We start from the raw sequence: 72089 nt of genomic DNA, 5'->3' as shown, positions 1-72089 counted from the left end.
AAAAAAAAGCTGTTTGAAAGGAACACATCCCCTGTGTGTTTGCCTGGTGAACTCCCCAACACGCAAGACCAGCTTATTCAAATAGGCCATTTCTTCCCATTTCAGTGAGAACGGTCTCTTCTTAAACAATTTCAGGGAACCTGCTGGGTGAGCAGTCAGGCAGCATGACACAGCTCTAAATCATTCTGCCTCGTGAGCTCTCAGGGGTGCATTTAATCTCCTCCTCTTAGATGGAGGGAGTGAGAGTTTTGGAAAAGCAAGCTGATTGACTGTGTTTTGGAGATGTAGCAGAGAAATTCATTTACGGATATTTGCAGAACATAGCAAGAGAAGTGCAATGCTAATGGACAATGCTAATTAACATGGTGGTTTTGGCCTTCAGAATGGAGAATGGAGCCTAAGCTGCACTGTTCAGGGAATATAGCAAATGCAATCAGAGGTTTGAAGTCACTGCCTTCTGTTTGTAATTTCAGACAAACAAAAACTGAACTACTATCCCACACTATCCCACACTCAGACAGACTCATGCATTGGCTCATAAATTATTTCATTATTGTGTCATCTTGTTAGTGACATCCAAAACAAGAAACAGCTATAAGCCAACTGATAAATTAGGTCAAAATAAGTTCAATAAAATGGGGAGAGGGGAGCATTCACACATTTGTGGGCCCAAATGAGCAGTGCTACTGCCCCAGTGAGTGCCCAGCTACGGACATCCCGAGCTCCTGTCTCCACCACCACCACGGCTGATGTTTAGTGAAGTGGAAATGCAAATAATAACGATGGCAATCATGGACAGAAACTTGGTCATGCCATGTCTACAAGTCTGCTTTTCACACTTTGGTATACGTAACATGTACAGTATATGTCACAATGGGTTTATTTCAATATTAAACTGAAAACCGGATAAATTGACAGCTTCTCTCTCTCCCTGTCTCACCCCCCCTTCTCTCTCCCTTTCCCTCTCTCACCCCCCCCCCCCTTAGCTCTCTCACCCCCCCTTCTCTCTCCCTTTCCCTCTCTCACCCCCCCTCTCTCTCTCTCTGTCTCGCGTGCTCCTCTGTTGAATGTTTACAAATGATAACAAATGTCTGAATAACTACACATTATGTTGGTTCGTGTTATCCATCCATCATTGCATTTAAGCATAGTAAAATTGTATAGCCTATACTGTTACAGAACACCTATAGGTTAGCAGGTTTATTTCTGCTTCTAGTCCCATTTATATGACCTTCTCTCTTTCACTTTGTCTGTGGTTCAAAAGGTTAGTTTAGTTTGTTTGGTCTGTGTGAATCAGGTTATGTGAATTAAGACACCAATACATCAAGGACAAAATAGCAAACAATTTGAACAAATAGTTGTAATGTGCTCTGATTTTGATGCAAAGCTTCATATTGTAGGCCTATCTAGGAATGCATCCATTCTGCAGGTTGCATGTATGCCTATCTGAAACTACTGTACATGATTTAAAACCCACCATGTAAATGTGTGGATAGTTATCGACCGTCTGTTTGAAATAACCTGCTGAAAAGTAGGTAGAATCAATGACCAATGAATGTGTTACATACGAAACCTTTGTCGTACAAAGAAGCAAAAGAAGGAGAAAAGCAAAAGTAACAAGGAAACAAACACTTATTTGTCATGGAAAACATGCTTTGTGTTTGTTGTGGGGTATGACGCTAACTTCAGTTTGCCTGACAAAACCTCTCTAATTATTTTCATCCACAGGCTTTTGGGTATAGAAAATGAGTCACTAATTACAGAACAGTCGATGACTTCCTTCCTTCTGACCCCTTCCCCATCCCTCTTACCAAGCTGACCATATCAAATTGAATTGTTTTACTTGTTCTAAATACATTTTAAAGTCTAGTTGACTGATTTGATGCTGTTAGTTCTTCACACATATTTAGAGGCTCGGCGTATTTACTTTAGTGCTCATTAATAGCCAGTGGGGGGTTCACTGCAGGAGTGCTGAGCCTTGATTACCATTAATGAACTCATTGGATGGTTTGTTAACAAGGTCATTAGTATTCCGCCTGTGATGTGTATGCTATGTGTGAAAGATATTAATGTGTTCCAAGGTTTTCTTTACACAGTATTATAAGAATCATTATGTGTCAAGGGTCAGGAGGGCATGTAGAGGGACGCTAAGTCGCTAACTGGACAGTCTTAGCTTTTAATGGGAAATCATTTTGACCGAGGTGAAAGCCACAGAAAGCAATAAGCTTCTTTTAAATTCCTACTGAATTGAAGGCTGTGTGTGTGTGTGTGTGTGTGTGTGTGTGTGTGTGTGTGTGTGTGTGTGTGTGTGTGTGTGTGTGTTGCATCAGCACTGCCTGTGTCTCAGTTGCCCTGCCCTGATAGCAAAAGCAACTGTTACAGATCCAGGGAGAAAGCTGTCAGCACAAAGAATTGGATAGCTGAAGCAAACACTAACCCTGTGGACCTGAAGAAATATGGCAGGCAGTATCCTGCTTGGAAAGGAAAGCGAGCAAGAAATTGCCCCAGAAATGACATGGGGCAGGTAGACCCATTTAAATGGCTTAAGGAGCAAAGCCTCACCTTCAGATGACACCAGCGGTCAACAATCAGAGGAAGAGAAATCATATAGGAGAGAGGGGAGATAAGACACTTCTTTGGCAGAAAGATGCTAATCTCCAAGAGCAGGTAGCTGGATTCGTAGGACACTGTCTTCTTGATATAATGTGCTGGACAGGAGATACTCACCTCACCTGGAAAAAAGCCTAGTGACTCGTTTCTGTCTTTGTCCAGTCCAACTCAACATCACCACGCAGAACACAGTACACTTAAAAGAAACAGTATTTCATTTCACTTGTAAATAGACAATGCAATTCTTAGACTGACACTGTCTGCATATTGTCTAGAGGTCAGACACAAAGATAACGAGTTTCTCTGTCCTTGGATTGACAAAATTATCATTCTGACCGTACAGCCTGAATTAACAAGCCTTGCTCTAAAGCCTTTGTGTTTTTCATGGTCTAAACTTAAATGAACTATGAATGTATGAATTGTTATTCTTTACAGATTTCAACTTTCAACTATTGTGACTACAAATGAAATATGGCCATCAGCTGGCATCACAAGGCAGATAAGTGAAAGGAAATGGTGGAATTCAGGTTGGCTAATTCTGCACCGGCTGCTTTGGAGATATGCTGTTCTGAGCAATGATTGACAGCCTATCAGTTACAGCTACGGCTCAGTGGTGACAGCTGACTGTAGGTAAGGAATCATTTGATCACCAGACAAAATCAAGAATACAGACAAAAAGCCTCACTTTTAGAAAGCTACTGTACGTGATGCCAAAAGCATACCAACGCCTCCTCCACTCTACATGGCTGGAAAAGGTTGGCATGAGGACCAAAATCCGACGACCTTTCTGCAGAAGCACAACAGAGATCCTCCTGACTGGTGGCATGGTGTGGAATCTGTACTGCCAACAACCGAACAGAGAGAGTCATACAGACAGCCCAGGGCAGCAGTGATGTGAGCTTCCCCCCTCCCTCACCCTAACCCCACACTGTCTCAGCTACTGCTGTCTGGCAAGCAGTATCAGCAGGTCACCAGACTGATGGACAATGAGGTAAACACATATCATGAGGTGTAACAATTAATTACTTTTGAATCTTATACTACTCGAGATGCATTATCGGCAGTATAGGGAATGGGTGACACTTAAAATCATCTTTACACTTTCAAGATTTCTTTTATTTTTATTTACTCATGCACTTGCGTACAATTACGAAGGAAGTAAGGTTTCTCCTGAACCAACAGTGTGCATAAATAATTGAACACATAGGCTACACAAAACCCAAATCTCCTGCTGGTGGGTCATACGAGATGCCACTAGTGAGAGAAGTGTCTTGCACAATTGGTGGTAAATTGTTTAGTGTGTGGGTGACTGTGTGTGCACACAGCCTGAATTATGAAGCTGTTAAGAAACTGTACCATCCTAGTGCAGGAACCCCTGGACCTCATCCCTGGAACTCATCCCTGGACTTCCTCCCTGATGCAAGGAGAACAGGCTGTGGAAAGGACACAGTGCATGTGCATTTGTTTTGGAGCCCAAGGACTAGCAACAGGCAAAGACAATCTCCAAAGAGCTATACTGACTAGGTAATGTTTCAGGATTCTTGCGAAATATCTCTGACTCGCCGTTAGCCAGACTGCAGGGCTGGTTTTCCACCTGTAAGGCGCTGCCAGCTATGCTAGGCCCATGATTCTCCCTATTACACGTTTGTTTACCATCAAAATGACTTTGAAATTACTTTTTTTCTGTTATATTAAGGTAAAAAACTTTGGAACTTAGAAACGCTAGAGGCTGGTTGAAGACCTCTGGCAGGGATGGGAGCGGGACACTAGTGACCTTCCCTGCAAGGGATGCAGTAGGTTAGAACACTGTCTGGTCCCCTGTAGGAGGTGATGAGGGCCGGATTGGGTAGGTTAGCCCACTTAAGCCTGGATGCAGCCACTGTTGGGCCTTCTTGACGAGAGATTCCTGAAATCAGTAATAATTTCCCTGGTCCTCTCAACATTCAGGAGACTGTATCTGTTGCTCCACACTGCTGTGGTCTGATGGTGTTGAAGGCCGAGCTGAAGTCAATAAAGAGGAGTCTGGCGTGTGCATCAAGGTTCTCCAGAAGGGACAGGGTGAGGTGGAGGGTAGTGAAGACTACTTCAGATGTGGACCAGTCGGTTCTGTATGCAAACTGTAAGGGGTCTAGGTTTGTGGGAAGGCAGGCTTTAATAAGTTGCACGACCAGACACTTGAAACACTTCACTGGCAGCAGCCTAGGGGGGATTAACATTGGAGCAGGCACTCTTCACCCTGGCTGGAGGAAGCTGAATTAGTTCCCTGGGTGCTGTTATCATTTCCTGTGCTGCGCTGGTAATGGAGGCCTGGAAGTGTGTGTAAATTGATTGAGTCTGTCTGGTAAGGAGGGGTCATTACAGCATGTTGGGAAGGCAGGCCTGTGGTCTGTGATGACCTGAAAATGTTGCTACAGGCTGTGTGGATCCATGTGGTCACTGAAATGATTGTTGAGATTCTGCCCATACTTCCTCTTTGATCCCACAGGACAGATTCAATTTGGCCAGTCTGTATGTGACAGTACTTGCAATCTTGTACATTTTAAATCACATTATCATTTGAAAGGTGAACTGAATCAATGCAGGAAAGTTAATGATTTGCCACTTCAGACATTGTTTTTATTTAGTTAATAAAACCTTTACTGGCTCAACAACCACATTCCATGAGATACTTAACTTTTAAAAATAAAGGAGCCATTTCAAATTGTTAGACTTCCTTTTATTGACAATCTGTGTATATGTTTTACTGCAGAATATTGTGTGATGTTACTCATTCTACATCTCAAGCAATTACTACACACAAAATAAAGTTTAACCAACGACAATAAAAAACTGTGAAGTGCTGTGCCTATTCATGGAGAAATGAATAATCATCCGGAGTGGGAAAGACAAAGACAGCAAAGGAACTGAACAGCATAAACACAAATAGATCATCTTGCATCCCTTCAATATAAATGAGTTTTTAGAGAGCTGGTTAGAGAGCCGGTACATGTGTAAGGCCTACTGGCCTGCTACAATAACAGTTTTCTAAAGCATATTCTAAAGCCCCATAAAATGTACTAGAATTCTAATGAACTGAAACCAATGAAATAATTCATCAGTCTAATTGAATTGAGACTGCGGTGAGGGATTGTCTGATTTCCAAGATCCCTTAGAGACTATTAAGAAAGCAATCAGTATGCATTAATTCAAATTAAGCAGATTTCCTGTTGCCATCAATGAACACATAATACATCTTTTTTTTTTTAATTCATTGAAAATAAAAAGGACAAAAGAGCTGTTTTCAATAATATACACAGTATATTAATCCAAATGTAAATAGATTATACTGTTTTAATTTTTAATTTGGGAGAGGATTTTCTTTAAAAAACACAAACTAGAGAGGCAAAATAAAATCTTCCCTAACAGAAAGTTTAGCATAACTTCACTCTTTATGCAACAAAGCCACATTAACAGTATGCATCAGTGAAGTCATGTGGACACTGAACAGTCTGTTTTTAAAGGTGCAATTTGTGGTTTTTGTTTTCCAAAATATTTTTTGGACTTGCCAGATTGGTACATGTTTGAAGGTGCATACAAATGATAGTATTTTACATGGCTCCTCAGTGTTTTTTTTTTTCCACCATCAATCTGTATTTTACAGGGAATGTTAACATTCCATAAAAATATGCACACAACACTTTATTTTCCTCATTGCTTTAAAACAACACAACATATTCCACATTTCAAGGTGAGTAATTAAGGTTACGTGTATTTTAGTCACCAATCACTGGCCCAGTAGGAGGGTAATGTGGTCAGACTTTCCTTCAGGTACTTGTTGAAGTGGGTAAAACGACTGGGTGATGTAACAGATATTTTATTAAGGACAGAAGCTTTTTTTATGAATCTCTATCACAATTTCCCTTGAAGGTCTTAACTTGGACTTTGACCTGAAATTGTTTTCATGATTTAATGTGATGCTTTGATCAGTGATGCATTTTCATCTTGGAATGATAAAATCACTATGGCTCAGTCCTTGCAAATAAATCAGTGGATAAATCCAAAGTTGAATGATCTAACTTACCTTACCTTGCAGTAGCATAGAATCAATCTGTATGAAATGATGACTGTCCTTTCTCACTACAAGTAAATCACCAAGGACACATGACTTATCTTAGATTGTGTTTACTGTGTGTGTTTGATGAAGATTCATCATTGACTGAAATGAGAGATTTTCATAAAACGATGTATTATGTGTATGTGTTCTACCGTAGAATATGACAGTGTTCCATCATACAATATTAAGACCTGTGTATGCCATACAAATAAATACTGCCCTTGGGCATGATTTTGCAAGAACCAGTTTTACTGATAACAATGACTAGTCTTCAAATTCCCAGTGAATTGGCAGCAGCAGACAAACGCAGGCCCTGGGTGTCCCTGAGATTTGTCCCAAATAATTCTAGCATGCGCAGCCTGCAGCATGATTCCTCATCTAAGGTTGTGTGTAACCTGTTTTTACCTTAAAGACTAGAGGTGGTAGACAGAGGCCTCTCTTGAGTGGCAATGAACAGCCTTTACTTTTAACCGTGGAATAGCCTAGGCTACTTAAAGAACTATCGTACTTCTGAGTCAGTCCAGACAGCGTTACTGTGTCTTCATTATTGGGGAGCAGATACTGCAACCCCCCCCCCCATCCACCCACCTACCCCCTAATAACGCCTCTGCTTTAGAGTTTAGTTTGTGTCTGTGAATGTACGTACAGTATATGCATCAATTAAAACATATTTTATACATCATAGGAAATCAATCATTGATATATTTTCATTGTTTAAGCTTCCACAGATGGATTATGATGATTCTTTGGCTGATAATAACGCCCAGTGCCCAGTGATGGCAACTGCATAAGTTTTTGTCGTTAGACAAAGTTCCACCATCTTGATGAAAAGCAGGCTTAGCAAGGGAACTTCCCAGGGCTCTGAAATGCTTATCATTGAGATCTAGCCAGCAATGGTCTAGCCAGCAGGTGAGTAGTTCTATTTGAGGACTAAATGCCAGACTATGAGGGGACGAGGAAGGGTCTGCTGGTGCCACAGCTGCACTGGCCCAACTGATGCAATGGGATGTGGCAGGGGAGTAGTGTCTGACATTAGGCTACAATCAGAGGCGGACAGAGTACACAGCTTCATTACTTGAGTAAAAGTACAGATACGCTTTGCTAAATTTTACTCAAGTACAAGCAGTCAGATGTCTACTTAAGTAAAAGTACTTAAGTACTTGTTTTTAAAAGTACTTGAGTATCAAGAGTACAAGAGTAGCCTACATTTTCTAAATATTGCATTGCTACTGCCACCAGTCCCGGCGGCATGGGGGGGCTTTGGGGGGCCAGGCCCGTCCTGGAAGTCATCTGTGCCCACCCTGGACGAGCTTGGATGCTCCAACCAACCCCAATCCCCTAGATTGATTTTGAACACTTATTAAATGTAGGCCTATATTATACGTTTGTCAATCTAGCAAGTAGCAAATAAAACTTGTAAAATCGGTATTATTCCGTAGCTAATCAATCAGGAACATTAGATAAGCCCATCACCTAAATGGAGAGGAGGTTACGTGGCGCAGTCTACTTCACTCAGGGACGGATCATGGCTTGTGCCAAGTGTGCACGTGCACAGGGGCCCTCAGCCAATGGGGGCCCTCAGATAAAAAAAAAAAATTGCCATGAATTTAGGCTAGATTATGCCCGGTGCTTCTGTCTGTTAATTTGCGGCATAACTGAATTGTATTATGGTATTATGGAACCGCGGACCGAAAGAAAAATAAATTAAATGTTTTCCTGATCAATAAATACTTCTTAATTCATAAAATATAGAGGTATAACATTAGGTGGAAGTGGTAGGCTATGAGTGCTCATACAATGTGTATGCGTGTTTGCGAAAGTGAAACTGACACTGAACCACTCGTGGGTAGGTGAATGAAGTGGATTCCTGCAATGTTCATGAAAACTGGATAGCCTAATAAATCGCGACTTGTTGCTGGCTGGTTGTAGGCCTGCAGGTAGTAGGTAGCAAATAGCCTATGGCGATGCCGATGACAGATAGGCCTACACTTATTTCACTCGTCTCGCTGTGCTGGAGTGAGCGCATAATTAGGGAGATGATCTGCATCTCCATTTGCCAAACGCTATAGTTTTGCTAACATCTCCACTGTTAACGTGAAATATGTCTCCATGCATGTAGTGTCAAGCAGCAGTGAAGTGAAAACCTTATCATGCAGGTAGCCAATGTTCACGTCACCTGAGTCAGACAGAAAACGGGCCCTGCTTGCTCTGTTTGTTTGCCCCTTCCAAACTGCGTTAAAAGGGTATATTTAACAGCCAGAATTTCGAAATTTTCCCGGGGAGACACCCCCGAATCCCCCGTAATACGATCAGCACCACCTCTCACAAAATACTATCAACGTCCCTGCTACCGGTCCGTCAGAAATATGACAACTGTTGTCCGGTCCGTTTAGTGAAAAATAAACGTCGCGGTCAGGGGGGGCCTTTTTTGATATTGTGCACAGGGGCCCATATTTGTTTAATCCGTCCCTGACTTCACTTCTGCACTAACCCCTGTCATCCGATGACAAATATAGTTTATCGGCTCGCAGGTAGGCTATATCTCGTATCGTAGTTAGTAGAAGTATGCCTAGTAGTTTCTGGGTTTGTTTGATAGCGTTAACCTTTACAGTTTTTTTCTTCTGACCTAGTCGGAGAACAGGAGCTTACCACTCCAGGGCCGAAGTTATCCGTAACTTCGGGGCTAACTCCCTAACACTCTATCTGAAAGTGGTTAGCAAATGAACGAGGATTTGGGTTTTATCTGCGGATTTATTTTTGCATTATTTTGAATATGACTAGCTCCAGTCTTAACAGCACGTCTACTTTTTCCACACGCATCTCAGTTCTAACACACATATCCCCTCTCGCTTTCTCTCTCTCCATCCCTGCGCACAGGGCTTTCTTAAAGGAGCTGCACCATTTTACAACAATTGCATCTACATTTTCATATTGGAATGTTTTGTGTGTAAGCTGAAACTACCTTGATCAATTTAAGTTCCAGTGCCCCCCCTGGAAAGGTTTAATGCCCGTCCGTGAATTTGTGTCTGCCGCCGGGTCTGACTGCCACAGTGCTTACATTTATGTACAGAAACGTCCTACATGGAGTTATGAAAAATGTTAATGTTAATACCTTGGAGAATGTAAAATGAATTGGAAGTAAAATCAATTGAAGCGAAAACTATCTTTAACTTGTTCAGAAAATTGAAATAGTCTGACGAGGTGGGGCCACAGGTTGGCACATTCCCGGGATGGACCTGCTGCGTCTTCATCCATTGTTTCATCCATGGTTTCGTCTCTTATCTAAATCTGACCATGGAGTTGACTTTGGCGGAAAGCTGAAGGTGATTGCTGATAGGCTGTCCCAATCAGTGGCGCTTGCACAATCCAATCACGTTTGAGAGGGAAACAACAAATTGAGGGTTTCCGAGATTTTTCTTTTTTCCTTTTTTTTAGAAGTAGTAACGGGTACTCACGGTTATGCATAGAAATGTAGTCGAGTAAAGAGTACAATATTTACCTCTCAAATGTACTTAGTAAGTAAAGTCATGAGTACTCCCCAAAAATGATACTCGAGTAAAGTACAGATCCCTCAAAATTGTACTCAAGTAAATGTAGGCCTACTCCGTTACTGTCCGGCTCTGGCTACAATACAGCATAAGCGATGCTTGATCATAACATGCTACCCTATAATGTTGTAAAAGGCTATTCTTATATTTGTTGAGGAACTTTCTTCAGTGTGTCTGAACAGCAGGAATGTTTGGCAGTCCTTCATGTGACTCTCCACAGCATCACATTAGCCGGCTTTAGACCGTCGAGCCAAAGCGAGCTAGGCCAGGCCGTGCCGGGGCTAATTGCTTTCACACCTTCAGGTGCTGGTGCTAGTGTAACTGGTGGCACTTGGGGGCTATATTGGTGCTACTGGCCCCTGATTTCTGGCCCACCCTAAACGTTGGGCCACTTGGTGCTAGAGCGGGGCTAGGGGTGGGGTCAAGGTGAAGGCGGGGCAACCCGTTGTTGTGTGTGAAGTCGAGAAACATGAAAGAATGGAATGGCTATGAAAGCACAGCATTGCTAGTACAACGAGTTAAGAGATAGTGGTTACGTCCGTATTAAAGATGTTTGCCTGTCAGTAGGCTAACTCTGTCCAGAGGTCGCCATGTAGCACAGTAGGCTAAAATTAAGTGAACTTATGAGTTAATTAACATAGACAAGCGTCCCACTAAATTATTCCTGCCAGTGTGTTTTATGCTATCCATAGTGTGGAATAGCCTATAGGCTACTTAAAGAACTATCGTAAAAGCTCCAATTTCAGTTTCAGCCCCTTTCGTTCAGAAATTCTAAAATAAAGATGTTTTTTAATACATAACATTTGATAAATTAACCTTACATTTTCCAGTAGCCATAGATGTGTATATTTGAACAGTCTGGTTTAGTTCTTAGCAGGAGCATACTGCCTTCAAAATCCTATTTTCTTTACTGTGCTCTCGGAGTTTGGTGCTGGGCTGGTGGGTGGCCACTCACGGGGCACATCTTCATGAAATCAAAATTTCTCCGGAGCTCCAAGTGGATTTGTATGCATAGCCTTACAACCCACATAACAATTTTTGGTTCACTAAAGGTTCCGGGAAGGTTCACTGCAGGTTCGCAGAAGGTTCTTTCCGAAGTTTTCTGAACGTTCAGCGAACCGTCAGTGCAGGTTTGCAGTTCCTTCAGCGAACCTTCCCGGAACCTTTAGCGAACCAAATATTGGGCACTACTAGGCTACTACTACTAGTAATAATAATAGGCGATGATAATAATAATAACTAGAAAAATGTAATTCCAGGGAATTACCATTGCATGTAAATGCAAAAAAAAACTGCTGTGTATACTGTAACATTACTTGCAGTATGGTTATTCAGATTACATAGACTTACAGTATTCTTGAAAACCACTTACTTGGTTAGATGTTATCTTAAGAGTATATGATAGTCAGTACAAATAAAATTGTTAATTCAACATTGATCAACATTCTTTGTTTTAATACAGTACTGCAGAAACAACAGCAGTTGGAACTGCTGTCACACACTAGTGGAACACACTAAAGAACACTTAACAACCAATGCAAGCTTGAAGTCAAAAAATCTGTTGTTGAAACTAATTTTAACCAATAATGATCAGGGAGAAACCAGATGTCTTCTTAATTTGCATTCTTACAGAACTTCTCTTATCTATCTATTTATCAGTTTTAATTCTGAACTGGCAGCAACAGCTAGAGGCCTCAGTTAATAATAGGTCAAATTTGATGGTGATATACACTGAAGAATAAAAGAGTCAGCCCTTCAGATGATCAGTTTTAGACAGCACTTAGGTTAGAATCTTATTTTTCACACAGCACAGATAGATGATAGATAGATAGATAGATAGATAGATACTTTATTGATCCCCAAGGGGAAATTCAAGGATCTCAGTAGCATACAGACATCACACACAACATGCACTTACAGCAGAAATGGTAAACATAAGTATAAGTATAAACATATAACTAAACTCCACTGTACAATAAAGACAGTAGAAGATAAGAAAGATAAGAAAACTAACAAAACGAAATACTAAATACACTATATAAATGAAATTAAGAAAGTCCAATGTGCTTGGGGGTGATCAAGCATAAGACGCTTGTAGTGACAGGGCCGGGACTGGTAAGGTGCTAAAGGGAGTGAGTGTCATGGTGAAGGTGCAAACAGTAGTCCAACCATAGTCCTTAGTTATGTGTGCATGGCAAGGTGCTCAAGAGAGTGTGTGTCATGGTGAAGGTGCAAAAAGTAGTCCAACATTAGTCCAACAGTGCAAGAGTAAGGTCTAGAGACCAGCATAAATAATATGGACAAATAGGAGAGTAAAGTATAATGTAGACAAGGTAAAATAAAAAAACTATTTCAGTGCAAGAACAGGTTGAGGTAATAGGGTTATAGCCATTCATTCATTCAGTATTGTAGCAGAAGCCTGACCGCAGCCATTGATCATGTGTGCTAATATAGCATGAAAAACAGTGTAGCAGTAAAACAGTAGTGAAAACATTAGGCTGTGTGCATTAGTAAAACAGTAGTAAGCAGTAGTGGGCAGTCAGTACTCAAACATGGACATGGAGAGGGTGGAGAGGCAGACAGACTAAGTAGAGAAGTCTATCTCTCCTCTTCCCTTTAGTGAGGCATTGAACAGTTCAATGGCCCTAGGAACAAATGACTTCCTCAGCCTTTCAGTTGTGCATGGCAGTGAGTGAAGTCTCCAGCTGATCAAGTTCTTTTGGTTTTTGATAGTGCTGTAGAGCGGATGACATTCATTGTCCAAGATGTTGATCAGTTTGTTTAGGGTCCTTTTGTCAGATATTGAAGTGATGCACTCCAGTTCAGCTCCCACTACAGAGCCAGCCTTCCTTACCAGCCTGTCAAGTCGCCCAGCATCCTTCTTCTTTGTGCTTCCTCCCCAGCATACCACTGCATAGAAGAGGGCGCTGGCCACAACAGACTGATAGAACATCCTGAGGAGCTTGCTGCACACATTGAAGGACCGCAGCCTCCTCAGGAAGTACAGCCTGCTCTGTCCTTTCTTGTAGAGTGCATCAGTGTTGGCTGACCAGTCCAGTTTATTGTCCAGGTGGAGACCCAAATACTTGTAGGTGCTTACCACCTCCACATTGACCCCATCAATTTTTTACAAAAAAACGCCATCTTTTTTCTATTGAGAAGGGTCTTGACATTACTGGTTATCCAAGGCTTGTTATTTGGATAGCAGCGTACAGTCCTTGTGGGAACAACAATGTCCATACAGAAGTTCAGATAGTCAGTAGTGCAATGTGTGACCTCCTCTAAGTCCTATCCATTCAGTAGCACACTCCAGTCAGTGGACTCAAAGCAGTCTCTCAAAGCCTCATCCGCTTCCGGTGTCCACTTCCTGAAGGTGCGCGTGGCAACTGGTAGCCTCTGAACTTTTGGCTTGTACAGATTGGCTTGTAAAGATTTAAGAATGGGTGTAATATGATCTCTCTTTTTAGTCTTGGTTAACAGTCTAGCAGCAGCGTTTTGAATTCATTGAATCTGTCTAATGGACTTCTTAGGGAGGCCAGTTAGGAGACTGTTACAATAATCCCTACAGGATACGTGCAGAGAAGGGGGGCTACAGGGGCTCCAGCACCTGCCCTTTTGCCCCTTTGATGTCCAAGTGCCCTTTTGACAAGACCCGTTTTTTACTTTTTAAAATGTGTAACGTTTAATGAAGTAGGCTATCAAACCCGTTTTAACCATGTCATGGTCCATCCATTTCAATAACCTGGCAGCTTCGAAAAAAATCAAAGGCTGAACATTCATAATTCTGTTTAGGTTACTATGTTATAGTAGCTTAGGTTAGTAGACCTAGTTCATAAAACAGAGTAGGCAAACCTTTTCTAAATCGTCATAAGCCGACGACATATGCTAGGCTACTGTAGTTGTTTAACTAACCCAACTCCACACGTCGTTCTCTGTTTACAGTAGGCTACATTACACGTCATTTCACTCAGTGGCCACACGCACAGCATGTGAATCTGCAAGACACCAGCTTGCTAATGGTGGTAGTTCACTGTGATAAACATTAAAATTATAGCCTGACAAGCCAGACTAGGCAATAACATATTTGCTGCCGCTAGGGTGCGTCTAGATTTCTAGGCTATTAAAAATTGGCTTTGAATTTAATCAATAAGATGTAGCCTTATAGCCTATGATCTCTGTGTAGACAATAGCCTAATGAAAACTGAAAAGAACTATCTGTCTGTGCCCTGCCTACAATAGGCCTACAGTACATGCACTCCTATTAAATTTTCAGAACCAAGGAGAGAAATGAGAAAAATGTGTTAAATAAAGTTAACACGTTTTCTGAAAATTTTGTTCCATGTGCCTTTTTTTTATTTGAGCCCCTGCCTCTTCAAAGGTCTATGCACGCCCCTGAAAGCATGAATAAGCTTTTCTAAATCCTGTCTACAAACAAAATGATAGCTATGTTTTTGAGATGCCAAAATGCTGATTTAGTCATGCTTTTGATGTGATCAGTCATAGTCAGGTCCCCATCTAAGATGACTCCCAAGTTTTTTACTTGAGTCCTAGTTGTAAGTGCTTTAGATTCTAAGTAAGCACCTATTTGTGTTCTATCATCTTTGTTACCAAATAAAATAATCTCAGTTTTGCTCTGATTAAGATGTAAAAAATTCTGCTGCATCCAGGCAGGGACATAAATTTGCCTGATGGCATAAATTATGCTACCTGTGCTTGCATATGTGTAGATGCCATGTGTCATGTCATGTTTTTGGTATGAGTTTGATATGGTTTGTCATGTGGTGGGTGAAGAGTTTGTTGTCTGTGTTAAACAGAGAGGAGTGGGTGTGGAGGTGGACACAGGCTGTATGCAGAATGTTAATATTAACATTTGATGTCCATTCAAAGTCGGTTTTCTTGCAAACCACTTATCACAGCAGCACAATTGTATAGCTCCTGTTGTGCAGTTTCACATGACAGGCATGTGATATCTGTGTGATGAGAACTCTGTGAGCAATTCAACTGAGAGAAATCGGTGTGAATTTGCAACCAAACACACAGATTAACAGATGTGTGTGCAAACCAATGCTCATCTACAGCTATCAAAACAGCTTTCAATGAGAAGATTTCAAATTCCAAATGAATGGATTTGCGTTGTGAGCCAGCAGACAAACATCAATGGCCATCTGTCTCAGTGTGTTTGGAAGCCAAGATCATCCTTTCCAAGCATGCTTGGGGACTACACAGAGATGGATATCATCCCCTAATCCGATCACATGACCATAATAAGGTTACATGAACATTGACTTCATAGCGGATCACGTCAGTTCAAGATCCAGGAGCAAAAATCCCTGTAAACACAGAGAAATATTTGGAATAATGGCACGAATCTGAAAAGATTCTCAAAATAATCTCAATCTCATTTATTTGTGTAAAAATAACAAACAAGAAATGGCACGCTCAGCCACTGGACAACAAGTCTGCTGTACTGCGCGCATAAAGATTTAACACTGCCATGACACGGTCTGAAGAGGTCTCACTGTTGCATCTCTTGTCTTGGCAAAGCAACCAAAGTTCTTTGATACATTATTGAGAATGCTATGCACACTCTCTCACATCCTTTGTATCCCCCCATCCCTGTGTCTCCAGCTCTATTAGGAAGGGATTCAATGCTCAAGGGGATTATTTCAGACATTACAGATGCGTATTCTAGCATGCCTGTCAGGCATGTACCACACCTCTCTGTGCTATGGAATTTAGAGTGTAAATAAACAATACAGAGGATGCAGTAACAAGGGGCTCTATCACACCATTCCTATGAAGGTCAATAAGATTGCATACTCACATCAGACTTTCTAAAAAATGTTGTTTTGTATCCATTCGTCGCAATCCTTCCACCACGGCTTCAACTTTGATTAATGGCAGTGTTAGATGACCCCAACAGCATTGGGTATGTGTATGAGGCCAGAGTTGGCACTGACCCCAACACAATTGACCTGTCGCTAAGTGCCACCCTTAGAACGCTGATGAGCCAATGACAGTCCAGCCTCAATGGGACTCGGACATAAGCTCGGACAACTCCATAGGATACAACAGGGAGGAGGCATAAAATGACAAATTAATGGTTATTTATGTAGTTTATTGACATTAAAAAAAAAACGACGGATAACCATGGTCAAACGTTTTGCAGGGGGACGTGTAATACTGATAGCCCGTACCCCGAGAGGCTAGAAAACGGGGTATATTTTCATCAACAGTAGCCTACAGGATGTCTCTCGCGTTTGCAACAGCTCAACGTAATGTAGGCTACTAAGCCAACAACGTGGGCACAGGTTCCCTGTTAAATCCCAAGATGAAAATGCTCATTAACCAACTCTTTTAGTAAGAACCAATTCTTACTACATCAATATTAACGTAACCTAACATATCTTAGTATCAATCTTCCATTAGCTAGCTAGCTAGCATTAACGTCAGTGGTTTTTGCACAGTGATTTGCACGGCTACTCGCCACAACTGCTTGTCACCTTGTATGTATTCTAAAGTTTTGAATACACCCCTCCATAGCATAATTAAGTCCCTTTTGATAGCTTCTGGTGGATAGTAAATCCTTTTTCGACCAAAACGTCCTCAAAGCCTGCTTTCATATACTGTCAGCTGCCATTGTCCACAATGTATTTCTAATCAAATCTGGTTTGTTTGTCCAAAGTTTTCACATGGTAACAATGGGGGGCGGGGCTTAGCGACAGGTCAATTGGGTATGTGTATGAGGCCAGAGCCACACAGAGGGCAATGGCCATTTTGGCTAACATCACTCACCCACTACACTCTGGGCCAGATGTACTAACGCTTTTGCGCCCATTTCAGGCATATTTGTTTCGCAATGTGCGTGTAAAATCATTGTGAGGTATGTACAAACAGGCCGCAATGATGTAAAAGCGCAAACTGCCTGTCGCGGGAGCTGAAAGTGGCAGATTGCGATTGTCATGTCATGCATATGCATTCATGGGAGGATCCAGGGGAAAGTGGGAGTTTAGCGTAAAAAGATGGGAGGGGAAGAGTAAAGAGCGCCTAGTTATGTATTCCGCTGTATGTACAAAGACTGCTCCTGAAAGCGCACGTCTATTCTGCGCCTAAATACTTCCGCCTTGTAAAAGCAGGTGTTAATCCACATTGCAGTTCAATGCGTCAATAAGAGAACCTTTCAAAGACAACAGAATCGCTATTTAGAACACCAGTTTTTGTGGTGAAAGTATTTGTACTACCAAAAGCAACCTTAACTTTCGTTGGCCTTTCGCATGTCTTACTTTCACTTTCACGTCATTCACTTAAACTTTCCTACTTGCTAGATTTGACCAATCTTCCATAGCCTACGTGCACAAGTAGTTTGAGTAGAACTACTGATCTTCATTATCTCCCTGTTTGTTGACATCTTATCATGTATGGTATTATTTCATGATCGCTAAACGTTTGATTCTTTTTAATGTTGTCGTCAGTTAACTTCATTCAACTGCGCTTGTAGGCGCTGTCATTCAGTTGTGGACGTTTGTAAATTGCGTTTATGGGCGGAGAAGGGCAGAGAAAGGCGCAGTTTACACTAAGGATTGAACGATTGATAAATACGACGGAAACTTGGGTCTGACAGCGCTCGCAATCTGCGGTGTGTCCATGGCGCTGATAACGCTACGTTTGCAAATGTACGTACATCTGGCCCTGAGTTTTGACTCTTACCATCAGGAAGGAGGTATACCTCCCGAAAATGTGCCAGGTCTAACAGATACCTGAGGTCATTTGAACCATCAGCAGACATACACTAGGCCTACATACAGTATCACAGTAACCCCTAAAAGTCCCCATAAAGGCAGAAGGCCTCTTCAATATTAAAAATATATAATTAAATGAAAATAATAAAACAAGAATATAACATGTAAACAGATCAGTGAGCTACCCCTGCCTTGTCTACAGACTAGAGGTAAAACATAGGCCTGACAGTGTTGCTTTGTTTATATAAGTGCATAGAAAGTGAAGACGATAACTTTAGATTATGTGAAGAGCTGCGTGTTGGCGAAGTTACTGCTGTCATGTCGGGAGTATTGGGAAACATCAGACAATTTGATGATAGCGTGGAGCAGTGGAGTGCATACAGAATGTTTTGAATTATTCGTGCTGGCAAACGGGATCAGAGATGATAAGAAAGTGGCAACATTCCTGACGGTAATGGGAGCAAAGACATTCAATTTGTTTCAGGCATTGGCACAGCCCAGGAAGCCAGGAGAGTTTACAATACATACCCTCAGTGAACACACTAGCGGCACATTTCTCGCCAAAGCCTTTGTTAGATGATCTAGTGGCAAGTGGGGTGCTGGAACCAGTGAGTGACTGACCCATTGTGCCTGCCCTCAAAAAGAATGGGACACTCCGGGATTTTTCTCTACTGCCGTCTGGCTTTTGGGGTCACCTCAGCTCCTGCCTTGTTCCAAAAAGCCATGAATCAGATTTTGTCAGGGTTGCCAGGCATACAGTGTTACCTTGACGACATTTTGATTACTGGGACGGATGACTCTGACCACCTTTGCAACCTGGACGTGACGCTACAGAGGCTGAGAGAGTATGGACTGAGGGTTTGTAAGGAAAAATTTGAGTTTTTCCAGTCCTCTGTGAAATATCTCGGACATGTGATCGACGCCTCCGGGCTACATAAAGCACCTTCAAAGACCAGAGCCAGAGGCACCTTCAAAGACTAGAGGCTCCACCTCCTCAAAATGTGAATCAACTGCGCTCATATTTAGGGCTGCTTAAATACTAGGGCCAGTTCAGTCAGAATCTCTCCACCCTATTGATGCCACTACATGAACTGTTGACCCATGAAAAGAACTGGGAATGGTCTGCTGCATTCCTCAAGTCAAAAGATGCCCTGTTGAATTCTGATGCACTGACACACTTTGACCCATCTTTGCCACTACAGCTAGCATGTGACGCATCTTCCTATAGGGTAGGTGCAGTGGTTTCTCACATTATGCCTGACGGTGTAGAAAAGCCCATAGCATTCACTTCGAGAACACTAAATAAAGCAGAATCCAACTACGCTCAGATCGAGCGTGAGGCCCTGAGCATTGTGTTTGGAATCAGGAGGTTCCATCAATATCTGTATAGGATTTTTAGTTCAAAATTTTCACTCCTGATCACAAACCACTTACTGCTATCCTGGGACCACACACAGGCATTCCACCTCTGGCTGCCAGTAGAATGCAGAGATGGGCTTTGCTGTTGCCATGACTATGATATCAAATACAGGAAATCAGAACTCCATGGCAACGCAGACGGCCTCTCACGCCTTCCACTTCCTGTAACTAGGCCTATGACACGGCACTCAGACATCTCTTACTTCCACCAAGTTGAAGATGCCCCTGTTACAGCACATCAAGTGAAAAACGCCACCAGGAACGATCCAGTGTTGTCTATAGTACTAGAAGCCATAAAAAAAAAGGAAAAAAGACACGCCAGAAACTAAGCCATATGTGGTCAGACAACAAGAACTGTCTGTGCAGTCGGGCTGTTTGCTGTGGGTGAGAAGGGTCATCATCCCCCCATCACTGCGCAGACCCATGCTGAAACCACTCCATTCTGAAACAGCTGCATGCTGAAACCACTCCATGCTGAAACAGCTCCATGCTGGACACTGTGGCATGGTGCGCATGAAAGAGGTGGCCAGGATTGGACAAGTGCATTGAAAATAAAGCTACATTGTGCACCACATGTCAGAGCATGATAAATGCACTGCAACCAGCTCCTGTTCATCCATGGTAGTGAAATTGTGCAACACTGTCAGCAAAAACAAGCCCGGCGGCAAGCTGCAGCTCCACGGTCCTTCTCTCCCGGTGACCAGGTTCTAGCTCGGAGTTATCATGGGGGACCTAAGTGGGTGCCTGCTGACCGGTCGTGCGCCTACATACAAGCGCAGTTGGCCGTGACCGGTCCTCTGTCATACCAGGTACGCACCAGGAAATGTGGTGTATTGGAGTTCTACACTTCTTTCAACTCATTTCAGACATTCCGCAAGCTATTAATCCTCCGTAACACATATTTGAAGAACATGTGGAAATAAAACGTAGGCATTTAGGCTACCCGATCTGCAATACGTTGCCAACAGCCTTGCCTTGCTTTGTTCACTGCCAACGTATTTGATTTTTGTCGCAGAGTGGGTTTTAATTCCTCATAACTTGGCATAATAATTGTGCATTCCTCATCCGTAAAATAAGGTGATCGCATCATCATTGAAAGTGGTGACTTGCGCTGGAACCCGCCCCTTTTATGTAAACGCGCACAAACTCCAATTAGGTTAACCCCGGCTCAACAAATCAACTTCATAATCAGCATCCTAGTACCGATTAACACCACTTAAGATAACCAGGTTTTGTCAACCCCGGTTTAACAAAGTAACCCTGGGTTACATCTGGGTAGGTTAAGCTCCCTTCGTAGTACAGGCCCCAGGTCCTACTGTAGCTAGCAGGTAGTTACTTTAGAATCCCTAGACAATGTAGCAGGTAAGTAAGATAGCTTTGTAACCCTTTTGTTTGTTTTGGTTTGTCAGAGATAGCGTCTTGGCAGTTTTCGTGTTTTTGTCGGATGGACTTGGCATATTTGTAACACAATGTAATCCTTAATAAATGAATAGACCGGAGGCAGCGTGCCGTTAACTCATTTATATGTGAAACTTAAAAGATACAGTACATAAAGCAACCTGCCCAATAGGGGCGCTTCAGTACAGTGGCCCATCAGGGCCAGAATTAAGGATAATAATTAAATTGCCTATTTTGAGTTCATAGAAATGCCTACAGATGCAACACAATTTAGAAGTGGGCATATAGATTACAGTAATAGGATAATTGAATGTTTAACCCTTTCGTGCTCGTGCCGAACATTCCATTTTTGGTGCTGGATGACCTCCTTACACAAAAAACCTTATTTCTTGAGTATATACTTATTTCTATGAGATATACATACCATTGTAATCAGAAGGATCAGTTCTATCAAATGGTGTAAAATACCTATGGTAATGTTGATATAGTAATGAACAGTCTTTGAAAATCCTCTCCAGATGTATACCGAAATTCGTTAAAATTTCATTTCATTCACATAAAAAATCATTTTCATCATATTTCTATACAAGATAGAGAAAAATATAGAGTGTATGACATGTTCAGCAAGTTGTGGGCTATTTAACAAAAAAGACTGAATTGGAATATCATTGACCTTTCAAAAGTTATGATAAATTTAGTGATCAGTGTAAAAAATGCAGGAAACGGGATTTAGAATGTTGAAAGAATTCACATTCTCTTTCTCACCAAAAACATAAAAGTAAAACCATTATTAAAACCATTTATTTGTATATAAGCAAATGCTACAGTCAATAATAATGATATATATAAAAAAACATGTACCTTACCAGTAATACGGGAAGTAAGTATACTGTATAGTTATTGAAGATCATTTCGAATAGAGACATAAAATACATTTGATTCAACAGATACAACTTCCTTATATAAATCAGTATAATATGAACATTTTATATTTTAATACATCTATAAAATGTATTATAACTTATGAAAAGCTAGGAATACAATCAACTTAAACATCACTCAAAAATCAATGTGTTCTAAACATTTGAAAGTGGATTACATAGAACAAGCCTGTTGAGAATAAACACATGTATACACAAACCCCCACACACACACACACACAAAGAGGAGGATAGGGAAAGGTGGGGTGGGGATCCTGAAGGTTGAACACAGAAGATCTATGACTCATAACGAAACGCATCCCCTCCTGTAGAATGCCAAATCTGACAGCAATTTTGTTTACCAAAAAAACAAAGTCACCTACCGCTAAACTCCGGGCCATACAAGCTACTAGTGTTATTATGTATTATTTTTTATAACAAAGCCAACCATTTTTCTTTGGCTCCTGCTGTAGAGGAATATGTACTTGATGAAAAGAGGACAGATTAGAAGTTGGAGCAGCTGAAGGCGAGGCTGAAATTTTGACGGAAATGCCTGCCAGCTGTTGTGAAGTCTTTCTGGCTGTATCTACCAAACCTAGGTTCAACACCAGATTCTGCATTGCCAAACTTGAAATAATAAGAAACTACTGACAACAGCAATGTCAATGGAGAAAAAGTGTACACAATATGTATTTATCATTTGGTCAACGCTCCCTGATCCCGTCAGAGACTTGGTTCCCCAGTAGCAATGGATATTAGGGAGGGAAGTGAAGCCCCATGTCAATGATCAATCCTAGAAAACTGTGAAAGTCTTCTGGAGTCTCTTCGTCCCATGCCCCTGCACTGTATGTTTGCATACGACGGCCTACTAAGCACAACCTCCCACCCGTTACGGTTGATAAAACCACATATGCCTGGGACAACAACATATAAAAAACAACATAACAAGTCTATTTCACAGTGTTTTAGTGGCAGTCTACACCACCCTATGCACGCCACCTAAATCTATACCTTCTTCCTCCATCCTCACATGGTCTTCAACATTGTGAGCGCAAGCTCATCAGCAGTCAGCTACCTCTTCAGGCCTGCAACGAGGTCTGTGTAGGTCTTTTCATCCTCCATCTGAAACAACAGTAAAATCATACAAATGTCATACCTTTATTAATTTACAAAATAAAATCAAAACTACAGATGTATGTGTGTGTGCACATACATACACCCGAAGAGGTAGCCTTGAAACTATTGAAGCATTCTGAGTAACTCAAAAATATTCAGAAGTATGAAAAGTAAAAGAGAACTGTTTTGATCAACTCTGCCCTCTGCCCTCATCGTGTCGTCTCCCTGCGGCCTGCTCACAGCTTTTATCCTGTGCCTCTCCTGTCTGCTGGGTACCCCTTTCCTTATAGGCCGTGGGCCGAGGGGCGATTTCGTGTTTCTGAACTTTTTTTCACAGTGGAGGCGCCAAGATTTTATGGATACATTCTACGTGTATATTCACGTTAGATAAAAATTGTTGCCACTTACAGCTAATGAACATATTTTTTTTATCGATAACTTTATTCCACATTATTTTCCAGGCAAATAGACAAGACCGCTATATTTTGGGTCCTAAATGCATGACGTTTGTTCCTTGTCATCCAATCGCGTTCTTGGAATTACGCCGGTGTGGCTTGACCCGCCCAAAACTGTAAACAAACCCCTGTGTCCAACGTGAAACATGAAATATTTGGCCTTTTTATTTGGATAATTGTTAGGCTTTTGAACTCTTTACTCAACTTGATATAAAATGAAACGAGTATGCAACTTAAACGAGTATGGGTGTAGAAGTAACGTTTACAGCATAATGTATGATGGTTGTTCTGTTTCTTTGCAAACACTAATAAAAGTTTTTCATACATCTTGGAATTTGTATTTCATGCGAGTTGTATACATCTATCACGTCATGAAAAAGCCAGGAAATAGCCTCTTCTGAACTGCTGCATGCATGTAGTGGACGTTGATGGACCAATAAGCCCATTTACAGCTATAAGTTGGGACAAATTCATTCAGTCAGTGTTTCGTTGGAAAGACCTTGCCTGTAGAGAGAGTGTTGTTGCAGAAGAGGCAGTGCAGAGGTTTAATTAAAAACAGCCAGGAATCAACTGCTATACCAGACAACGGTGGCTACCACAGAGATTGCTACTGCCATTTCACAAATAAAACTAAGATACAAAGAGCACAAAAGAGGAGAGAAGGAAGCTTTATTGCAAGAAAATGCAACAAAAGGTTGGTATCAAAAGATGAAACATAAACATAAAATGAATGTAGTGTTAACTTCAATGTTGAATTCAACTTGCCCTGTAAATGAGAAAATAAATGACAATTAGTGGCAAGTCTATTAGGGGACATTTTAAGGAACCAGTTTGTGTTCAATTTGAATGATAGGGAGGACTACAAATACAGTACCTACATTCACACCTGCCTGCAGCCTTTGTGTTAATATGACAGGGACGCACATTTATTCTGCAGTGGATTATGTTAAAATGAAGAGGAACACTATTTTAGTTTCCCATAAGCACTGCCCACACAATTTGATCCAACAGCTAGTATCTGTCAATTAATGCACTATTGTTGAGAGTAGGCTACACAACCTAAATCTGTTGTCTTCTGTTTAATGTGTAGGGATAGAGGTAGAGGCAGAGCTAGAGGATGGTGAGGAAGGTCCATCAAAAACTCGGGCTCTAAGGTCACACACCAGTGGTATTTCTACATCACAACGAGCACCACACCTACTACCTGTGCAGTGCATTATCTGCAGAAGTAACAAATACAAGCAGGAAAAACACAGCAAGAAAAGGTTAAAGGAGAAACTTTCGTTGTGTGAAATACTGCATGCTGGGAAACTGGTTCTTGCCGCTGAAGGCAGAAAAGATGAGGCTCTCCTCCTTCATATTAGAGACAGGGACTTGGTTGCCAGCGAAGCACGTTACCACTTCACTTGTTTCAGGGATTACACTAGGTACCTGTACTTAAAAACAAAGAATACAGAGAGCAGGCTCTATGAAATTGGCTACAAAACATTTTGTGAGACAGTCATTGAGGAGAGGCTTATAAAAAGGCGAGAGGTGTTTCGCTTGGCAAGGCTCAATACCCTTTTCAAAGACACTGTGAAAGAAACAGAGGGAGAAAACATAGGAGCGTATAAGGATCACCTGTTGAAACAGTCCCATCCTTTTCTAAAATTCCACAAAGCCTCCAAAACATACCTTGTTTATGTAGACAATATATCTCCTGAGGAGATTCTCCAGGATGTCGCCATGTCCTCTTCATCCTCATCTGAGGATAGTGATGGAGATATGAACCTGGAGATGGAGAGAGAGGAGCCTGACAATGCCACCACAGAGATCACAGATGATTATCGCCTTTTATATCATGCTGCACTTACCCTCAAAGAGATCCTCCAAAACGCTGCCAAATCGTCTGAAACACTTCCATGGCCTCCCACTGCAAGTGACCTCACCCTGTAGAGGGCCTTTGAGGTAGTGCCTCACCAGCTGTTCAATTTCATTGCATGGGCATCTGGAATTACATCAGAACCAGCAAACGAGCATGTTAGGGTCAGTTTTGAGGATAGCAGGAAAATATTGTCTTCCTGTCAGGACATCATTACCTTGGCAACAAAAGCACGATGGCTCATGCCGAAGCAATGTGCACTTGCCATGGCAGTTAGACATATGTCTGGCTCAGCACAACTCATTGTGCTACCTAAAGACAGTTTTAGCTCGACAAAAGCTAGCGACAAGCATTAGCCTATAGCGTCTACCAAGAATATAACGGCAATTGACAATTAACTAAGATTGCCGTTACATTGACAAAACACATTTGACCATCGCTGACTACGAAATCAACATGCTATATAGCAAGATACATATATAATATATTAAAGATACTTACCTCCACAAAATCAATCCTCTTCGGCGATGTCCATACTCTGGTAGCCATGTCGGTGGCTAAAAATGTTCGTGTGTTGTTGTCCAACAGCTGATTCGTATAGCCAAATCTGATTGGCTTGTAATATTCGTATGTTAGTATTGTACTATGCTATTGGTAGATTGACATTGGCGACCACAGCGTTCGCCTGTACCACCAAGAGTTATTAAAACTAATATTTCACGTTTCTGCGCCACGAACGTCAGTGGCAACAAGTGGCATATTGCTAATAACAAATGTATCCTACTGAATAGTAAAAAAACAAGTAATCCATCTCTCATTTTTCAAAATTGAACAGATACGCGGCTTCGGCCCACCGCCTATTAACACATATGACCAGTGTATAAAAACTGCACCTACACTTTTAATGTAATTGTTTGTAAATGTTTGTAGTGTTAATATTTCCTGCTTACTCTTTTAGCACCAAAAAAGTGCCTGATGTCTGTGTGCCCTTTCCTTTTCCTCATAGTGTATCTTTGAATAAAATAAAATAGTTTCATTAAGATAGTATCAGGGTTCTCTACATTTATCAAACTAAAAATATGTAATAATAAAATGTAAAAACAATACCAACCAATTAAAAACAAATTCAAATACTAGCAGATATTTAGCCTAGGCTACTTGGGTCTTTTTATGTTTCCACAGGTTTCACTGATATTATGTAGGCTTAGCTACATCAGACCCTCTTGTGAATACCGGTAGCCTAATATAAAAACACAGGATCTGTGACAAACTAATTTCAAAAGGGCACAATAATTTATTCAATATATAATGATACTATGGAGTTCATCTCCTTGGAAAAAATCGATTTTACCTCACCACAATGTAAAGGTTTATTTAAATAGAGAATTACCTTGCTAACTAACCTTGGTAACTAACCAAGGTCCACTTTACTAGCCTCAGTGGGTAAGTAAGTAGCAGGTAAGTAGCCAGTAATTCAAAACTGATATTTCTGTCTCTTTGGGGGGTACTGGGTCTTCATTGGGGGGTATAGTACCCCCCAGTACCCCCTGTAATTCAAACAATGCTTACCTAACAAGCAAATTGGTACTAGAAAACAAACTTACTTACAGGTTATATACTAACAGGTTTTTATATGAAATTGTCAAATGAAAATAACTGACATCAAAAGCAAACGAGAGTACTGCAAGCAGTTCAGAGTAATGCAGCTAGCTAAAGTTACATGACGTTCACTTAGCCCCCGCTATGCCATAATGTTGAAGTTGATGAGAAAGCATATTTCTGTCAAATAACATGATTTTAGGACTACAAATTAAGATTAACCATAATTACGACCAATGTAAAAACATATATTACCTCAGTTTATCCAGCTGTGTGGTTTCCAGTCGAGGTAAACTCCAACGAAGTGCAGGTGGCATCTGGCTGTCCATATCAATATATAGGACTGAAGTGAAAAGTTTTTTTTTCAAGTATCCAAAACATTTCGCGCCATAAATCCCTTAACCAATCATTTCAAATTGAAGCTTATGTTGTCAGCATTACGGGGAAGATTTCAGAAATAAAATCAGTCATTGGACAGCTGAGATATTAAATGATTGGTCATCGTTAACATTTTAACGAAATTAGAACGGTCAGGCTTGTAAGGGTCAGAGCGGTAGAAAAACAGAGTGGCGACACTCCCATAGACTTCTATAGGAAACAATGGCGGCGCTTTTTCCCGGCTACTTCCACGTTATGCTGAGCTCAAAAGTTCCTAACTTTGACATTCACGGCTTTAGCCCCATTCACTTCCATTGCTTTCTGCCTGATATTGTCAGTGGTAAGTAGACGAAGGTACGACGTTTTTTTAAGTGGCATATGCATTTCCTATACCAACTGCACTAGTAGATACTGGTATTGTTCTTTAAGGTTTATGTGCTGCTTGTTCAACTGATATTTATAGCTTAAATGTGGACCGAAATGTCAAAGCTAAAAGTTAGCCTGCAAACCTTGATGTGGAGAGAGGCTAACTTAAAGATAATGTTCCTACGTCAATAATGAATTTCAGACAAAACACATTTGGTTAGCCTATTGTTGTAGGGCAACTTTAGATGATAGGTTGGTTGTCAACAGATTTTTATAATGCTAGAACTATATATTTCAAACTTGATTGCGTTAGCTTACGTTAGCTAGCAGCTAGTCAGCTCATTCACATACATAGGTTAAAGCTCCAGTATGTAGGACATAATGGAAAATAAACTGTAACCATTCCAAAAATGATCACCATATGTTGTCAGAGAGTAAGGAAACACGATGAATTGAAGTAATAGCTTATTTGACAAACCCGTAAAACCCATGAAAAAAATTAAGTTACGGGGCGGAATCTCTTGGAATTTTCGTTTATGTTTTGAACGATTAATTCTAGAATAGCGTATTAAAAATGGGCTAGCGCTTCCTCCTATTTGTGTTGCCAAATTAGCAAAGGCCAACTGTCAACAGTTGTAGTCATGAACACCTACGAGAGGCAAGCAAATTTCCAAAATTAAAACAATAAACAAATTAAGTGGACATCGGAGGAGCTTCCTGAGATGGTGACGTCTTCGTCAAACGAAGAATATCAAGTCTGACGCAGAGCTGGCCATATTTCTCCACGACAGGTAGCCTAGGCTAAACTTCATCTGCATCGCTAACTTCAGCTAAATATGTTACGTTGGTTAGATAGGTATTTTTTGTTTTCACTGTTTCCGTAATGTGTAGCTGGGTCATGGTTGGAGAAACGTTAAAGCAGCTGCAGGTCAAATAACGTTAGCTAAGTCTTCATTACATCTGGCAACCCAGAAGAGGCTCACGTCTGGTGGTCTTGAGAACGTTCACCAGTGTTTTGATTTTGGCCTACAGAACGTTCGGTAACAATCCTACAAATCGCACCTTTAACGATATAGACCCTTTCAACAATAAAAACAAAAACAATGCTTGAATGTTCTATTTGGGCCCCAATCTACTTCCTCTGCATTAAGATAACATATGGAATGTTAAAAAGGAAGTCTTGTGGGGCCAACTATGATGCTGATAATGGAACTCTCTTGAAAGGGTCTATATGCTATGACGGGGAACACAAACTTTATCTTGATAAAATACATTTCATTCAGCATGGTAACTCATGGTATTCAGATGTGCTGGTTATCAATGGGTTTGTGATTAACGCTTTTCAGGTGAAAAATGGAGCAAATGAATGTGATTATTGTCTTTAAACCTGATATAGATTAGCTTGCTAGATGGCGAGTTTTATGGCGTTATGAACTGAACCGTGGGCTGAACATGACATGAAGTAGGCTAGTGTCCACGACTCGTGAACAAGGGGATTTCAGTTATGAATTTCAGGGGAAGCAGTAGGAGCAAAACCTAGACTATTATAAGTTATTGTTGTTGTTACTGGTGCGTGGCTCTTCCCTTGCCAGCCCAGTCCTGTGCCACTATCACTGTAACAAACGGGACAGTGCAGTGGCACAAGCGGTAGAGTGTGGCACGAGCGTGGACAGTGGCGTCTGTATATAGTCTTTATAGTAGCCTACAGTAGGAGTTTTTGCTCCAACTGATAATCGATTTCAGGTTTCAGTTCATTTAGTTGTCAGTAATTTTACATTTCGTGTTGGTGTTCTTGGTGTAATAATTTTGATTGCTTTGTCTGCCAAGTAATTTGTCAAATATAGCAAAGTTTGCATGGAAGACACTGACGTGACAAGAGGGCATTGCCTTTCATTAGGTCAGTGATCTTTGTAAGTAAAACAAATATATATTTTTTTGATAACTGGAAAGTGTAGTCAGGTTAATAGGGCATAGATCACTCTGAAAGTAATCCCCAACAAAATTATTCTTCATGTTGTTATTGTTATAGTTTTTGTGTGGACTTGTGGCACCCCCAGCCTTGCAAATGGTTGGCTGTGTATGGGTAGCCTATGTAAAACTCTTGCTGGCCTCTTGCTTAGGTTTCTGCTACTTACTTAATGTGTTGTCCCAAGTATACACTGAGTGTTAATTGCTCTGTTCTCTCCCTCCATTCTCCACTGTGCCTATTCTGCTTATCCAGGACCAAGGATGCAGAGGACAAGAAGGGTGTGCTATATATGACTGGAATCGACAGATAAGATCATTTTTTTTATGTTTGAAGTCCATACAATGGGGCCCTTACACAAAAGGGAGTGGTGTTGATCCAGCATCTTCCACACCTCCCATAACACTCCTGACTCCAGCCAAATGTGTTGCATCCTCCTTACCAGATAGATAGATAGATACTTTATTGATCCCCAAGGGGAAATTCAAGAATGTCACCATGTCTCTCTTATAGGTGTACAGAGTATATGGAGAGCTGTCCATCCCTTCATAGTGTCTTTTGTGTAGTTCACACACAATTGTTGTTCAAACTTTGGAAACTGAAATCTTTTAATTTTTTGGAAAACTTAATGAGTGCCAGACCACCTTTTTATGTTGCAGTGTCACCATACCTTTCTCCCAGTCTTTTTTGTATCAGTCATCCTGTATGTATCAGTCATCCTTTTCATGCTGTAGTCTCACCAGCCGGCTGAAATGTAAGTTATAAGTATTTTATTGAAACAGTTGATTGCTTATTGAGTTACAAGTGTGTTATTGAAACAGTGGGTGTCTTGCAGTATTGATCAAACTTTCACATTTAAGTTTTTATTGATTCTTATTTAGCCTATGTGTTTTTGACATGTTTATGGCTAGTCTTAAAATGTTACTACCAAGGCTTTGTGGTGGCCACCTTTGATTTAATGCATTGATCAAACGTTTAAAATTTAAGCTGTTAGGCTACTGAATGCTATTTATATATTTGATAGACATTTTGCTAGTGTTACAATGATCAAAGCTGTCTTCATCTCACCAAACGAACTGAAAAGGACACTGGATCTAATGTCCACACACAAAAAGGATACAAAATGCATAGCCTACGTTTTGACAATGTAAGTAAACGCTGTCTTCATCTCACCAAACGAACTGAAAAGGACACTGGATCTAATGTCCACACACAAAAAGGATACAAAATGCATAGCCTATGTTTTGACAATGTAAGTAAAGTATATAGTGTGATACAGGCAAATGTAGGAATCCATTAACAGCATATGACCAATTATACTCGCAATATGTAATTGACACTATAATGTAAGCATACTAACACGTAATAACACTCGTTTTTGTTTTGTTGTAATGTTTCCCGTTCAATAACGCACTTGCTGCTGTCTATCCCATTGAAATAACACTACACGCGAAGAGCTGTTTGGAACTGTTGAAGCGTACGTGAACCACGTCACCGCATGGCGGCGACTTCAAAGAGTGTTGCAACTCTCTTTTTCTATGGCTCTGGTAAGGGTTAAGTAGCCCCCATTGACTGATTTAGTGTATGCCTAATCCTGTGAACATTTCAGATACAACACCATTGCAAACGCACATGGCAGCAGGTGAAAATGAAACAAAAACACATTATTCAGAATAGTAGGTTTATATAGTTATAGCTTGCATTAATATTTCTTAATTATGAAATCATGTAGGCCTAGTATGCTTATAGCCTTCACTTGGCCTCTGTTTTACAGCTAACAAGAAAAAGGTGTCTTTGAACACTAAGGAGTGTTTTACAGTAGCAGAGGAGTTGGCCATCGCAAATAATAGTGGAAGGCCGATTGTGGAAGGGGTTGAGGGAAGCATTCGGTCGGATTCTGGTGCTGTGGAAATGTGTAGCCTTTATGTGCAGGGTACAGTAATATGACATTCAGTTCAACAAGTTTGTTAAAATGGTGATTTTAATTTATTAGGCCTAGGCTACTGTATGTCCGATTTATTTTAGGCTATTCTTGCTCAGATGTTCAGCATACTGTAGGCTAGGCTAGGCCTATGTCCGATTTATTTTCGGACATACAGTATTCTTGCTCAGATGTTCAGCATCACCGATTAGATGGAAAACATGAATGTCCACGTAAGGGCATTGCTATGACTGGTGACATTAGAGACTTCTGCCTAGATCATCTGACAAAGATAACGAATTCCCTCGGCTGACAATCTCTTCATAGAGAATATATATATATATATATATATATATGGCGGTCTCTAAAACCCCTCGAAGAGAGCACCTCACGATTTGCGCTCCGATGTCGTATGGATCATCCAGGTACGCCGACATATGCTGCTTTCGAGATGTCTCGTAAATCATCGTACACTCACCCGTACAACATGTACCAATGAGTGGCTTTAGGAACGCCTTTCTCTCGAGCCACGAGGGGCATTAGCAGGAGGCTAGTCATTGTTATTGTTTTGTGCTACATGTAGCCTCTAGCTAAACGGCTGGAAAACAAATTGTTACATTGTATTGCAGGCACAGCAAGACTGTGCAATGCATGAATTGGTGACCGGATTGAAGCAGCAATGTAATTTAGTGTGTAAGAGCATTACATCAACTTTAACATGACCAACACAGTACATATGCAAAAAAATACATGCCATCTCATCTCAACTATGGGCGCAGCCATGTTTGTTGTAAGGTCGTACGTCCACCTCGGTGTACCCAAGTACTCCGAGGTAAAGTGGGCGTGCCTGCCCAAAATGCCGCAAGAAAGCTGGGTAATTTACACTTTCCAACTCGGGCGGCGGATTTACGAGACATTTACGAGACATCTCGAAAGCAGCAATAGTCTCGAATTGTTAGTGGAGGGGTGGTACTTATAAAGGGTGTGGTTAACGGAAACCTCGGGTTAACCAAGAACATAACCTGCTCGGAGCAGGTTGGAGATGCAGCGTAAATTGCCATGGCAGCATACCTCGGTTAAAACCTATCCACCTTTCGTAGTACGGGTTAATCGGGAACTTATGCCACATGTGATCAAGTTACTCTCGAAGTTACCCAGATAAGCCAGTAACCCCGCTTTGTAGTACAGGCCCCTGGATTGTAACGTTAACCTTGCCCTGCAGTGTATGTGCAAACGTGTCATGAATTAGGTGACTGTTGTTCCTTTTTCTGCCATGTGAGGTCCTCAGTGTTTTTGTTTGATGCCTGTCACATGTTCAGATCACATGTTCTCATTATTGATTTGTTAGTTTCACCTGAGCCTTGTTAAGTTGCCTATTTAAACTCCCTGTTGTTTTGAGTTCTTTGAGTTTTGAGTTCTGTTGTTTTGAGTTCTTTCTCTAACTGAATTAAAATACTGTAATTGTGGAGGCCAGCATAGTGCAGCTTATGGGGGATGTGAAAAGCAAAAAGAGGCAAGAGAAATTCAGAAATATAAGGTTACACATCAAGTATCATATGCAGAAGCACTTAAGAAAGTGAATGATAATGATAGAATCAATCAGAGGCCTGCCTATACACCAGAACAGAGCAGAAGATGGGACTCTGCTGAAACTCCAGACAGAGGTAGAGAGAATAACAGAGGTCATGACAGGGAAAGAACTCAGCAGGAAATCATACACACTGCTATCTCAGAAATTAATGAATATAAGGCTAAAATATCAGAAGATACAATGTTGGTAAACAAGAACAATTTTGTTGCATTCATTTGTTCAATAGTTAATGTCACTATACAGCATGCTAAGAAAAGTGATAGAATAAAATCAGTAGTGGAAGCAGCTAATAATTACTTGGGGATCATAGCAAAGGCTGATGAAGTACATGAAATGTTAAATATTAATCATGATGAAATACATACTAGTTAAATGGATTATGGTTTTTTCGATTCTTCAGTGGAATGCACAAAGTTTAATTGCAAATGGACAGGAATTCAAAAGTTATGTAAATGATTTACCAATTAAACCTGATATTATATGCATCCAAGAAACATGGTTAAAGCCACAACTAGACTTTGTTTTAAAAGGATACAATAGTATAAGATATGATAGAGAGATAGATAGAGGAGGGGGGTGTTTAACATTTGTTAAAGAAGGAATATCATACAGCCCAATAAAGGTATCTGAAGGATATGAATGTATTGTAACTGAAAAAGTTAATAAAGAGGATAGAGGTAATTTCATAATTATCAACTATTATAATCCACGTAAAGAACTATCAAATGACTTAATGAAGAGTATTTATAAGGGAAAAGGTCATAGAGAAATATGGTGTGGGGATTTCAATGCCCATAATACATTATGGGGAAGCAAAATAACAGATGCAAATGGAGAAATTATAGAAGAAAGGATCAATGATAGAATGCTGGTGTGTTTAAATAATGGCACTGGTACACGTATAAATATATATAAAAATGAGACCATGTATAGACTTAACTTTAGTGGATAGGAAAATAGCTAATAGATGTGAATGTGAAGGAAATAATTTTATATGACCGTTTCTTGCCCCAGACTAGATGGAGGCTTAGCCACATTTACATTTAGAGGCCGTTTACACGACACCGCCGGGTGGATTTTCTCTTACCGCTTTCACACCTTTAACGACTCCGGCAAGAAAAAACCTTGCGTGTACACACAGAGGTGTAACCGGCTAAATGTGCTGTAGTGCATATGCCAGACCAGTCGATGGCGCCGCTGTGCAGAAGCTTCACAATAATTTTGCGTGAATCGCGTAGAAGAAAACATTGTTAAAACAGTTTGTTAAGCCAGAGAATGTCTAATAAGTGCTCTGGTTAAGCAGTCGCATGAAATAAAGAGACTACAGACAATTCGGTTTTCAATTCAACTGTTAAACTAATAAAGTTCCTTTTCAAGGTATGTGACTGCTATGTGAAATTTCAAATTGCATTGCATTAGGTCTGAGCACCACTGGAGAAAACACTAACATGCAGTAAGCTAATGTTTAACTAAGTTAAGCTAACGTATGCTTCTAACTTAGCCACTAAAGGCTGATAGGCTACATTGTGCACATAAATCATGACAGGGGAAAGAAAAACATTTAAATATGATAAATAAATGGTTTGGTTTGTTTTGACAATCAACATGTCAGGTCGAGTGCCGTGGCTGAGTTGAGAGGTGGGGCTATGTCGTCATAAAGTTGCCGGCTTTGCACCTACAGGCATCTACACGGCGAAAGTTAGCCGGCGGTTTCAAAAGTTCCCACTTCGGAAGCCGGTTTCAAAAGCTATCGGTTTCAGTCTCCTAAACTGCCGGCGTCGTGTACATGCAAGGCGTAACCGTTAACAAAACCTCACTGGTTTCACAAAAAATGGCGTCGTGTGCACGGCCCCTTAGAGGGTATTCTCTTTCTCAATGAAGATGTAGGTGTGAAATGCTCCCCACTGGCTCCTACCATCTGTCCACAATCTTTTCTGTTCTGTCTTTGGGTTAAACAAAGACCTTATAGTTAACTTTAGCTGAATTATATGTTTGTGTTATTAACTGTAAATGTATTCATGTTTGGTATCATTGTAATAGTCTCAGTACAAGGATTGTAATGATTTGATTGTGATAATGTTTGGAACATTCTATAAGTGATATTTCTGATATATAAGATATCTCTCCTCATGTTCTTCAGATAGGTGTGAAATGTTAATGTTTGTAGAACAGCATGTGTCCAGGCCTCTGAAGGACTTCCTAGGAAAGGGGGTAGTTTTAATTAAAAGACAATAGAAGCTGACCAGACCTGATGAAGGACTAATCCTCATCCTCCCTTTCTATTGCATATTCAAACTGGCTTGGACCTAGAGGTCACTCCTTCTCTTTGTGTGTAACTTAAATTTGGTAGACTGTTTCTGTATAGTCAGAGAAGTCAGAGAATACTGAGAATCTGGTGAAATCCATGATGGGGTGACACAAACATGCCTTTTCTCCCTTGAGGGGCACTGGCCCCTCATTGAAAAGAATAAATGCCTGGATCCTGATCTTTCATCGTCCTGATTGAGTCTTTTTTTTGTTTTTTTTTCAAACTTTGTTTATTAAGCAAAGTGATCTCAAACAATGTTTCACATTCATGTACAGTTTTCTTTTTTTTGAAGAACAATCAACCCCCAAACATACAAAAGAACAAACATACATAGACAAACAAAAACCTACACATCAGACAGAAAATGCTAAATACAAGATATAACTAATAGCTAAACAACTTCATATACATAGCCACAGACAAATATAGCATATTAAACATGCTCAGTATGTCTCTTTCAGGTGTTGGAGTCTGGAATAAGTGAGACATCAGACTTGTTGACATACTCAAGGAATGGTCCCCAAAGATTCATAAACATATCACTTCTACCTGTAATTGACATTCTGATTTTTTCTAGTTTGAGAAAGTAAAGGATGTCCCTAATCCAACGGGTGTGTGAAGGTGGTATAGATGATTTCCAGTTCAAAACAATCAGTTGTCTCGTCAGTAGGGTGGCAAAAGCAAGAACATCTTTCTTAGATTTTGCAAAAGAAGCCAAAGAATATGTGTCTTCAAGGAAGGGGGGGATGCCAAATAGCGCAGTAAGTGCATTGGGTTCAAGATTTTCACCCAGTACTTCTGACAAAGTGGCAAAAATGTCTGACCAGTAACTGTATAAAGGGGCAGTTCCAAAACATATGTACAAGGTTCGCCGTAGACTGCTGGCATCTATCACAAGTTGCAGTTACTCCATCATACATTCTGGCCAATCTAACTTTAGTGTAATAGACACGATGTACCACTTTACATTGGATGAGAGCGTGTCTAGCACAGATAGAGGATTTATGTATTCGCTGCAATATCTCTGTCCAAATTTCTTGTGAAAATGCCATCCCCAAGTCCTCCTCCCACCTCCCTTTTATAGAGTACAGGTGTTCAGGATTGAGAAGATTAATGTGATCATAAATATAAGATATGGAACCTTTAAGAGTTTGTAGTGGTCTAAAGAACACATCAAGGGTTGTGTCCTCTGGTAGGGTGGGAAACCCAGGAAAAGTAGACTGAACAAAACAACGGACCTGCAAATATCTAAAGAAGTGCTGCTGAGGAAGTGAATATCTTTCTACAAGCTCCTGAAATGAAGCAAACACCCCATCAATGTACAAGTCCCTAAAATTGTTAATACCAAGACTTGCCCAATTTGTAAAGGCACTATCAACTAAGGAGGGAGGGAAAGCGTGGTTGGCTGCAAGTGGTGCATGAGTAGATAAGGTCTGTAGGCCAAAGTAGCGTTTAAACTGGATCCAAATTTTCAGGGAAATTCTTACAAAAACATTTTTAGTGTAGGGAGTAGGGTTGCAAAGGGGCGGAAAATTTCCGGTAAATTTCCGGAAACTTACCAGAAACTTTCCATGGGAAGTTAAGCTGGGGAATTTTGGAAATATTCCAAATTGGAAACTTTCATGGAATTAAAGGAAATTATGGTAATTAATGGGAATTTACGGGAATTAACTGGGAATTTTTGGTAACTCCTACTGTTTCATATACAGACATTAACATTTTGTTTCGCAATAAGCAATATGATTTGTTTGTTCGTATTTTCGCTTAGCTTAGCATATAAAGATAGCTAACATGCTAGCGGGAATCCCATTCTCTGCCTACGGTTTACTAGCGTGCTAAGCAACACTGAAACCACTGAACTGCCCAAGATACACCACGCCACTCAACAACAAAATCCAATTGGTTGGAACATTGACTGACAATCAGTTTGTTCAGTTAGAATCCCAGAAAATGGTAAAACAAATAAAAATATAATGACAACATACCACCCCAACTAAACCTTATAGATTATGTAAATTATATATAAATTGTCAACCTTAATCAGACAGATCAATCGTCCCATTACAGTTTATGCAAAATGGCGTACACCCATTTGAATGAAGACTCCATTGCAAACTTCCACCAGTTATTCCCACATGAGATGACATTTTCACTGGGAATTTATTTTCCCCATGCACATGAACGCATCATAGGTTTCCTTTATGTCTAATAGCCTATGCTGATTGCTGTGTGCATGGGATTGACGTATGTGCAGGGTAGAAATTTGACTGAAATTGCATTAAATCAGGTTCTTTTAACTAATATTATGCTGCAAGATGGGGTTTTGTCCACTACATTTAAGTTCCCTGTTATAGACTAACTTGCCATATTAAAAATTCCCAGTTTATTCCCATTAATTCCCGTTTATTCCTGTTCATTTCCGTATATTCCCGTTAATTCCCATGGAAAGTTTCCAACTTTGAAAATTCCCGAAATTTTGCAACCCTAGTAGGGAGACGTGGAGGACTGAATGGGAGTGTGCACTAAGGCATCCAGAGAAGCTGGATAAGTAGAGTTTGCCTCCATAGCCAACCACAGAGGGCAGGGGTCAAAAGTTCTCAGTTGAAGCCAATATTTAAGAATCCTAATATTCGAAGCCCAGTAGTAAAATCTAAGGTTTGGTAACGCTAGCCCTCCAAGAGGTTTAGGTCTTTGTAAGTATTGTTTACGCATCCTATGGGTCTTTTTATTCCAAACAAATTCTAAAATCAGACTATCTAGCTTGTGAAAGAAAGACTGTGGAAGAAAAAGAGGTATGCACTGAAAGAGATAAACAAATCTCGGGAGTATATTCATTTTGACAGAGTTGACACGGCCCATTACAGATAAACTAAGCAGTGACCAACGCTCAAAATCTTGCTGAATACGAGTCAATAAGGGGACAAAGTTAGCCTTATATAGATTTTCAAATTTACGTGTGACTTGAACTCCAAGGTATGAAAAACTATTATGAGAAACTTTGAAGGGCAAACTGTGTAGGGGATACGTTTGGCAGCAGTATTTATGGGAAATGTCTCACTCTTACTGTATAACAGCCTGATCCATGAAATAAAGTTATCCCCAAAACCAAATCTCCTTAATGTATAGAAAAGGTAGTCCCAGGACACCGTGTCAAACGCCTTATGAGCGTCCAAGGATATGACCACTTCTTGAGTATTCGAAGTAGGTGCATTGTAGAGGGTGTTGAAAAGACGTCGGAGATTAGAAAATGAGTGTCTGTTTTTAATAAATCCAGTTTGGTCTGAGGAGATGATAGAAGGTAGAATGGATTCTAGACGTAGAGCCAGCAGTTTAGACAACAGTTTGAAGTCAACATTCAATAGACTAATTGGGCGATAGGAAGAACAAAGTAAGGGATCTTTGCCTTTTTTTAAAATAAGAGAGATAAATGCTTGAGAGAGTGTTTGTGGGAGGTCACCAGACTTAAATGATTCGTTGAACATGTCCAGTAACAACGGGGCCAGCCCTGGACATTTACCATTTTGCATTGAGATCGTAGCTACATTGAGTTCAGCAAGAGTAATGGGTTTTTCTAAAGATTCCGCAGATGTCTCATCAACCAAGGGAATCTCCAGGTTGATAAAAAACGTGTCAAAGTCAGGTAAGGCACTCTGATCATATGAATAAAGAGACATGTAAAAGTTCTTAAAGGCATTGTTTATCTCCACTGGATCAGTAGAGATACCATGGTCTGTTTTAATTTGTGGAATGCAATGGGATGCTGATGTCTAACAATTTGCTGGCCTTATCTCCATGCTCATAAAATTGAGACCTAGACTGAAGCAAGAGTTCAACTGTGCGATCAGTCATAATCAAATCAAATTCGGCCTGCAAAGAAAGGCGTTCTTTATAAACCTCTGGTGATTTTGATGTGGCATACAAGCCGTCAAAGTTCAGATATTCGTTTAGTTAAGTTAGTCAGTTTTTCTTTTTTAAGTTTCCTCTCAAACCCTGCATAGGAAATTATCTGTCCCCTAACATATGCCTTCAGGGCCTCCCACAGTACTGTAGCAGACATATCTGGGGTTCTGTTAATGCTCACAAAAAGGTAAATTTGTTCAGACACAAAATTCACAAATCCTTCATTTAGAAGCAGCCGTGCGTTAAACCGCCAAGGCACACGTTTAGGGGTGGGCATTTTAAATGGAATATTCATAGAGATGGGAGCGTGATCAGAGATGGCTATAGCATCATACTGACAAGAAGATACAGATGAAAGCATCCTGCTATCAAGTAGAAAATAATCAATACGAGTAAAAGTGTGATGAACAGGGGAAAAGAATGAGTAAACTCTTTTAGAAGGGTTAAAAAAACGCCAGATATCCAGAACTTAAAACTCTGCCACGAAGGATTGAATCACCTTAGCAGCCTTAGACAACGAACGGACCTTTGGCGATGACCTGTCCAGATAAGGGTCCAGCCAGCAATTAAAATCACCTCCCAGTATTAAACAGTGCACTGACAGGTCAGGTAAAGTTGAGAAAAAATGTCTAAAAAAGCCATCATCATCATAGTTGGGGGCGTACACATTCGCCAGGACAACTGGTGTATTATAGATTTGACCAGAGACTACAATAAACCTACCATTAGGATCAGAGATGGTACTTGAATGAATGAAGGGGATAGATTTATGAAACAAGATAGCAGCACCCCTTGATTTACCTGAAAAAGAAGAATGATATATCTGTCCTATCCATCCTTTTTTCAGTTTTAGGTGATCTGTGCTTTTCAGGTGAGTCTCTTGTAAGAAAATTATGTGGGCACCCAAGTGTTTAAGATGATGAAATATCTTACTTCGCTTGATAGGATTATTGAGACCCTTACAGTTGAGACTGGTGAATCTAATTTCACACCCATTAGTTGTGGTGTTAGGTAGAGACATAACTAGAAAATGAAAGTAAACTTTAATTCAACAATAAATGTCTGTGGGATGACACAATGCAGAAGTTAGCCTGAAGTGTAGGAACAAAAAACAAACACATACATACAACTAAACCCTGACCCCCCCACCCCCATCCACCTACGAAGGCTGAAGCATCCCCCCAAACCGGATGCGCGCCACATAATCCCTCTTAAGCAAACTAACTATCACGCCTTATACACCACCACCACCAACTGCTAAAGCAATAGAAGAGAGAAAGATAAAAAAAACACCTTGGCGATGGAGATGTGACAAGAAGCAAATCAAACTGCAATGGAATTGCACATAAAGATGCTTAAGTAAACCGTAGGCCCTATAGGGTTAATTTTAGTGAACCATAGGTAAACGTGAGACAAAACAAGATACCTTGGGATTTAGAAAAAAATAAATAAAAAAAGATTATCCAACCAATGAGTCAGTCCTCCGGAATGGCCATCCACTTATGTAGATCGGCAGCATAGCGTTCATTCGGTGGAGTTGGTGTAGCCACCCCTTTTAATGTGTTTCTCGACAAATTCCGCTGCACGAGCCGCATCTGCGAAGGAGTGAGTATCTCCGCCCGGTAGAGATATACGAAGAGTTGCTGGGTAACGGAGCCCAAACTTCACCTCGAGGAGTGCAGAACCTTTTTCACCAGTGTGAATTCAGCATGCTTTTTGGCCACCGTTGGGGTGAAGTCGGGGGAAATCGAGATCCTCTTCTCCATGTAAGAGAGAGGAGATGATTCTGCTGCACGTCTCAAAATTTCGTTCCGTACTTGAAACAGATGGACTCGTACAACAAGTGGTCGCGGGGGTTTGTCATCCGCGGGTCTTTCACGTAGAGCGCGGTGTGCTCGATCCACAGTGGGTTTCTCGTCGAGACCAAGTATTTCTTGTAAAAACTGGGACGTGAATGCAGTGGGCCGAGAGCCCTCGGACCCCTCAGGCAGACCCAGAATACGGATGTTGTTCCATCTTGAGCGTGATTCCAAGTCCTCGCATTTTTTGGTTAAGTCATCCACGGTGGCTGTCAGCTCGCTAACGGTAACTTGCAGATTAGCTATTACCTCATCCTGAGAGTTAGCTGAACGTTCGAGGTCCCTGATTGTCTCACCATGCGAGGCCAGTTGAGTTTGAAGCGGTTCTAAAGCCGCAGTCACCTCTGTCTTGACCCTCTCCGACACGATAGACTCGAACTTGCCAATAATGTCAGTACGCATTTCGTCCCATCATCTCCCTCATGCTAGTTAGCAGACTCGATTCGTTGGTGTCAGGGCTAGCCATGCTGCTCTTAGCGGATTTAGCTTCGGATTTCCCTCGACCAGCCATTGGAGAATGTCCATAAATATAAACAAGGTATCAGGTTTGAGTATGAAATAAAACCCTATTGGCAAAGATGGTTGAAAAAGTGCAATAAAATATGTATAAAGTCACATTCCTGAGGAGCCTAAGCAGAACACGTCTACATCCTACTTGCTCCCCCTGAAGGCCGCGATACTGAGCCGTCCTGATTGAGTCTTAAGAGAAATATGGTAGTAAAAATATACTATCAAAAGGCAACTAGCTACAGGCCTATTGCACTTACATCTAATATGTGTAAGCTGATGGAGAGAGTGCTGGTCAATAGGTTAACATACTTTATGGAAAGCAAGGGGCTGTTTGACAGACATTAAGAAAGCCTTAGCAATGAAAGAGGTCCTAGTGGCTGTCTTTTTTGACATCGAGAAGGCCTATGACATGCTGTGGAAGGAGGGCCTCATGATACAACTTAAAAGGCTTGGGGTGGGAGGGAAGCTTTTTATCTGGATACTGAGCTTCCTATTTGGGCGTACAATCCAGGTGAGGGTGGGGGCAGACACATCTGCTGTGATTGAGGTGGAGAATGGCACGCCCCAGGGTAGTGTTATCAGCCCAGTGCCACCTTGGTTATTCCCCCTACCTTTAGCGGACATGAACATATTGGAGTTTGCACAGGAAGAACAAGAGAAACAGTATGTGGCTGGGTTTGCACTAGACTATATTTTGAACACATATGCAAGACATGTCCAGGTTTATACAGATGGATCAAAGGACCCTGTATCTGGGAAAACTGCAGCTGCCATGGTGGTAAAGGGGATGGGTGTTAGTGCCTCCTGGAGGCTGACCGATGAGGTGTCTGTGTACACCACTGAAATCATTGCCATCATAAAAGCGCTAGAGTGGATTGAAGAGACAGGGCAAGACAAGGTGCTAATTTGTACTAATTTGACTCTGCAGCAGTGTTGGGTAGCATACAGTCCTATAGATGCTGTAGAATGGATCTACTAATTGAAGTGTACTTATGCCTATATAGGCTGGAGCAGAGAGGCGGCTCTGTGTGTTTCTTGTGGATTCCAGCTCATGTGGGGATATGGGGCAATGAAAAGGCGGATGGCCTAGCCAAAAAGGCCCTAGAGAGTCCAGATCCACAGGTCAATATTAAGCTTGGGAGGGGGGAGGTAAAAGGTTCTATTAGGAGGGCCCTGACAAAGCAGTGGCAGACCCAGTGGAGCACAAGTCCCAAAGGCTGGCACATGTATAACATCCACAGAGAGGTTGGGAGAGAAGCTAAAGTGGGAGGATGCAAGAGGGATGAAGTCGTCATTGCCAGGCTCAGAATTGGGCATACACTGCTGAACAGCACCCAGTGTAGGGTTGGTAGAGCAGAGACAGGATACTGTTTGTGGTGTCCAGACCAAGAGGAGACAGTGCAGCATGTATTGCTTGTTTGCCCTAGGTACCAGTGTCACAGGGAGCAGTGGAAAGATCAGCTACAGAGAGCTGGATGCTCAGGCTTTAATCTAGCTGCAGTTCTGGGATCTGGAGTAAGGCCAGCGGAACTGATCAGTGATCAGGTTCCTCAAGAGTGCAGGGCTATATGCAAGAATATGAATATCTCTTCTGATTATTATTTCCTCTCCCCCCCCCCTCTACTTTCTCCTTTTATTTATTGTTGCTGAGACACCATAACCTGCATTGGCAATATGTTGATCTGTAGGTGGCGGTATGCGCTTGTAGGTGTAACCCGCCATTAACCCGAAAGACACTGGTGCAGTCCTGTAGACTAAGCCTTTCCGTGAGTTTTTCCTCAGAGTGTTTCCCTGTGATTTTTTGCTTGTTACTGACCTTGCCTGCCTGTTTCTTGGAGTTTGCCGGCTGCTTTTGGATTATTCACTGTTTTCTGACTGTTTTTGGATTTTGGACTTTGCCTGGATTGTGACCTTGGATTTTGCCTGTTCCCTGTTGGATACCTTTGCCCTGCTTTTCAAGTAAAAACCTTGAACTGAGTTAACGTGTGTCTCTGCATTCTGAGTCTCAACACACCACCTTGTGGCACCGAGGTAGGGCTCCTACGCAGGAGACCCGGGTTCGATTCGCAGACGAACCTAACAAAACGTGAAGTTGAAAGCTAGGTCAGTGTATGAACTGTGGGTGCGACTAATGAGAAGGCCAGGAACGTAGCTTACCATCCGCCGAAAAACGCACAGGGATAACCCAATCCTTACTCCCAGCGAGTGGCCAGCCCAAGCTCCAGGTGTCCTTCAAGTCAAAGTTTGTCTTATGACGACGGTAGTCCACAAAAGGAAAATGTCCAAACGAAAACCCTAAAAGGTCTGGGAGGTCATGGGCACACTGCGTTGCAGACACAGAAAACTCACATTATGGGAAACGCGCTCTTTCAATCAGTCGCCTGTTTCCCATTTTCAAACCTTGGTGCGTCAATGCCCACTAATCAGCTGACGCTTCCACGGCCTCATATCAGTGTGTAGTTTCCCTGACTGTCCACTATGTAACAATTGTTATTAAGATATAACAGGTATGCTATGATGTAGAGGTCGACCAATTATCGGCCGAGCCGATTATTAGGGCCGATATTTAGCATTTTTATAATAATCGGTATCGGCATTTTTTCCACCGATAAGCCGATATTGAAATGGATAAAGAATGAAACGCGCTACTTTGTCTGTAAAGCGTCTCTCACTCCCTGCATTTGCTACTCTGTGGTCGAGAGCATTGTCCCGCCCACTACATTGTCTGATTTGTTAGTTAGCACAATGAAGCCAATCAGGATCGAAGACTGAACACCGAGAAAGTTTAGGATTCTCATTTACGCAGACTGTAGATTGGGCTTCAGCTGTATGGAGCTGTTTTTCAAAGGTAAGGAAGGTACCTTACATTGCTGAAGTTGCAATGAATCACAATCATCTACACTGAAGTTACAAAAACACCACTTTGTAAGCTATTGTCTCTTTGATCCGGATCAATAAGTAAAGCACCCACTTCCTTCATTTAGCGAATTCCCGATTGATGCACGTTAGTGATATGCTGTTAGCTAGTTAGCCTACAAACTCGGGTGCTGCGCGTCGGGAGTTCTTTGCCTCCGTATCGTCCATTAATTGTGAATAACAGGACACCTCGGCGGACGTTATCCCTTTGGCCTACATAGTAGTCCTAAATTATGCGATAGCGAACGTCAAAAAAGTCTAGTTGCTCCTTTTTGAAACGGACTGTCAGAAAAGACTACACGCACCCAGGGCCAGCCGTAATTTAATCCGACCTGAAGTAAATCGCGACCTGAGCTGGCTATTAACGTGACTTTTAGGCTCACAAAAGTGTAGCTTATAGCGTACATATGGACACAAATTGCATGCTTTTTAGCCTAAGAACTATTTTAAGACTGTTTTGTTAAACTATTCAACCGTAACACTTGCCATCACGCATGCACCTCTTCCTCTCCCTCTCCCTCTCCCTCTCTCGTGCACTCACACACAATGGCAAAGCATCCTCTTTGTGACAGGTCCCTTAACAAGCACATAGCCCATTGTGTAGGCCTACTCTATGAAAATAATTGCTATCACTCAGCTCTTGGATTAACATCATACACAGGATTTACACTTGTGATGCAAGTTGATAGACAATTGTGTATCAAAAGAAGAAAGAAAAGTTTGCATAATTATGCTTTTGAATGAATTTTTGCAGCATATCACCTTTACTATCTACCCCCGTTTTTGACAACTGACATATCGGTTTTACATATCGGTTATCGGCCTCCTGGTTTGGTAATAATTGATATCGGTATCGGCCCTGAAAAAAACATATCGGTCGATCCCTAGTATGATGTGAATGATGATTACTTAAATTTGAGCATTCACTCTTCTTGGTTGTAGAATTTACATGAAATACTTTTCAAATAATCATTCGCATACAAATACCATGGAATTTAGTTGCCGTTATGGACATGAAACACATTTTATATTTCACATTTTTATAGACATTTCAATTCATTCATCCTGTACAAATGTCAGAGGTATTGATCCTGTGAATAGGGCTTTTGCAACAGTAACATTTAAAACAACCCATAATAAATGGCTGTGGGGTATGATTCATTTTATGCCACTATTATTGTTTAAACTTAATCATAGTTAAATGATACACATTATGAGGAAGAGCCATGAGTTGGCATTGTTATGAATATAACTGAGGTTATATTCATAACCATACGTTCTCTTACTGACAAACAGTGGAAAACATGAAAATTGTACTGGAGGTATGACATTTATGTGAGCTTCATCGAGCTGATTTTATACAGCTGAATGGGAAATGATTGTAATGATTATGTAAAAATATTGCAGACTGCTCAAACACTCGCAATCAGGCAATTCTGTAATAATTGTGACAGGCCTAGGAATAGAGCATACAATGTTACCTCCATTCAATCGATTCAGCTTATTCTCTCCCTCCATCATAGAAAGGCTAACAAAAGAACTATTAAGCCAGAGAACATTCTGTTTTCAAAAAAGATGTGTGCATACGTGTGTGTGTGTAGGTGTGTGTGTGTGTGTGTGTGTGTATGTCTCTGTGTGTGTGTGTGTGATAAATGGAGATGTTGAAAAGGGAGAGGATAAAGGATGTAACATGGAGAAAAAAAAATGTTACTACTTTTTCTACTTCTTTTTCTACTTCAATCACTCATGCAGGGGCGTGCAGAGACCTTTGAAGGGGCAGTGGCTAAAATTTAAAAAAGGACACATGGAACAAAATGTTCAGAAAACGTGTTTAACACATTTTTATCATTTCTCTCCTTGGTTCTGAAAATTCAATAGGAGTGCATGTACTGTAGGCCTACTGTAGCCAGGGCACAGACAGATAGGTCTTTTCAGTTTTCATTAGGCTATTGTCTACACAGAGATCATAGGCTATAAGGCTACATCTTATTGATTCAATTCAAAGCTAATTTTAATAGCCTAGAAATCTAGACGCACCCTAGCGGCAGCAAATATGTTATTGCCTAGTCTGGCTTGTCAGGCTATAATTTTAATGTTTAATGTAATCACAGTGAACTACCACCATTAGCAAGCTGGTGTCTTGCAGATTCACGTGCTGTGCATGTGGCCACTGAGTGAAATGACGCGTAATGTAGCCTACTGTAAACAGAGAACGACGTGTGGAGTTGGGTTAGTTAAACAAATACAGTAGCCTATGTCGTCGGCTTATGACGATTTAGAAAAGGTTTGCCTACTCTGTTTTATGAACTAGGTCTACTAACCTACTATAACATAGTAACCTAAACATAATATGTTATGAACGTTCAGCCTTAGATTTTCGAAGCTGCCAGGTTATTGAAATGGATGGACCATGACATGGTTAAAACGGGTTTGATAGCCTACTTCATTAAACATGAAACAACTTTAAACATTTTATTCTCTATCTCTAAGCTGAATACTATTGCATGTTCAGATAGCCTAACTAACTGACCTTACCGTGCTCCCAAACGTCTCCTGCAGCCCTGTGCCTGCGTGCACCTTCTGAGAGTTCACTGAATGTATGACGTCACGGATTGGTGGCCGCAAGGCATTTCAATTAACACAGAAAATTGTTATTTTTGTAAATTTCTAATTTCACAAACTATTAATGAGACATTTTAGCGAATATTCACGTTGGAACTAGCGGAAGTATTACAAATTTTACAAAGAAAAAACGGGTCTTGTCAAAAGGGCACATGGACATTAAGGGGCAAAAGGGCAGGTGCTAGAGACCCTGTAGCCCCCCTTCTCTGCACGTGCCTGCTGACTCATGCATGAAGCTTTGTTTTGCTCATCCTCAAAAGAGATCTAAGTCATTCATTAAGTCACTGTCACAAGTCACACATCTTTTAGTTCAGTGGGTGGGACATATCTTGTTCTCTTGAGGAAATGGAGGTAAAAGAGATGCAGGCATCACATGTATTTATTAAAGAACTGCAGATAAAGAGAGACAGTGGCTCTGTTTCAAAACTGCTGTCTTATAAGATACCTAACAGGGGAGTGTGGCAACAAGTGCTGTTACAAATGGATGATGCTACTGTAACCTGGGTTGTGTTGAACCTGCCCGATTCAGCCCTGCACACGTAAGGACTCAAACCCGCGAACAGCAGCACCTCGGATTGGGAGGTGAGCGTGCTGACAGTTGAGATAAATGTCCAGGCTACTAGCTTGCATGCCAGCAAAACTCTTGCAGTTTCGGGGAGTGAGGTTTACTAACGTTCCATGCGCATAGCTTAGCTGGGATCCGTTACACTACCTATATACCCATGAATCTGTGCCACAACTCTCTCAAACAGCTGTGAAAAGTGTTGTCAAAACAAACTGTCATTTTTTTTCAATATCTAGCAAGAAATGATCACTATAGCCTACTATCTGATTATATCATTGTTGTAACCATCAATAGTGTCTGTTGTGATGTACTACTGTATGTGCTGTCTGTCAGACAACTTTCTAGCATTAGCTACAGATGTTAGCTAGTTTAATGTTCTTGCTGTGAGCTGTTATGTCGACATGTTAAAAGACTGTTCAACACCATCATTCTTAAAAGGAGGCTACACTGGGCACGCAACTGAAGTGTTCTGTTCCGTTGTCTGCTGCAACAATAAGCTTCTTCAACAATTGTTACGCTCCATGAACGGAACGCTTCACTTGCGGGCCCAGTATAGCCCGGGCCTTATAGATGGTGCCTCCAAAGTCACAGTAGTGCACAGCAAATTGGACAGTGTAAATGATAGGAGTACATTTTACACCCGTTTCAGTGTATATGGGTCCAAGTGTCCAGTGTTCTCCCAACACTGGACACTAGAGTTAAAATATTAACACTATCACAGAGTTAAATTTCTAACACCACAAGTGTTCAAATGCACTCTTTCAGAGGCATCATTTGACACTACTTTGAGTAACTTCAACACCTGTAATAGTAACTTCTGCAACACTGAAATAATAAAATGAAAACTCTGATTCAGTGTCCTTTTAGCACCTGATTAACTCATTTAGAAATTATTTTACACCAATAGATTTAGACAACTCCTCACGGTTCAACATATTTAATTTCAAACCTGTCAAGACAGTGTCAAAAAAGCATTACAATGTTTGGATAAAATCCACAATCTAGTTTGAAACAATACAGCTGACATTCATAAGCAATATACTAAAGGCATTACATTTTTTCCTCATTGTTACAATTCATGAATGGATTTAAATAATCATGTCTAAACATCAGTAAGTTCTGGCAAAATATAAAAACATGTATACGTACTGGACTGGTGTAATTATGTGATTGTCTACAGTGCTCTGGGGTAGTGTATCCACATCAACACCTATCCGTGGCCAAAAGACGACATGTGAATACATCGTGCCAATCATGTGATGTGTTGTGAATACACGGTACCAATCATGTGTTGTGATCTCGCTGCCGGTGTTGTGAAGCCTTGCACACGCGCAGTTCTGCCCGAAATAGATCCCCGATAAGAGCCCAAAATGCGTTGCAATATGGCCGCAGAGTGGAGGGACTTGCCTAAAGGACTTTGGTGTATCATAAAGTAAAGTGGTGTTTAGGAATCAAGAGTCCAACATGGGTGTTTTGCTGAGGTTCTTGGATCCTTTGATTTCTGGCTTCAGAAAAATTCCCCACTTCCATAAATTGAGAGGAAATATCTTCTCCAAACAGTAGCTGGAAGTCCTGCAGCACCTACAATCATCACCATGACAGACAAAACAAGAGTTAAGTCAAAACAAGGTAATTTGAAATAATAATACAGTGATCAAATGTTTTATACATCAGTTAATAGTTTAAAATGTTCTAATACACGTCTACATTTACTGGCTGCTGTCAAAAATGCATTGTTTTAATCTTGTAATTCCTGATTCTTTGAAAGAAAAAGGTATCAAATTTGAATTGTAGATATTCATATAATTTAGGACCTTACCTTGATCCTGATTAGAAAAGTCCATCTTCATCCAGTCCACCACTTATTTCTTGATAGGAGACGTTAACACATTTAAAAAAGAAACCTTCGTGCAAACGGCAAGTTAAAACTTGACCAGCGGTTATAGTATTCACCTGTATTGACAACACAAACTTCAAATTAACTTAGTGATGGTGGGGTGAATGCTAACTTTTAACTGAAAAGTTTGTTGGCTTTGATATAAGATTGACGGTGAGCTAACTAACGTTATGCTAGCGTGCTACCTTAAGTTAAAATAACCTGCAAACTTCACAGTAGGCTAGCTTTGTTAACCCAGTCTCTTACAAAAAAGTAAAACATGACCAACGCTTATATTCACCAGTATTTGACGGCACGAACGTCAAATTAATTCAATCATGGCGAGCAAATCCCAACATTTATCAAAAAAAGAGTTTGGTCAGATTTGATATGGCGTGCTAAAATTTGCTAGTGCGCTAACATTAAAGTTAACTTACCATTAAGCTAGCTCTAACGTTAGTAACGTTAACACAGGAATTCCACCTCGTGAACCCAGTAAATCCTTAGGTTAGCACAAACGTTAAGTTTAAACATGCACGATAAAAGAAAGTTACAAATCCTGGGCAAAGAAAACTCTCCAGACAAACTATCTTGCATTTCACCTTACCTTTCTTTCGCCAAAGTCAGGCAGCCATTGTTCTCAGGCGACTTCATTTATCCAGACAGAGACGTCCGACGACGTAATGACGTAATATACGAACTCTAAGGACTCAATCAGATTATAGACACCCTGGGAGTTTGTGCAGTAAAAATAAACTCTGACCAACACTGGCAAAAGAATGGACACTGTTAAAACTATATAAAACACACTGACAAGTGTACAAAATCCTCAATATAGTCCACAGTGTAAAAAATTATACTCTTTAACCTCATACTCTGGGAAAATAACACTCTGGCATTTGCTGTGTGAGACAACAGAGCAGATACCTTCTATTTGGAACAGACCCAATAATGGGACCACTTATTATGTTGGACCACATTAGACCATAATATTAATTTCAGCAACACAAGACCTATTTGTGTCATATATTAAGTTCCCTGTGGCAGTGCCCATCGTGGTGATGCATGACAGTAAATTCATACCCTGGCACAGCAAAACACTGAAGTCTTTAGCCACATTTCCAGAGTGGCCTGCTGGTCTTACTAGTCTCCTGAGAGGGTTTAGTTCACTGTGTGTGTGCAAGGACAGGGAACATCTGCAGCTTTGATGGATTGATATCACAGCGGCTCTGTGGCTGTCTACCACATGGTGTCCCAGCAGGTGCCCATGTTTTTTCCCCTTATGTACACACACACACTCACACAGAGAGAGAGAGAGAGACAGATGGTGGAGGGGACAGTAGAAGTGACACAGCATATTAAAATTCATTTGGTTAACATGCCACATAGACAGAATTCTTGTTTTGTTCAACTGCATGAATTTTCAAGTGTCCCACATATTCCATTTTATCCCTACAACCTACTCAACTGACTCTGATAATCCACAGCCTACTCTCCTTACACGGCAGGTGTCTCATTGCCAGTACCCAGCAGACTTCCAGGGAAGGTCATCAGTATTACATGAATATGTATGTTGACTTAATGAAAATATCAACCCAGGTCGTTTTCCACAACTTTGATTAACTTTCTGGAAATCGTTTCAAAATTATTTTTTTAACGCCCAATTAGAATTTTGACCCCAAGAGGTTCCAGGAACTACTGAATAAAATGTAATTCCACAAGAAAGGGTTCTGTCTATACCAAATTACCGGTACAGAACCTTTTGTTCTAGAAATGAAATGCCCTGCACATGTTTTCAGACTCCTAATGTACATGTTGTTCACAGCGTTTGGGGTTGGGTGGCTATAAACTAGTTTGTGTTGGGTGGCTGCCTTCAGCAGTGGCAACCTGTGTCTCCCTCCCAGCTATTTGAAGTGGTCTCTCATATGAAATCCTCCTCTTGCCACTCAGATGTTTTACCTTCACACCTGCCCTGTGCCCTGTTGTTTTGGCCATTATCAACAGCTCTCTATCTACTGCAGTGGTCCCCTCTAGTTTTAAGCATGCAATTGTCCAACCTCTACTAAAGAAGCCCAGTCTTGATTACAGTGACCTGAAAAACTATAGGCCTATTTCCAAATTACCTTTTGTTTCAAAGATCCTGGAAAAAGTTGTTCTCTCTCAGGTCACTTCTTATTTGAATGCTTTCAACATCCTAGATAAATTTCAGTCAGGTTTTAGAAAACTTCATAGCACCGAATCTGTTCTACTTAAGGTGCAAAATGATATTCTTTGCTCAGTAGATAATGGTTCTTGTGCCCTCTTAGCACTTCTTGACCTTAGTGCTGCTTTTGATACCATTGACCATAGCATCCTGTAAAACGTCTGGAGGATGAAGTTGGTCTGCAAGGGGTGGTGTTGAAAAGGTTCACATCATATCTGAATGACATTAGATTAGGTAATTGCTCTTCGTCCATTGCACCTATCAAATGTGGTGTCCCTCAGGGTTCCATTTTAGGCCCTCTGCTATTCTCCCTGTATATGCTGCCTCTTGGCTCCATTTTTAACAAACATAACATTCAATATCACTGCTATGCTGATGACTCTCAATTTTATCTGCCATTAACAGCCGATAGCTCCTGCACCTTGGAAAGCCTGTTTAACTGCTTTAATGACATAAAGAGTTGGATGGCTGCAAACTTCTTACAATTAAATGAAAAGAAAACAGAGATCATTATTTTTGGTCCACTCAGCTCTGTTCCTAAGATAAGAAATGCACTTGGGCCACTGGCTGTAAATTGCCACAGTGAGGTCAGAAATCTAGGTGTTTTCCTAGATTCCTCTTTGAATTTCAATAAGCAAGTCAGTAGTGTGGTTAAGGGAAGCTTTTTTCAACTAAGACAAATAGCTAAATTAAAGCCCTGGCTCTCATATACTGACTTAGAAACTGTAATCCATGCTTTTGTTACATCTAGGCTGGACTATTGTAACTCTCTGTATTTAGGTCTGAACCAATCTACCCTTGCTAGACTTCAATTAGTCCAAAATGCAGCAGCTAGGCTTCTTACTGGAACAAAGAAACATATGCACATAAGTCCTGTGCTGGCCCAACTCCATTGGTTACCTGTCAATTACAGAATTCATTTTAAAGTTTTACTTTTTGTTTTCAAAGCCCTAAATGGAATGGCACCACAGTATATCTGTGACCTTTTAAGTCCCTACTGTCCTTCTAGGCCACTGAGGTCTTCCTCACAACTTCTCCTATCAGTCCCAAAGGCAACCCTTAAAACTAAAGGTGATAGAGCTTTTTCTGTTGCTGCCCCTAGACTCTGGAACAATCTCCCTATAGAAATTAAGTCCTCTCCCACCATCAGTAGTTTTAAATCAAATTTAAAGACCCATCTATTTTCTTTGGCCTATAATGTCCATTAATTTCTCTCCTTGTTTGGTTGTTTATTTTTATTTTATTTTTTATTTATTTAATCTTATTTCTATTTCTTTTCTGCATTATATTAACTGGCATCTAACTTTACTGTACATCTTTCTCTAGGCCTATAGTAGTAGTAGTTTCAGTAACCATATGTTTATTTTTATTATAATAATCTGTTTATTATTATTATTATTATTATTATTATTATTATTTTGTATATTCATTTTTTATTTATTTATTTATTTATTTATTTTTGTCATTTATGTCTTTATTTTTTGTTTTTATTACTGTTTATTTTATTTCTGAGCACCTTGGGTCAATAACATTGCGTTTAAGTGTGCTATATAAATAAACATGACTTGACTTGACTTATAAGATAGAGAGTGCACAGAGGCCAAGAAAATGGAAAAAAAAAAGCAAAGAATATAAACCATGTCAGGTATTCATGTTGGTTGGCAATCCAGAACCAAGACCACCAACTGATTCAACTTCCCTGGGAACCAATTTGTTTGAAAAGAGAGATTCACTGTAGAGATATGTCAACAACCTAGACTTCCTGCCAAAACTGACAGTCAGGGAGAGGTAACAGCAAGACAAATAGAGCAATGGAGTTGAGATCAGGCAATGAGAGTGACATGACTGGCTGGGTGCATGTTTGGCCAGGACATGATCACTCAAACTATAGGTTCATAGAGGAGGTCTTCATGCACTGATCTGACTTGCCTGTGTCCAATTTTGTGAACAAAGTACTCATCCCTAAAGGGTCTTGCATTTTGCAGCATTTACACCTGACATCTAAAAAATTCCATTGAAGAGCACCTTATTGCACATGAGTTGTGATGATGGTAACCATGGTTATTCATGTACGAGTAAACAAACACATTTGATAAAGCAAAAGTGGCAGAACATAATCATGAAATTACTTGTTTTGTAAAGCATATTTAATTCCGAAATAAATTAATTAAACTGTGCTGTGGTAAAGAAAGAAAGAGTCTTGATCTTTGCTAATGTCTGCGCTGCAGTGATTACTGTCACCTCGGCGTGAGAATTCTTCAGCTGTGTTGAAATCCTCGATAATGAGCACTATGTGACAACCTCTCAAACGTGAAGGGAGACAGCTTGCCTCATGGATATTTCACCGCTGACGAATGAACACCACCTTCAGCTCAACTTGCTCGGAGACTGATCCCATGGTAATCCGTGCCAGTTCTGACATCGGGTGTAACATTAGCATCCATCTTCATCTCTCATTTCAGCAGCAGCTGTAGTGTGTAAAATCTCAGTGTCACGATCAGTTAACGTTTCCTGAGCATATGGGACTTGTTTTGTAGTCATGATCTTCAGGCTGTACAATGACATTGAAACCTCTGGAGACACACACAATGCATTGGTGAATCGTGTCTGTAATGAGCCAGATAGAGAAGGTTTTTGCACGTGTTGCACTGTTGCTACCTGTGGCTTCTCACAGTAAATTCAAGTCACGCACACCTACCAACACAGCACCCGCCAGATCGGCACCTATCCACCTGAGTCCTATTGATAGGCGGGTCAATATATGGAAAAAAAAAACACAAAAAAGTAAAAGGGGCCATTTTCAAGATGGCCACCAGAAGCTAATTTGGGATATCTGAAGCATTATTCAGCCTAGCAAAGTGTTTTTCATGTTTAATCAGATTTAGCGGTCACTGGGCCAGATGTACGTACATTTGCGAACGTAGCGTTATCAGCGTCATGGACAAACCGCAGATTGCGAACGCTGTCAGACCCAAGTTTCCGTCATATTTATCAAACTAGTGTAAACTGCGCCTGTCTCTGCCTTTCTCCACCCATAAACGCAATTTACGAATGTCCACAACTGAATGGCAGAGCCTATACAAGCGCAGTTGATTGAAGTTAACTGATGACAACATTAAAAAGAATCAAACGTTTAGCGATCATGAAATTATACATACCATACATGATAAGATGTCAACAAGCAGGGAGATAATGAAGATCAGTAGTTTTACTCAAGTACTTGTGCACGTAGACATTCAAAAGGCCAACGAAAGTTAAGGTTGCTTTTGATAGTACATATTACAAAACTGGTGCTCTAAATAGCGATTCAGTTGTCTTTGAAAGGTTCTCTTATTGACGCATTGAACTGCAATTTTGATTAACACCTGCTTTTACAAGGCGGAAGTATTTAGGCTCAGAATAGACGTGCGCTTTCAGGAGCAGTCTTTGTACATACTGCGGAATACATAATTAGGCGCTCTTTACTCTTCCCCTCCCATCTTTTTACGCTAAACTCCCACTTTCCCCTGGATCCTCCCATGAATGCATATGCATGACACGAAAAACGCAATTAGCCATGTTCAGTTCCCGCAACAGGCAGTTTGCGCTTTTACATCATTGCGGCCTGTTTGTACATACCTCGCAATGATTTTACACGCACATTGTGAAACAAATACGCCTGAAGTGGGCGCCAACGCGTTAGTACATCTGGCCCACTGAATCATATGTCACACTTAAGTATCAGTTCATCATTTTCAAAGACTTATAATTTTCAAGATGGCGTCCAAGATGGCCACCAGAAGCTAATTTTGGCTATATCTGATGCATTATTCAGCCTAGGAAAGTGTTTTTGTTTTTAATCAGATTTAGAGGTCACTGAATCATATATGTCACACAATCCTTCATTAAATCATGCCACCCTAAAAAGATGGTTGTGGCGTAACAAGAGGTCATGAATTAATTATATTCTATTGAATTCTATTGAATTGTAATTAGTCCCTCCTTTTCCACAACTTTCCAACCATATTGCCAATTCAGTCTACTTAAAGAATAGAGAACGATAGACATCATTTCATTCTACTTTTTTTCCACGACTTTCTGTCAGTTCAGTCACATACATATGACAGACTATTAGGGCCACACATGAAGAAAACAAATATTTTTGCCATGATGAGAAGCCAAACCCAACATGTTGTTTAAAGTCGACATGTCAACATTAAACACAACATTTTAAGAATAAAGTTAAAATATCATGTCAACTTTAATCTCAAGGATCTTTGGCGTCAGCAAAAGACAGCATTCCAGAAGAGGAGATTTTGTCCTTGTACCTTGTAAGGTTGTACCTTACCTTACTATGCACAGAGAATCACAGGCTCACAGCACATTAGCACATATGCATAACCCCTCCCTCAATGCCACAGCCGAACTGTGGTCACACTTATACCTTTTCTTATATTAGTTATATATATAGATATATAGATATATAGACTTATTCTTGCACTGTTGGAATTTGCACTATCACCAGGACCACTATCACCATTGCACTATCACCGTGACACTCACTCACACAGAGCACCTTACCTTACCTTACTATGCACAGAGAATCACAGGCTCAGTCCCTGCCTCAGTCATTGCAAGCGCCTCTGGATTGATTAATCACCTATGTGGATACTGTTTTTAGAATTGATTTAGATTAAGTGTTAGTTAGTATAATTTGTATTTTAGTATATTTAGTATATTCTTTATTTTCTACTGTTCTTATTGCTTAGTTGTGTTTTTATATTATATACTTTTAATTACTTTTTCTGCTGTTAGTGAATGTGTGTGTGTTGTCTGTATGCTACTGAGACCTTGAATTTCCCCTGGGGATCAATAAAGTATCTATCTATCTATCTATCTATCTATCTATCTATGTGCCAATGCCTTCACTACTCCCAATAAGACAACAGAGGTGATTGGTGAATTAACTCATTGAATGCCAAGCTGTTTTCGGAAGCTTTGTCCTAGAGTGCCAGCAATCTAGACCATTGTTGATGATTTTTGTACAGCCACAGCATATTCTGTGTTATAGCTATGAACACATACAATGGCTCGTTTAAAAGGTGAGACTTTAAGCTCTCAGTGGGTTGCAAACCGTGTATTTCTACACGCCTCTGTTCCTGAGAAATCCCAAGCTAAACAGTGGCTAGTTTTCATCAAAGTCACTGTTTTTTTCTAGAAATGGAGATATAACGTCTTGCATGAAATATGAAGTGTTGCCTGTAAACTTTCCGGGAAGTGATCAGCGAGACCTGGCGAGACTGCCACCAAGCAGCAAGAACGTAATATTAAGTTTTTCCTTCCCATGCGTTGAGTGCCAAAAACGTAATATTATTTATTTTATTTTTATTTATTTTTATATTATTTTAGCTTTTTTTTTAAATTACGAAACTAGACACTAACACACCTTATATGTGATTTTGGGAACTCTGTGATGAATGGAAATGAAATATATGACGATTGAAAACTCATGATCTGGACATTTTATCATAACTCGGTTGCCGCTTTGGGTCAAATCAGTGACGCATGCATGTCATCTCCAAACCAGGCTATTTTCGTGGGTCTATCATTACGTTATGTAACTGTGTGCACTCTTCTGTTAATGTAGATACAGATTATGCGTCACTGCTGCCTGTGGAACATGTCAAAATGAACAATGTGACAATCTGCACAACTTCCTTTCAGAGGACTGGAGGATGATGGATGATGATGAATAATGAATGATGAGTAATTATTTCTGATATACTAATAAATATAGTTTAATATTAAGTTTAATTAGCTCCCCCCTTATGATAGATGCCAACATGTATTTGATGCACACAAATATATAATGCATGCCTATGCATGGGTTATATATATATATATATATATATATATATATTATAAAAGCATATACTTGTATAACATCAATCAACTTATGTTCCCATCTTCCACCACACTTTGCATAATACATAATCTATTCTGTATAGGCGGATCTAGTGTGCAGCTGATACATTTTGGTATGTACAGTCCAGGGGAAACAAATTAAACATCCTAAACTATATATTTTCTGAAAGCATATAACCTGTAGATGAGACATAACACCAGTTAAGACATGTCCCATCTTCCTCCATGAATGCACAATACATTGCCCTCTATTCTGTGTAGGCGAATCTAATGTAAAGTGGATACATTTGGGCATGTCCAGTCCAGGGGAAACAAGTTGAACACCCTAAACAATGATTTTCTGAAAGCATATAACCTGCAGATGATATAACACCAGATAAGACATGTCCCATCATCCTCCATGCCATGAACAATGCATTGCCCTCTATTCTGTATAGGCGAATCTAGCGTAAAGGGGAAACATTTTAGCCTATATTGTCCAGGCAAAACAAATCAAACACCTAAAACTATATATTTTCTAAAAGCATATAACCCCTAGATGAGATATAACACCAGTTAAGACATGTCTTATCTTCCTCCATGCCATGGAGATGGTTCATAATCCTGTATTGCATTTGCTCTGTATTAAAACGCATTGATTTTATTTGGCTGAAAAAGGTAGAGCATTGAAACATTTTCAATATTACCATTTAAAATCATATTCTTGTTTAATATGACCACAGTTTGACATCAGTTTCACCCCTGTAGGCTGAATAGTAATTGAGATATAGCCATTTTAACCTCTTGACAGCCATTTTGGCGGCCATTTTGAAAATGACCCCTTTCCCAAGGTCAGATTTCACTAGATTTTTAGTATGTTATTTAGCATGTCCAACAGTACCAGAATCCATGAAAAAAACTTTTGTATCATTTTTTTTTACGTTGAACCCTATATAGGCCCGCCTATAATGCATAATGTTAGTTTAGGCTGGCCTGCTGCCCGGTTTATCAGCTGATGCTCACCACAGTCACTTTTCGCAGTAACATGACACATCTAAACCAGTCCTGAGTCATTCCAGTTTGCCTGAGTGCTTTCTTAACAAACATTACCCTGTGTAACCTACCCTATTTTATACTTTTGTACTACAGGTGGGTGTCAAAAAAATTGAATATCTTGGAAAAGTTCATTTTTCCCACTAATTACAGAAATATCGGTTTCCTGAGCCTTCAAAGTCTCAGTCAAACACAACCACAATTATGGGAAAGACTGCAGACTTGATAGTTGTTCAGAGTGGAGAGGCACAGAATCCAAGAGTCTGTAGGAAGAGTGGAGAGGCACAGAATCCAAGTTAAGTTGCTTGAAGTCCAGTTCATACCTGTCAACATTTAGCTTTCCAAAAACGGGAGATTTTTTTTTCGGGGGGGGGGTGTCAGTGTTTATACTGGATCTGTGTTTGCATATTTAATACGTTTCATACACGTGTTTCAACACTGCATTTCGGTCGTTGCTTTTACCTTACCATTACCTTACGCATGCCAGTTATGTATCCACCAGCTGCCAGCCTACAGCCTACTTCCAAAACTCCAAAGCTGCTTGTTGTCAGATTTGGTTCCGAGGGCACAAGTTCATTGTATCAACAACACTCCATAACAGTTTATGTGATGTGTTAATCAATTAACTCAGTTAATCAGTTAAACAATTTCACAACAGCTAGTTCTGGAGTAGGCCATTCAACTAGCCCGCTTTCTTACAACGAGACTCAGGCTGCGCAGGGCACCCGCTTCCTTATTTGGGTTTTGGGTTGCCAGGTTTTAGCCTATGACAAAACGGTTGAAATTGAATTGAAGTGATCGTGTATGTGTAGGGTGTATTTCATACACAATCTGGACACCTGAATGGATCAATGATTTTAAAATGAAGTTTGATGGCCATGCAAATTACTGTAGTTTTCCGGGAGAAATAACAAAACGGGAGGGTGCTGGGAGATGACCTTGAAATACGGGAGAAACCCGGGAAAAACGGGAATGTTGTATGGTCCAGTTGGATGTTTCCACAGTGATGATTTGGGGTGCCATGTTATCTGCTGGTGTTGGCCTATTGTGTTTCATCAAGTCCAGAGTCAATACAGCCTTCTAGGAGAACATTGATGCCATTAGAGCACGTCATGCTTCCATGCTAAAAGTCAACAGAACTGTATGCTGAGTAATTCCTAAATTAATTTTCACCATGAACTGTTTATCGCAACAAATAGTGGCTAGATTCGTTTTTAGAAGCTAAAAAAAAAGCTCTTTCATTGGATATCTGTGTGATGAGTAGGCTAGTTCAACAGAAAATAATGGGTGGCCGCACGTTGTGTCTGTCTGCCTCGTCTAAATAGCAGTGTTCCATGAAGGTTGAATGCAGCGGGCAGTAGGCTACTTAGGCCTATATGCCGTGATATTCTATTTTTTTACGACCCACCTGTATATTTTCAGGGTTCTCAATGGGCGTGAGACACACGCAATTCAACAACTTCACACGTCACACCTTGCATTTCTCACGCAGAAATATTACTAGGGATGTCAAGGTATCTGCATAATTAGTAGAGGAGGCGCAGGGATACGAGAGGATTTCTCGCAGGGTTCCGAACTAGCGCACCACTCACCCAGCCAAATCAAAAAATAAATAGCCACCGACATCCAATCAAAAAATAGTAGGCTATTCGTTGTATCTGGGTAAAATTAAAAAATAGCACATCCCCTCCCTACAACCATGCTTGTGTGGGGTTACACTTTAAGATTTCAAAACTGCACCAACATTCTTTTTATTCAGAAATTCAACTGTCTTGTCATTTGGTAAACCAGCCTACGTATGGCACTTTACAGGGTGTGTAATCAAGCCTTTTCACGAACATTTGACCCAGCCTACTTTATAGCAAAATTATTTCTTATCTATAAACTAAACTAAACTGTCGGTCATTAAGAAAACATAATGATTGTGTCGTTATAGCTTTGTGTAACCCAGACATCAGCAACGTTCATTTTACACGACCAATCACTCTCGTGGCTGCCTGCACTTTCCCTGTCGTCACGGCTGCAACTTTCGCACTCGTTTGTGCTTTTTAGCGTCGTGTTCATCAAGTCCCGGGACACCCGTCTGAGCCTCCATGGACCATGTCAACAATGAATGAAAATTAGCTTATTATTAACGAGTGTTATCAATTTGAGCGAGTACATAATTTTTATTTTTAAAGATACAGGACTGCTGCAGATGACCTGCCAACCACCATAATGTAATAGCAACCCAAGATAATGAATTTGCTGTCCTTATAAAAAAAAAAAAAATGGTCTCGGCATGCACATGCTTAGTCCAATGGTTCAGTGACAATATAGGCTACTCAAGTGAATAAAGCAATTAGCCTAATAAATAAAATATTTGTCTCACTCAGTACATATACATCTCGTAAATTGGTGAGCCATAGAATATCCCAGCGTCACGATTATTATATTTCAAGATTCCAATCTATCCCACCTACTGTAAATATGAAAAGTTATTTCTACTGACATGCTTCCTGGTGACATAAAAACACAAATGGTTTCCCTTGATAAATCTGACATAAGAGACATAGGCTATGCGTTATACTTTCCCAGATGGGTACAAATCCCTGACTGTCCTGAAAAATAAACAAAAACAAGATATAGGATGTATAGATTACAATGACAAATTCAAGGTCCCAAAGGGTTAATGCTTCTTTCCAAATTTTTTTTTTAATTAGTGAGTGAGTGCATCGTCCTATTTTGTTGCCACAATGTTGCATGGAATATTGTATTGAAGCCCGAAGTTTCCTGATGTGCTGGTCCTACTATCAATCCGGTGGCTGCTGTGTGTCTTCGTCTTCCCCTCTGTTGTGCTATGATTGCTGCCGTCCTCTGCTGTGCTGTCCAGAGCCCTGCCTCGTCCGTCCTGGGCCTGTGGTTTTGTGGAGCGCTGTTCAACAGAACTGGGAGCCAGATTCGTCTGCTCCCAGTTTATTGGTGAGTGACACCCTGTGTCAAGCTATGCTGCCTTGCCTCATCTGAAGTTAAGATCCACGTCTCACTAAATCGGAGTGCTCCAGACTGTCTGCCGTAGTCATATCACTATAAATAGCCTATGCATTTTCACAAATTTGGGTATTGTGTATTGCACGATTGTTTGCTCTTCTAGTGTGGTGCCGTGCTGATGCTGTGTTTGTTATCTAATGTGGAGATACTGGCAGCCTTCTTTCTGATCATGTGAGTGTTGTGCTGGTGCGTGCGAGTGATTGACAGGTGGCCTGATGTGTAGACGTCACTGCCTGGCATGAGATGTAATGAGATGGACTTGTGTTAGAGGAACCTCTTATGGACTGTGGGCTTCTAACTACGAACTTCCAGTGGACTTTTGAATGTGTTTGTCTGATGTCTAGCTTTTAAGCTTGAGTGAGCGAGTGCATGTGTGCTTGATGTACCCCTTTTTATTATTGTAATTAGAGATTATAATAAATATGTTTTTATACTGAAATTGTTGTCTATAGCTGCCGAAAGAGAGTGGCAGGACATGCGAATCATTGGCCATCTTGAGGCAAACAGACGGACGTACAGTAGTTACTTGGGAGATGACTACATCCACCAAAAAGGAAAGTCCCCCCAGACCACGTATTTCATCGGAGGCAATGAAGTCTGCAGGAATACTTTTTAGTTTCTCATGGCGTAAGTAGTCCCTGTTACCAGAGCCCGTTTACGGAGAGCCGGATCACTCCCTATTAACTCCATTGTACCTGCAATCTGCTGCAGTTCCGCTAGGGGCGATTACGAATAAGTGCAAAAACAATGGGGGTCTATGGAGCTAGACGGCTAAATGTGTCTCTTTCACCTGGTTGTCATTGAAAAATCGAAGATTGGATTGTGGTTTCTGCAAGATCAATATGGATTATAGGTCAAAAGTTGAATGAATGAGTACTTACGTCCTTTCGATTTCTTACAGGTTGGGTCGTTGTTGCCCACAACACACTAGCTTTCTGCTAATGAATGAATCATTGACACATTTGAAAGGCTTTTAAGTGACTCAATAAAAATATAACACTCAGCGGTGTGTATTTTCTCTGCCCCCTCTTTTGCATGCAGCATTCACATTTCTCTATTTACCTCGATTTAGGCTACTTGGGTATGGCTTAAGGCTTGACTACACGGTGGTAACGAAAATCGAAATTTGCTGTCTACATTATTGTTAGTGTTGGGGTAACGCAACTACGCAAATCAAAACAGTGGTGTGATAATTAAGCCAGTAGAGAAATAACTGTTCAGAATTAATCTGTAGCCTTGGGTAGGCTTCTGCGACGTTTTTAAAAGGCCACGCTATAGAGGCTTAGACAACTGACCCACGTTTTGGTTTCGTAAATTAATTTGCCCTACTTCTTGACTGCAATGTAGTCAATTGACTGCTTGACATGTCATTTTTCTTTTTCTTTACAATTAACAAATACATCTGCTTTATGCCGCAGAATTACATTCATATTTGGAACTTACATAGTCCAATGCATCGTTACACTACGTTAGTGTTTCCCAAAACCATAGTAGCAACGAACGTTCGCAACCACTATCGTAAAGTTGTGTAGTTACAACTACACCTCTCGACCTGTGGTAGAATGCTAGTAGAAGCATAGTTCCAGGGATCTTCATATCAAAGACGTCACTGACGCCAGTTATTTGTTTGCAAATTAAATTTAGGTTTCTAATTGATATTTACACTTCTAACCACCATACATCCATATTTTAAAATGCCCAAGGCAGAAAATACATAAATTAAAAGTCAATTTGCAGCCATGTGCATGTAAGTAAAAGTCACACACCTGCAGATAATAATAAGGTGGTGCGCACTTTTTGACGAGTCAGCTGAGAATATGTAGCCTTTGATTTTCATGGAGGGGGTGGGTCCTTGTTAGTTTACGCAAACCAAGCCAAGAAGGCTGATTCTGATTTTGATAATATGATCTACACAAAAGAAAAACTTAGGTAAACAACGATGTCAATATTGTTGTCAAAATCTTAACCCAGATTCGAACTCTTGGACAGGGGACTGGTAACTGCTGTGCAACGGCAGCTGTCATCTGCTGGCCTTAACGCAATGCGCCACAGAAGTATGTGCAGGTGCCCGTTCACGTGCTACTAAACATCATTAACCACCTTAGTCCAGACTACTGAAGTTTGGATACTATCATTGTCCAAACTTACAGTACTATGTAAGTACGACAGTTTTTGGAAACAGTCGTAACTTACATGTTGGTTAGTTGAACGATGCATCCTGTTAGTAAAGCTACCCTCCGTAGTTGTATGGGAAACGCACCCCAGATCAGCTTGTAGGCCATTAGCAATCTGTTTATTTTATTTCATGAAGCCTACACAATAGATCACATGCCACATTCTCACTTTCAATAGACAGATGCAATAGCCATTGGTCAAGTATTGAGTATAAAGCAATTAAGATACCCTATACAAAAAGTACTTCATACTATCATAAAAATTCATTAAAACGAATAGCATTTTGCAACTTGACAAAACACTGGATTAAATATCGTAGGCACAGGAGAAAACTTGTACATCCATTGGCCCGTGGGGAGATCACATGCCAGTTGCCTCTCCCTTCAGTGCTATGACTCGTTCGGCTGTGAGCTTGTTTCGCCAAAAAAACTCTTGCAGATATCAATGTGTCTTTGTTCATGGGTTAGGCCTCACAGCAGAGGCTTAGACAACTATGACCCACATTTTGGTTTCGTAATTTGCCCTACTTATTGACTGCAATGTAGTCAATTGACTGCTTGACAGATTATTTTTATTTTTCTGTACAATAAACAAATACATCTGCTTTATGCCGCAGAATTACGCACTTGGCCAGCCTATAGAACGGGCACATTTTGGAGAGAATAGAGAATGTACACACGCAAGAATCTGTAGGCTATTTGTGGCTGGTTACCAGCAAACAATGTTTAATGCATTAACTCAAGACATCAAACCTTTTCTAAACAATACAAACAGAAAGGATGCAGCAGGCAGCAAATGTAGAAGAGTAATTTCCAGTGGAAGAACAAAATGCTGAATGAAGCCCAAAGATATGAAAGCATATCTGGCAAGTTGTTATTTTTTGAAGACGTAAATGGTTGGGCTATCGGCCTAGTTTGCAAGAAGGAGACATAAAGCGTGCACATGCCACACTATCCAGAGCTGTGGTAGCGGGGGGTAGGAGGATTACTGTTTCTATAAAATTCTTCAACAGAAGGCCTGCCTCGAAGTGTCAGGAATTTTCATACGAGAGACACTCTCATTGGTGGTTAGTATATGAAGTAGGGAATTGACAGCAACATATCCAATCACATTATGAGAGATGCTGAATTTAACATAAACTGCGATGTTTGATTTTAAATTAATGTAAATTTAGCCGGGACTGTAAGCTGGCACACGTGGGTGCTCGATGTTTTCAGTGGGTGCCCGAGAGACGGAGCACCCACGGTATCGGCGCCTATGACAAGCGTATCTCGCGGTTGCATCCATTGCAAACGATGCAATGTGAACTTCTGGGATTGAGGAGAGCACTAAATGCTCTTCTGAATAAGCACGAAGTCAAGCTTTTAAATGAAAAACACTCTTTAATAATCAAAAAAATAAACGCTAATGAAGTAAACTTGTGACCATCAAAAATCGTTTATCGCCTGTAACTCTGTGATAACAGGACGTAACAAAAGGCATTTGGCTGAGCAACGGAGGTTAATATGCTCTATATTTTGTCCAAATGATGTCTGTCTATCATCGTTGCACTCGGAGAAAACCAGAATGTTTAATTTGTCCTGCGTTTCTTCTACGGCTGCAGATTCACTCGCCGTTAACCAAATATTTCTTTATTAGGGCAGGGCAGGCATATTTCTGGCTATTAAATTATTTCTAAACCAGTCTGCTAAAGTCTGTAGTGAAGTCTGTGTAGGGTTTTCCAGCTCCATTTCTTTTTACGAGACACCCTGCTCACTTGAGACCTCTGCCGGTTGTTGCAGCGTCGTTGCAGCGTCACTGGAAAAATACAAATTAAAGTCGCGTGATGCCACGTGATCCCAAGGGAAGCTGGCCAAGTCGAAGCACTGCCCACTGTAGCTCAGTACTGTTGTTTAAAGTGATATGCACATCGAAACTAAGCTGTAATTTGGCTAGTAATGTGAGCATCTGCTATTAATTTGAATAATGCTTGAATTGCTTGAATGGACTGATGCTAATGATTTAGCACCTAGCCTACTGGAGGATAGTTTGTATAAATACATCCAGAGTAAGGTGCAAAGGGGCCTGTTAGCATTGCTTGAATTGAATGTGACGCTAATGGTTTAGCAACTAGTCTACTTGAACATTAATGACTTCAGTGCTGCTCTCTGTTCTGCTTGCAAAAAGTCACTGTGATGCAGAACCTGTGGAATTTCAGCTACTGCGCAATTCAGCGGTTTTGCCCCCTGTTGACAGTCTTCCTGTCCTGGTCCCACCTAGACTGAACATTGACAGGCAGACCTATCTGCATGAAAAAATCAGGCCTTTCTGTGCTGATGAGGCAAAAGACATCACATGCCCAGCGCCAAGGGTCACAGCACAGAAGAGTGCACAGAAGAATATGCAGAAGAGGATGCGGATGTGATCTCACCTAATAATTGGACTCTTCTTCACAGCCTCTTGCTTGCTATGTTAGCCTTTATGCACAGCCTCTCCCTCCCTCCAACAGCCTGGACTAAATTCACTTAACTCTAGTTCTGACTTATTGTGTTGCCTCCAAAGTCTATTGACTTAAAACTGCACTGTCTTGCCTTACTTTTTTGCACTTTACCAAATAATACCTGAACTCTCCGGTACCACAGGGTTAGTCCCTGCCCTGTCACCCTTAACACACTTATCACACAGCCTCAGCACATTCATGTGGACCTTGTTTGTTATTTAGTATCTTTTTCATAGTATCTTTATTCTTATTGTCTAGTGTATAGGATCTTTATTCTTATTTTTCTATTGGAATCATATTGACATGTTATTGGGCCTTCTATTAGGAACTTCTAGATGTGGTTTATACCTTGGATTATAGGATTGTAACATCTTATCCTGTGTATTAATGCATGCTATTCAGGGCCTTTTGTAATAAAAGCATTTCCATTTCAATAAAGTACCTTCTAATTCTGTCCAGTGTCCAGTGAAGTGCCTAATGAAAATAACACTACATCAATATTAACAACACTACAATTCTTTCTGCCCTGCAGGCTAAAAGATCCAGGTGTCACAGTGACACCTGTAGGGGGAAGGGCTACAGATACCAGATGTCACAGTGTGACATCTGTAGAGGAGGGCTTATCTCAACGAGATGCAAATGAGCACAATTGTCTTTCCTTTGACTCAGGTGAGGTGACAATTTGCAAATCTATTAGGCCAGTTTTCAGAGGGGTATACATTCAAATGACCACAACTTATTCAAATATTATCAGATCTCCACGAGTGAGACATCATTGGATAGCTTTGAAACTACACTTTCAGAAACTCAAAATGTCTCTGGGGAGACATGTGGCTGGTTTTCATACGGCTGGTCACATATTTGATCAACACTATCCAGCAGATGCCCTATCACATGGCGTGGCCCCCAACAAATTGACATTGAGCGGTCAATGGGTTATCCATCCCCTATCAAGGCTATGCAGTGATAGATTTCAAAGTAGGAGGTGCCAGTATTTCAAGGAGGGGGGTTGTCATTGTAGCCGACCATTGCCTAACTGCCCCATTACTGATTGGTATGAATGCTATCACAACCTGCTGGCATGCCTGACTTATTTAATCAACCAGAGGGCCTGAAGACTGTTTTCTAGGATCAAGGGACAGGGAAAGCCTGGACTGGTGCATTTGCTGTGTGCCAGCGGACAGCTGTAATAGAGGGGGAAGATGGATACATGGGGTTTGTGCATCCAGCAAGCCGTAGGGGCCTAACCATCCCAGCCAGAAGTGAGTTGGTGGTCTGGGGGCCTGCACGAATGGGTCCGAGGGGGCAGGACTAGCACTGCGTGAAAAGTGTGATTTTCGTCCCTGTAAACGCCCGGGATCTTTCTCATTTTCGGCAGTTGCCGACAATTTGCAACCCGAGAACGCCGCGTTTCTCTGTGCCACAAATTGTCAGAACCGTACTATGACATATGTGGAGAGCTCGCAGAGTGCTAATGGCTCTAATTAGCATATGAATGCAGCAAAACCACACCTGGCCAGGCCAGGCTTGAATTTCCTTACTCAGTATTGGATGAAACCACAACTTTCAAACAAGAAAAATCACTCGTGATTGATTGGCAGATCTGTCACTATTGGTCACCCTGGCTCATAATAAATGTAAACCCCAATAAAAAAATAATAAACCCTAACCTCCCTGACCCAAGTCTCCTGGTTCACCACACTTGACTTAGCCAGTGGTTACTGGCAGGTTGGAGTTGACCCCCGAGACCAACCCAAGACTGCCTTCACCACCCCACTAGGTGTATATGAGTTTCAAAGGATGCCCTTTGTCCTCTGTAATGCACCGGCCACGTTTCAGCGGCTTATGCAGCAATACTTGAATGGCCAAATCGCTGACTCTGTACTCATTTATTTGGACGATATCATTGTCTATTCCCCAGACTTTTCCTCCCACTTACGCCACCTGGAGGCTGTCTTTGAGCGACTGCAACACCATTGGCGCAAGATGAGGGTAGATACGTGCCAGCTGCTATGGAGAGAAGTAAGGTTCCTGGGCCATGTGGTCACTGGAGAAGGAGTGAAACCAGAGCCTACCAAGGTCACTTCTGTGACTGGATGGCCGGTTCCGACTACAATAAAAGAGGTTTGCCCTACTCAACAACGCAAAGAGGCGTGGGAGAAACATTACAATAATGTTGGACACTTGGGAGTGGAGAGAAGTTGCCTACGTCGACACTTCTTCTGGCCAGGTATGCAGAACAAGGTCCAACAATACCACTCCCAGTGTCCCCGTTGCCAGGTGAAAAAAGTTGATCCTGTGCCTAAAGCAATATATATATATAACATAGCATAGCACAAACAGCGTACTTAGAAGGAAGTTAAAGTAAAAAGGGTACTTGCATATACTATAGATATATATTAATCTTTTGAGGAAAGTAAAGGGTATTAAGCTACACTTCAGCTACAGCCAGCAGAACCTACATATCGTAAACGTGCTAATTACCAACCATTTAATTCGAAAATTCTTAAAACAACGATGTTTTTTAATACTTCAAAATAACATTTGCTAAATGAACCTTACATTTTTCAGTAGCCATAGGTGTGTAGATTTGAACAAAATCTAGTTTGGTTCTTACCGGGGCTTTTACTGCCTGAAATATACGATTTTGTTTACCACGCTCGGAGGTTAGTTCTGGGCCGGAGGGTGCTTATTCCCAACCTTTCTCAGGCACATGAACGGTTAGCCCGAGAATTCTCGTCGGCAAATCAAAATTCCACTGGAGCTCCAAGCGGATTTGTACACGCAGCCTTACAACACTGTTAACAGCTCCTCGAGTCACGGTAAAATGTAATTTTTGGTACATACCTAATTTAGATAAACTTATGGTGTGGGTGCTTGCATTTCTTTAGGAACCCGCCGTCTTGGTTTGTATAGAAATGGATTTTAATTGACACATACACATAAGAGGATGGACATACGTGATGTTCCTATACAGTCTTTCAAATAGCAGCAAATTACCCTGTAATGACTTCTAGAATCATACCCTTTAGTAATAATAGTGTTCCTTATTTGCTAAATGTTTGTGAGCTACCCAGTAATACCATCATAAAGAGTACATTTCGATAACCCATAAGTAAGTTTAGAAGAATTATAGATCTGAAACAGTATTTGTAGTTTCAGTATTTGTAAAATATTTGCCAATTAGCTAGAAATAATAATTGACTTCTGTAATTACACCCTTTACCAAAATGATTTACCTATATCATTGTTATACCTTACTTACCAAGCATTTACCCTGTAAACCCTGTAAACACCATGCTCTATTCTCTACACCTAACTAACCTATTCATTATCATGTATACAGACCTTACTGCCCTGTAACTGACCCTAGGCAGATGGGTCTGGCCCTAGAGTCGTGGATCTGCTCAATGTTTTCTTCCTATATGTTTCTCCAATTCTAGGGAGTTTTTCCTCGCCCCTGTTATTCATGGGCTCTCTCTGAATGTTTAACAGTGTAAAGCGCCATGAGACATGTATAATGTTTTGGCGCTCTATAAGCAGTGGTGGAATGTAACGAAGTACAAATACTTCGTTACTGTACTTAAGTCAATTTTCCACGTATTTGTACTTTACTTAAGTAGAATTTATAGTGCATACTTTTGACTTTTACTTCGTTACATTTTACAGCAATTATCTGTACTTTTACTCCGCTACATTTCTACAACACCATCGTTCCTTTTTACGATACATTTTATGCTCAGTTTTTTTCTCTATGCCAAACACGTTTGTTTTACCAGGGGGCGGGGTTGCTACCAAAGATTCTGGAGCTCTACGTGCCCAGCTTCTAAATCTTTGAAACATAAGCTTCTAGTCTAGACCAGGCAAAGCGTGAGCTTGTAGCCATCTGCATTCGGTAGGCTATATTCACCAGACCCATGGCTACTGGACATGCAACTGTGTTCTGTGCCTTCTGTCTGTTATCTGCAGAATTAGGGCCTCCTCTCCGATGAGATTGCTACCCGCGGATCAGCGAAGTTACAGGCTATGCCCATGCTTCTGTCACACGTCTGATCATTTGCGGCACAAATGAATGGTAGACTACTGTATTATAGAACCGCTGGCCGAAAAAAACGTAACAATTTCCAGATTAAGAAATCTTTATTAATTGTGTGTGATCAAATAAAGAGGCATAGCCTACACTTGGGGGTAGTAATGTGAGCGCTCATTCAATGTCTATGTGCGTCTGCGCAAGTGAAACTGAATCTAATCATAAAGACACCTTTCTCTGTTCAATCAGCAGAATTGGCATTACGATCCACCCGACGTTTTCCTTGTCTACCCCGTTAAACTTCAGGCTCTCGTGTTTTGCTGAATGATCTTTTACTCAGCAGATCACCCTAGTAGATAACCAGAATTACAGTCTCTAGAATTGTAGGTCAGAATGTAAATTGGGCCACAGATGGTAAGCACAATTGCATTAGCTTAAAACTATCTAGTCGAGTACAACCTAAAACTAGCTTAATTAAAATGCCACAGCCCATACTGATTTTTCTTTTAGAATATAGATATTAAGAGAATAAATCATTATGCAAATACTTTTACTTTTAATACTTAAAGTACATTTAAAAGCAGGTACTTTTTACTTAAGTAGGGTTGTCATTGTGGTACTTTTACTTTTACTAAAGTAAATATTTCTCTGTGTATTTGTACTTTTACTTAAGTACTGAGTTTCAGTACTTCCTCCACCACTGTCTATAAGTGAAATTAAATTGAATTGAAATTAAACATTTTGCATCAAGTTTTTCCTGTCTCAAGAATGGCCGTCATGTACTGTCTCTCTCAGCCAGACTGGAGGAGAGGAGGAGGAAGAGAATAATGTCTGCATTATGATAACAGGGCCAGAGGGGCAAGAACTTTAGAGAAAGATAGCAGAGCAAAAAAGTGTGTAAAAGATAAAAGGGGAGGCAGAGGTGCAAGAAAGAGAGCGAGAAACTTTCCAACCTGCTGCATTCAGATGAACAGGGCAGACATGTTCCTACGCTGCCTCGCCTGAATCTGGATCTGGATCTTTGGTGAGCATGAATAATGAATATGGGCTCTGCTCCTGGCTTGGCATTCTCTTTTGTGTTGGAAATGACTTGACTCTTATTTCTTAATTGGGTCAGTGAGAAGCCACTGGAGGTTGGTCTCTATGCAAATCATTGCACTTGCCTCAGTTCTCAGGGAGATCTGCTTTTTAGCATTGTTGCTTAAAGCTTTGCTGCTCGTATTTGAGGCTGTTCCTGTCCGTCATTCAGTCTGTTAATCTGTGTTCATTGTTTCAGGTTGCATGTCCAAGCGCTGGTTTGCTTGAGTTCACAGCCCTGGCCATAATCATGATATTAAGAGATGCAAATGTTATTAAACAGATATTAATGCATTTTCATCAAATATGGATGAGAGTTATTTAATATCTCTGCTTAAGTCTCAATGGGTGTAAGGCTATAAGAGCAACAACAAGAATGAGCTCCTAGAATTCATTAACACCCCCAAAGGTGTTGACTTGAATCTTGAGATGAACCTGATTGATTTTGTTCACATGATAAAACACTTTTTTTGATCAAAATCTGTTTTGAGGCGAAAGTTTGATTTTGAGTACGGGTGCACCGATTCGATATTTGGATCGGATATCGGCCCCGATATTGACAAAATAGCTGGATCGGGGATTGGAAAAATTAGCAGATCCATGGGCCGATCCAAATTTACTTC

The 72089-nt window shown here is 40.7% G+C and overlaps 1 long non-coding RNA gene across 1 annotated transcript; it reads left to right on the top strand.

Moving 5' to 3' along the window:
- Positions 1-27204: 27204 nt before the first annotated feature.
- LOC121718784 lies at positions 27205-30247 on the top strand. Its single transcript, XR_006034014.1, has 2 exons — positions 27205-27476; positions 29724-30247. It is a non-coding gene; the product is annotated as an uncharacterized LOC121718784 (long non-coding RNA).
- The last annotated feature ends 41842 nt before the right edge of the window (positions 30248-72089 follow it).

Source organism: Alosa sapidissima, chromosome 9, assembly GCF_018492685.1.
Source record: "Alosa sapidissima isolate fAloSap1 chromosome 9, fAloSap1.pri, whole genome shotgun sequence".
Taxonomy (NCBI): domain Eukaryota; kingdom Metazoa; phylum Chordata; class Actinopteri; order Clupeiformes; family Clupeidae; genus Alosa; species Alosa sapidissima.
The sequence above is the reverse complement of the archived record's forward strand: the minus strand, read 5'-3'. Positions and strand labels throughout refer to the sequence as shown.